The sequence below is a fragment of the Nicotiana tabacum genome, chromosome 3, assembly GCF_000715075.1.
Source record: "Nicotiana tabacum cultivar K326 chromosome 3, ASM71507v2, whole genome shotgun sequence".
Lineage (NCBI taxonomy): Eukaryota > Viridiplantae > Streptophyta > Magnoliopsida > Solanales > Solanaceae > Nicotiana > Nicotiana tabacum.
The window spans coordinates 150,761,221-150,833,309 of record NC_134082.1 but is presented as its reverse complement, the minus strand read 5'-3'; positions in this window follow the sequence as shown (position 1 = coordinate 150,833,309).

Genomic DNA, 72,089 nt, shown 5'->3' with positions numbered 1-72,089 from the left:
TTGAACAAAATCAATAGGCAACACACTTCAGTTCCTAATGGAATTCAAATACGATCACAGCAGAAACAAATAGCATGAATCAAATTGTTACCATTTAATGGATGAAACTAATTGACGACATACATCGACTCGACTATATTAATCGTGATACACGACAAGCAATCAACCCAACAAAACAACACAAAACAAAGTGTAACAACTCTCTTGGCAATTTGCAACGATACAGGAAAACAGACGGACATTATTGGTTTGACGAATACTAACTGAATTGAAATAAACACACTACCACATGAACTTAACATAACAGAATAAACTAAACAAAAGGTCTTGTATAGATGGGGAGACAAGCTGATAACAGAAATCCCAGAACTAGACAAACAACTAAACATGCTAACAAATTCATCCGAATAACAAAGACGATAAAAGGGACAAATGATCAAACCTGAAAAACTTTAAACATAGCTAAACCCAGGCCCGAGCTTGATTTGTTCGTTTAAAGTCGAACAAATCCTAACCGAGGTGTTCTCGACCAAGAACACTTCGATTAGGGTTTACTAGACTACAAACTTGTCTAAATTCAAACAGACCCCACGAAATCTTTATGTTCTAGGATTTGACTTTTCCAGATTTGGTTTTTTGGGATTTGTGGGTGGATTCGGACCAAACCAAGCATGGTTTGGTCACGAGGGATGTTAAGGGAGTATTTAGTGTGAATCTGGGGTAGATCGGTGTAGCTCAAGTTTTGTCTCGAATCTTCCAATGAAGATTCGAGAAGGTGGAGGAGGATTCGAGCCAAGTTGTTGATGGATTTGGATTCAGGGGGTTGAGGTGCATCAGGGGTGTTAAGGGGGTGGTCACCGGCGTCCATGCCGCCAGGATTAGTGGTGAGGGGAAATGGGGCGGCTAGGGTTCCTAATGGGAGATCTGGGTTCGTGTTTGGGGATGATGGAAGGGGGGGGGGTGTTCATATAGGGGCTGGGTAGAGGGTTAGGCTTATATATGTAACGGGCAATTAGATCCTGGCCATTGGATGAATCGAGTTTGATGGCCAGGATTTTTCACTTAATACGGAACGACACCGTTTGGCCTTGGTTGGGGGTCGGTCTGAATTGGCTACTGGGTCGAGTTTGGAAACGGATTACTGAAAGGGATCCTGGGCTGTTGGATTGGATTGGTTTGAACGGCTGAGATGAGTCGTCCTTGAAACGACGTGGTTTAGGGGTTGAACTACGTCGTTTTTGGTGGCCTGCGGATGGGTCTTGGGCTGGCTGACTTGGGCTGCTTCTGGGCCTCAAAATTTTTGAAATAAATAGGCCCAATCCGATTTCTTAAATAATTTGCACTCTTTTATTTTGTTTTTCTAATTTTAAAATACAACTAAACTAAAATGAATTTGAAATACCCATTAATCAATACTTAACACAATTATTCACACACAAAAAAAAACTTTAAATGGTTAAATTACAACCTAGAATAAAAGATGCATACATATTTTTTTTGAATTTTCTTTTAATGACAGAATTGTGGTTTAATTACCATGACACACATATTTTGTATTTTGTTCAATAACATTAAATAATAAAAAAAGGAACATGGACAGAACCACAAATGACCAACAGCACATGTTATGTAAAATCAAAGATTTTTACAGCGCGGTCATTTGTCACTATTTTTGCTTTTTCTTTTGGAGTGATTGTCCGTGAAGCAAAAATCACGTGCTTACAGCTGCCCCTCTTTGCCCGAAGACACGAAGGGTTTTCGCGCAAAGATAAAGCGGGCGATTTTTGCTCGTCCGAGTACTCCGTGCGAAGCATTTTTGAAAAGATTTGACCGAACCTTTGCTTCAGAGGTTTCCTACATATCCTGGGCTGAACAGGAATCAGGTCAATGTAGTTCAGGAAGTTTTGGTAGCTGGGACTACCGTGAGACTGTCATGTTTGCTGTGGTTGTGCAGTTACATGCTGTTGTATGTTGCCATCGCTTACCGATCTCCTTGTTACATTGGGATGAAAAGAAAGAAAAAAGCTAGGCTAGACTACGGATCATAAGATCTCATCTATCTTCAACTTGTTCTTGTCGCCTTGCTTTCTTGTCGGCTTGCGTTTTCCTCCGATGCTTTTATTTGGTGAACTTTGAGGGATGGTACGGGCCTTTTGCTCTTCTGAGTACCAGTTTTCATCATTTGGCTTGATCCGCTGGGGATATGGCCTTCTTCATTAAGCTTTCCACTGGTTCCTTTGGTGGTACGGCTCTCTTCATCAGATTTGTTATGCTGGGCATGGTCTAATGTTCGCAAGCCGCTTCCTTCAAAACGCGTCCTTCCTTCCTTTTGACGCCTGCACTTGAGTTTGCAACCTTATGCTTCCCGGTGCTGGGGATTTTTATTGTTTACTTGCTGGGGACTCCTGTTGTAACCTTCTGCCTTTCGGTGGGGTTACTGATTTCAAAATCTGTAGTACAAGACTAAAAAGTTGCTTAAATGCAAAATTATGAAATGTATGCCCGCATTATACTGGTGGGCGACCTAGAGCTGAAAGTATTCCCGCATTTTACTGGTGGGTGACCTAGAACATAATGTATTCCCGCATTTTACTGGTGGGCGACCTAGAACAGAAAGTATTCCCGCAATTTACTGGTGGGCGACCTAGAACATAATGTATTCCCGCATTTTATTGGTGGGCGACCTAGAACAAAAAGTATTCCCGCATTTTACTGGTGGGCGACCTAGAACAGAAAGTATTCCCGCATTTTACTGGTGGGCGACCTAGAACATAAAGTATTCCCGCATTTTACTGGTGGGCGACCTAGAACATAAAGTATTCCCGCATTTTATTGGTGGACGACCTAGAACATAAAGTATTCCCGCATTTTACTGGTGGGCGACCTAGAACATAAAGTATTCCCGCATTTTACTGGTGGGCGACCTAGAACATAAAGTATTCCCGCATTTTACTGGTGGGCGACCTAGAACATAAAGTATTCCCGCATTTTACTAGTGGGCGACCTAGAACATAAAGTATTCCCGCATTTTACTGGTGGGCGACCTAGAACATAAAGTATTCAAATTGTTTCCTCGTTCTTCCGAGAAAATTTTGCCCACGGCAGAAAATTTTCTGCCCCGGTTTTGGTGATTTCCCTGGCATCGCGTCCTCTGCTGCCATTAACAATGTTTATTTTCCTGCAGCAGACAAAAAGGATTTAGTTAGTTTCACTCATGGTGGGAAAAGGTGTCTTTCCGGTGGATGATTTTTCCTCTCTTTCCCTTTTCTTGCTCTGTGCCCCCACAACTGGTTAGTGGACAAAGTTGCTTGCTGGGGTGTCCGGCCTGCTGAGGATTAGTTTTCGATCTATCCCCTTTTCTGTTTATTCTTTACAGTACATGCTGTGGGAGTCTGCTTTTACTCCCAAAACCACTCCTTTTAGGAGTTTACTTCCGCCCAAAACTGCAAGGCATAGAACTTTACTGCCTGGGGATAACCTTTGGGACTGCTATCTTGTATCGGATCAATTTCCCTTTCCTGTGGAGTTTGACCACTTCGGACTTGGGTCCGTGATTTATCGACGTTCTGCGGGGAGTCCTTCTCGGAACTTTGTCCATGAGTCCTTCATTCGTCATTTTCCGCTCTCTTTACGTCACCATTCTTTCGATGCAATTTGTCCTTTGGTTTTGCGACCGACGCCTTTTGTCTTATTCTCGGTTTTTGGCCTATCCCTTTCGTACTTTGCTTTTGGACCCCCTTCCGTCTCTGGTATTAAACTTTGACAGATCCTTTTCAAAACCAATTTTTAGAAAGAAAAATGAAAAAGGTAGAAAAGGAGAAAAATCTTTCTGAACCAAAAACTTATCTGGATGACATGACTGGTCCTTATGATCATGACGTGCACCATAGATTTCCGACCCAGTCTATTTGTATCAATCATCTTGCCTGATGGTCTTACTTGATGGGGATAAATGAACGTCCATTTCTTTGCGAACGCGGACCCTTTTGCTGATCTGCCTTGTCACCTCATAGTGCCCTTCGAAGGGTTTTCACTAATGAGTCTCTCTCTTTTCTCTCGTCTCCCGACGCCTTATGGTGCCTGTGAAGGTTTTCACCGATAAGACTCTCTCGTTTTATATCTCTCATCTTTCGTCGCCTTATGGTGCCTGTGAAGGTTTTCACCGATAAGACTCTCTCATTTTATTTCTTCCAGCGGGGAATTGGAGTGCTGTTGATATGACCCTCTCTTTGGAGGTTCCTTTGGACTGTCAATTCATTTCCAGTTTTATGATCCTCTTCTTTGCCGGGGATCGGTGTATTATTCTCGGCTTCATTTGCCTGACTTGGCACCTCTTGGATATTGATCGGGAGGTCTTTTGGACGTCGATGTTGGTTTTGGTGTGGGGCTAAAAGAAAGGCTTATCAAAAAATGAAAAAACTTTGATGGGTGATCCGCTACAACTTTTGGAATCAAACCTTTTGTTAGACTTTTTAAAACATAACCTCTGCCCCAGTTTTCTTGCTTGGGGGATTTTATTTCTACTCTATGTTGAGCTATGTGCGTTATGTACACTGTGCCTTATTATGCGTATTTATGTACACTATGCATCCTATATATATACTATGATGCACACTATGACCGAGTCGTGAGGCGCCTACGTATCCTCTTTGAGGAATCAGGTCAAACGTAGTTCCCACGGTTTGTAATTTTTATCTTCTTCTCTCTTTTTTTTCTCTTTTTTTTCTTTTTTTTTCTTTTTTTTTTCTTTTTTTATTTTCTCTTAAAAATTTCTCTTCTTCTTCTTTCTCTTTTCATATCTTTTCCATTAGTGATTCCAAAAGAGGGGTATGGAAGAATAACTTAAGGCTCAAAAAAGGGGGAAACAAAGGTAAAAGTGTTTGGATGGAAGAAAGAATTGCCTCCGTCATTTCATTATCCAATAAATATCAAGTACAAACAAACAAACCACCAATTGCCATGATCAAAAGAAATTACGCGTAATATCTCTTGACTGCATCCGATTTGATAGCCATGTCAACACATCATCCCTCGATATCCGTCAAACATAAAGCTCCATTGGACAATACTCTGGTCACGATATAAGGCCCTTGCCAATTTGGGGCAAACTTGCCTTTTGCCTCGACCTGGTGTGGGAGGATCTTCTTCAATACCTACTGCCCTACTTCAAACCTCCTGGGGTGTACCTTCTTATTATATGTTCTCGCTATTCTCTTCTGATACAGCTGACCATGGCACACTGCTGCCAATCTTTTCTTGTCTATCAAGCTCAACTGTTCCAATCGAGCTTTGACCCATTCATTGTCATCAATCTCGGCTTCAGCGACAATCCGGAGGGATGGAATTTCGACCTCCGCTGGTATTACAGCCTCAGTTCCGTACACCAACAAATAAGGAGTTGCACCTACGGAAGTCCGGACGGTAGTGCGGTAACCCAACAAAGCAAAGGGTAATCTCTCGTGCCATTGTCTAGATCCTTCCACCATCTTTCGCAGTATCTTCTTGATGTTCTTATTGGCTGCTTCGACCGCTCCATTCGCCTTGGGACGATATGGGGTGGAATTGCGGTGTGTAATCTTGAATTGTTGGCATACCTCTCTCATCAGGCTGCTGTTAAGATTCGCACCGTTATCCGTGATGATCACTTTTGGGATCCCAAATCTGCAGATGATATGGGAGTGCACAAAATCCAACACTGCCTTTTTAGTTACCGACTTGAAGGTTTTAGCCTCAACCCATTTGGTGAAGTAGTCAATGGTTACTAGAATAAACCTATGACCGTTGGATGCTGCTGGCTCGATAGGTCCAATGACGTCCATGCCCCATGCCACAAACGGCCAGAGTGCTGACATCGTATGTAACTCTGTTGGTGGAGAATGAATCAGATCTCCATGTATCTGACACTGATGGCATTTCCTCACGAAAGTGATACAGTCATGTTCCACGGTGAGCCAATAATACCCTGCCCGAAGGATCTTCCTTGCCAATACATATCCGCTCATATGTGGCCCGCAAACTCCAGCATGTACCTCTGCCATAACCGTCATGGCTTGACCGACATCTATACATCTCAACAATCCCAAATCCGGGGTTCTTTTGTATAGCACTCCTGCGCTGAGGAAAAAACCATTTGACAAACGCTGAAGGGCTCTTTTTTGGTCTCAAGTGGCCTGTTCCGGATATATCCCCATTTTGAGGTATTCTTTGATATCATAAAGCCAGGGCTCGCCATCTGCTTCCTCTTCTACGGCGTTGCAATAAGCGTGCTGATCACGGACCTGGATGTGCAGAGGATCACCATACATTTTGTCAGGGTGGTGCAACATTGATGCTAAGGTGGCTAATGCATCCGCAACCTCGTTATGAACTCTCGGGATATGTTTGAACTTCACTGATCAAAATCACTTGCTCAGATCATGCAAGCATTGTCGATATGGTATGAGTTTCAGATCCCGCATTTCCCATTCACCCTGAATTTGATGTACCAAGAGGTCCGAGTCTCCCAAGACCAAAACGTCTTGGACATCCATGTCCGCAGCCAATCGCAGACCCAAAATGCAAGCTTCATACTCGGCCATATTGTTGGTGCAATAGAAGCATAGTTGAGCCATAACAGGATAATGGCGTCCTGTTTCAGAAATGAGTACCGCTCCTATTCCAACCACTTTCGCGTTTGCAGCTCCATCGAAGAAAAGCTTCCAACCCGGTTCCTCGGGTAACTCCAACTCATTTGTATGCATTACCTCTTCGTCGGGAAAATACGTTCTTAAGGGTTCGTATTTTTCATCAATGGGATTCTCTACCAAATGGTCGGCCAGCGCCTGGGCTTTCATGGCTGTCCTCGTCACATAGACGATATCGAACTCTGTGAGCAGAATTTGCCATTTTGCCAACCTCCCTGTGGGCATAGGTTTCTGAAAGATATACTTCAATGGGTCCAAACGAGATATGAGATAAGTAGTATACGAGGACAGGTAGTGTTTCAACTTCTGAGCTACCCAAGTTAGGGTGCAGCATGTTTTCTCGAGTTGAGTGTACTTGACTTCATATACTGTGAATTTCTTGCTAAGATAGTAGATGGCCTGCTCCTTCCTTCCTGTGTCATCATGTTGCCCCAGTACACAACCAAATGAATTTTCCAGGACCGTCAGATAAAGAATTAAGGGCTTCCCTGGCTTAGGCGGGACCAATACGGGTGGATTAGACAGATACCCTTTGATTTGGTCGAAAGCCTCTTGACACTCTGCCGTCCAACTTACCGCAGCATCCTTTTTCAGCAGCCGAAATATGGGCTCACAAGTTGCTATGAGTTGAGCGATGAACCTGCTGATGTAATTGAGTCTACCCAGCAAACTCATTATCTCTGTTTTGTTCTTTGGCGGTGGCAAATCTCGGATGGATTCGAGTTTGGATGGGTCTAACTCAATCCCCCGTCGACTGACGATGAATCCCAACAACTTTCCTGATGGAACCCTGAATGCGCATTTGGCCGGGTTAAGCTTAATATCATACCTTCGGAGTCTTTGGAAGAATCTCCTTAGGTCTGCTACATGGTCCTCCTGACGCCAAGACTTTATGATCACATCATCTACGTACACCTCAATTTCTTTGTGTATCATGTCGTGAAACACAACAGTCATTGCTCGCATGTACGTTGCCCCGACATTCTTCAGTCTGAACGGCATTACCCGATAGCAGTAAGTTCCCCATGGCGTGATAAATGCTGTCTTTTCCGCATATTCCTCGTCCATTAGGATCTGATGATAACCCGCATAGCAATCCACAAATGATCCGATCTCGCGCCCAGCGCAATTATCGATCAGGATATGGATGTTGGGCAATGGAAAATTGTCCTTGGGACTTGCTTTGTTGAGGTTGCGGTAGTCGACGCACACCCTGATTTTCCCATCCTTCTTTGGAACTGGTACCACATTGGCCAACCACTCGGGATATCGAGTGACCCGAATGACCTTCGCCTGCAGCTGCTTAATCACCTCTTCTTTGATCTTTACACTCATTTCTTTTTTAAATTTCCTTAGCTTTTGCTAGACCGGAGGGTATGCCAGGTCAGTGGGCAATTTGTGAACCACTAAATTGGTGCTTAATCCCGGCATATCATCGTATGACAATGCAAAAACATCTTTGAATTCCACGAGGGTTTTGATCAATTCTTCCCTGACATTCGGCTCAATATGGGTGCTGATTTTGGTTTCTCGGACATTATCAGCGTCTCCTAGATTCACAGCCTCAGTGTCATTTAGGTTAGGTTTGGGTTTTTCTTCAAATTGGCACAGTTCTCGGTTTATCTCTTCGAAGGCTTTATCTTTGTCATATTCAGATTCATCGTCGCAAACGACCTCTTGTGTCATTAAGTCAGATTCAGATTGATTTATTAGACTAGGTCGAAGATCCGCTGTGCATGCCATGTCGTTAGAACCAGTAAAAAGAGAACTGTTCAGAAAGAAAAGAACAAAACAAAAATTAAAATGGGACAAAAGAAGAGAACTTTATTAAACTTGCGGGATAAAAGGGTTCACACTTTTACAAAATAAAAGTAAAACTTGAATTACACCCTGAATAATCCGAACAAAATAAAACAAACAAAACATAAATCAAAGCCTACTACCAAGACTCCCCTCGGACAGGGAGAAGAGTAACCATCCAATTGTTGGTTTTGGCCTCAGGCCCCACAAACTGTATCTTTACTCTGCTGGAACTTTCTCCAGCTTCTACCATACTGACATCAGCGAATAGCCTCTCAAAACTCTGATTCAAGTTCCCATCCATACCAATTAATGGTCCTAGAATCTTTGGGACTGACGGCCCTTTGGCGCTTGCTCTGACAAAAGACCTTGAGAGACGTGGCACCGGTATGGGCAGAAACCAAACCTTCTTCTTCATTTTTCGCGCTTGCTTCCTATCTGCTGTGGTTGGTTTGAACCCCAATCCGAAAGTTTCCAGATTTTTAGGCAGGGAAACAGGTTGGACAATCCCTTGAAGCTCGACTCCCAGGCCCTTTCCCGGCACAAATCCATTACCCAGCATTTCTGAAACCATCATGACTGTCGCAGCAGCTACCCTAGGGTGCGGGATGCTTTCTCCCTCAGCAACTTTGTTTGCTGATCCTGTATCGAAAATCTGGTAGACCCAAGGACCTTTGTCATTAGCGGTCTCTATGAAAGGTACAATGGCGCCACCCATGGTGTACGTCGTGTCCTCACCGTGTAGCACGACCTCTTGTCTTTCCCACTCGAACTTCACCATCTGATGTAGGGTGGAGGGCACTGCTTTGGCTGCATGAATCCATGGTCGTCCTAATAGAAGGTTATAAGATACTGTGGCATCTAACACCTGGAACTCCATAGTGAACAGGATTGGACCGATGGTCAATTCAAGTACAACATCCCCTACAGTGGCTGTTCCATTTCCGTCAAATCCTTGGACGCAGATGCTATTCTTGCGGATCCTTCCGTGGTCGATCTTTAACTGGTTCAGAGTGGATAACGGGCAGATATTGGCACTTGAACCGTTATCCACCAATACCCGAGTAACTACCGAGTTTTCACATTTGACAGTTAGGTAGAGAGCTTTATTATGCTCTGTACCTTCCATCGGCAGGTCATCATCTGAGAATGTTACCCTGTTCACCTCAAAAATCTTGTTGGCAATGGTTTCTAGGTGGTTTACAGAAATCTCGTTGGGCACATGAGCTTCGTTCAATATCTTCATCAGGGCCCGACGATGCTCCTCAGAATGGATCAGTAATGACAACAGCGAGATCTGGGTCGGTGTTTTCCTCAGCTGTTCGACCACGGAGTAGTCATGTACCTTCATCTTTCTCAGGAACTCCTCAGCCTCTTCTTCAGATACAGGTTTCTTGGTTGCAGTTGGGTTGGTTCTTCTTAACTCCACCGGAGCAAAACACCGACCTGATCGAGTCAGCCCTTGCGCTTCGCAACTAACTTCCTCCACCTGTTTTCCTTTGTACATCACCACTGCCTTCTCGTATTTCCAAGGCACAGCCTTGCTATCAATCATCAGTAGCTGGACTACAGGCTTTATAGTGACCAGTTCCCTGTACACCCCTTTCAACACAACTGCAGGCATGGGTGGAGTCCCTGATAATACCAACTTGTTTGGCTCGGGTTTGCTTGTTATGGCGGACAGGCTCTTTCCCAATATCACCACTGGCTTGACGCCTTCTTTCTGCGACTTTACCCCGGTTCCTCCACTGGTCGATCCTTCTTTCGGAGCGGCCTGGATCATCATAACTGTCTGTGAAGGTTTTCTCAACTCTCCTCCCTCGTACACCAACTCGATCATGTGAGCCTCATGGTGCACTAGCAGTGGGTTCTGGTTTATGTTAGGAACCACCGGTGTCTGGACCTCGATCTTATTGGTGTCAATAAGATCCTGTATGGCATGCCTCAATTTCCAACACTTTTTGGTATCATGCCCCAACATCCCTGAGCAGTATTCACAGCTTATTGATTGGTCCAAGTTTTGGGGCGGGGGATTTGGTCTTCGAGTCTCGACCCGACTAACCAAACCCAACTGCCTCAATTTTTGGAACAAAGCGGTGTAGGTTTCTCCCAACTCAGTGAAAGTTCTCTGTTTCCGCAGCCTGTCATTCCTAGCAGCTGGATTTCCCCGAAAGCCTGCCCCTGGAGGGTTTCTATATGCTCCTGGTGGAGGATAGGTGTTTTGTGGGGGTGCATATGTGTTCTGGGTAACCGGCGCACGCCATTGCGGGCAAACCGGAGGCTGAGTGTATGTCTGGGCCTGGTGTACGGAACAATGTGGTTCTTGAGGTGGATAGCAATGTTGTGGTGGGTTGTATGGGTAGTTTGGCCTGTGAGGTCTGGGTTGGTTGTAGTGTGGCTTGCTAGCCCTGGACCAACTGCCTTCCTCGATCGTGGCAATTTCTTCTTTCTTTCTTCTTCCCAACGCACCTTCGGTGCCGCTCTGAATAGCTTGGGTCGTGGCCTTGAGTGCCGAATAATTCAAGATTTTGTCAGACCTCAGACCTTCTTCTATCATGACCCCTATCTTGACCACCTCATTGAAGGATTTTCCAACCGTTGTCACCAAGTGACCAAAGTAGGTTGGATCCAATGTTTGTAAGAAATAATCCACCATCTCTCCCTCTCTCATGGGAGGATCGACTCTGGCCGCTTGCTCTCTCCAGCGGAACCCGAACTCGCGAAAGCTTTCCCCGGGTTTCTTCCCAGTTCTCAATAATGTGAGACGGTCAGGGACTATCTCGAGATTGTATTGGAAATGACCCGTGAAAGCCTGCGCCAGATCATCCCAAGTGTACCATCTACTGGAATCCTGCCTGGTATACCATTCTAGTGCAGGTCCGCTCAGACTTTGGCCGAAATAATCTATCAGCAGCTCATCTTTGCCGCCTGCCCCTCTTATTTTGATACAGAATCCCCGCAAATGTGCCATGGGATCACCGTGCCCTTCGTACAAATCAAACTTAGGCATCTTGAACCCAACCGGGAGTTGGACGTCCGGGAAAGGGCATAGATCTTTGTAAGCTACGGTGACTTGGTTGCCCAATCCGTGCAGGTTCCTGAAGGACTGCTCCAGGCTTTTGAACTTTCTTAATACCTCATCCTATTCAGGGGCTTTAACCGGCTTTTAAATCTCTGCCGGTACTTCCAAGTGCGGATTGTAGGCCTGTGGTTCGGGGGCATGGAATGTGGGCTCAGGGGGATAGTATTGCGTATCGTGAGCCTGAAACAATGGTTCACTGGTTGTTCTTTGCAAGGTGGCTAATATGGGTCCCACAAAGGTGGGAATATTTGGTGTTGGGAGAGGTTGATGGGGTGGTGGAGCTTGGGAATCATGAGGGCTTCTTTCTTGATGATAACGGGGATTTGGGAGGCTTGTTGAAGGGCCAGAATGAGGGTATTCCGGCATGTGCCCCAGTGGCTCAGGGCTCTTTTGTGCTTTGGCTAAAGCTAGCTGCATTGCACTCATCTCTAGTCCCATCCTTTCAATCTTTTCCATCGCTTCTTTTAACAACTGGCTCATCGGCCTTTCTTCCTCGTTACTATTCTCTGAAGTAGTCATGCTTATTGCTACCGGTCCTTTGGATCTGGTTTGGTAAGGGTGTATTGCCAGAATTCTTTAACAACTAACTGTCTGGTTCCAGACAACAACAAACTTTGTTAGCGTTAGAGTTTAACAGATTTGATTACAACACATAGAGGATGCAATGCTCCTAGGCAGTTAACCGTTTCTACATGCTTTGCTTCAAACAACATGCGTCATCCCGGCTTGCTCATTTGTCCCTTTTTAAAGTACTTTGGGAAACCCTGTATTTTATTTTATTTTGTATTTTATTTTTCTCTTTTTTTTTTCTTTCTTTATTAAAAGCGGTCGAATCTTATGGGGATTGCCTACGTATCACGTCCCCGCGCGAATCAGACCAGGCGTAGTTCTGCCATAAAATAAGAAACACAAAATTCTTTTGGAATCATTAAATTCGTTCTCAAAATTTTGCTATTACAAATTACTTCAAACAAGGAACATCAATAGTACAGACTCCACAGTTCTTAACCCGATTTGACTAAAAGAAAAGAAAACAACATATTGGAAAGCAACAAAGCCAAATAAACAAGACTCGACCAAAGATTAATTTTCCAACTTAGGGGCTCGCGAGGCATCATTCGGCATTTCCGCGGCCCTTGGTGTGAGGTTCCTCTGCAAGCTCTTCAACTCGTTCATAATCCGGTGGACGCAGCCCATGATGGAAACAAGGAGGGTCTTCCGAGGTGTTCGCTCACATGTTTGGCATTTCATGTAGATGTAATGCCCAATTTCGTCAATACTTCCTCGAATGTTGTCCCTTTCAATGAACAATTTCCTGATTTGTCGGTTCTTCAATCCCAGTGCCTGAGCATTGTCGGCAAGTCGATCCTGGAACAACTCCATTTGTCTTTCCATGCAGGCCATTGCATCGTAACAATGTCTTCTGTCGGCCTGGGCATCTCGTGCTTGTTTGATGATCCGATCATGTAGAGTGGAGTTCGTTTCCCTTAATATCCCGATGCTCATTTCATAATCCCTTATGACCTGTTGCATACGCTGCCTCCGAGCCATTGTGCATTTTGCCCATTTGTCCTTCATCCTGGCTACGCGAGCTTCTGATTGTTCTAATTCTTCTTGGCTTTGGACGACCTGATTTTTCAAACCTGCTATCAACCTTTCGTCAGAGCGACGTCTCTGTCGGTCAATGTTACTTTTGCTGGCTTGGCGTAGGCGGGCCTTTAGTGTCTGGTTCTCTTGGGCTAGCTTGTTCTTTTCGCCCTGCTCCGAGGCGACTTGCACGTTGTTCTCAAATATAAGCCTCTCAACTTGCTGCTTTAGCCTCCCGATTTCAACCCGGTAACCTTCTTCCCTTTTTAACCATCCCCATTGCTCCTGTGAATCATCCGTGAATTGTTGGATGTGAGCTCTTTTAGCAGGTCTCTGCCGAATCTGGAATCTTCTTTCGAACCAAGCATCGTACTTTGGGTCTACCTCACCTTTAGCTAGTTCTCGCACCATGGTCTTGGGTTCCAAGAATCTACATTCGTGCCACAGCTTTCTAATCTTTCCCTCGGGAAATATGACTCCCGGGCTTAGCTCAATGGCGTGCTTGCTCAGGTCTTCATCAGTAGGGATTACTTGAAACCTGCCCAGCTGGCGCAATACCCGATGAGGAGCATATGGCTGGATGCTGTGAAGTCCCATTAAGAGAACATGACATTCTTCAGCTGCCATGTATATTACCTCTGTATCAACCAACCAGCCGAATGCCCATTCAATTTGGTCAGCTGTTGTTGACCTTAATCGTGTAAACCATGCTTCGACACCTTCAGGAAACCTGACGCCTGTCATGCGCTTCTCGAAGCCGCTGATACAATTCCTCCCGATCAACCCGTGATTCATGTATCCTACTCGGTGATGGGGGTGCTCTTGCATCCATAACTGAAGTAACAGATTGCAACCCTGGAAGAACTTTCCTCCTTCTCGGCATATCGTCAAGGCTCTTTTGATTGCAACGTCGGCCATCCCTACAAGGCCTATCTCTATCTTTTTATCCTCCCGTGGACAGACCATGACTCCCAAGAATGCTGTGATGAAAGCCAAAGTACGTCGTGCTTCCCATTTGTTTCTGTTCCCTCCATGAGTTAGTCCAAGGTTTGGTTCCTCGAAACCTTGCGGAGTTCTGTATCGTTGATACAAGAATTGGAGAGCACAACGTCCTCTCGATAAATCGTCGTGTTGTACCTTCCGACTGATGCTTAGCAAATCCAGGAATGCGTGCGGAGATACCGGCCTTGGCGAAAGTAGGTATTGTCCTCTTAACCTTCCATTCAATCCCGCATATCCGGCGACTTCCTCTAGTGTCGGTGAAAGTTCAAAGTCAACAAAACGGAATACATTGCGAGTTGGGTCCCAAAATGGTATTAGAGCTTCAAGAATATCTGTCTTTGGCTTAATACTCAGCAAATTGACAAAACCTCCCAATACTCTTCCCACTATCTCTTTGCTGTCGGCTTCCAAATCATTCCACCACATGTGGAGTTGTAGAGGGACCTCACTGAGGGCAGAGAACGGTTCATTTTGCTCTGTGCTCGTCTTGCACATTTATTAAGGTGTTTTTTAGGCGAAAGCAAAAATCTTTATTTTGATTCCAAACAAAAAATCTTTGAAAAAAAACAATATATGTATATATATACATGTGTATATATATATACATATACACTTTATTATATATCATTATTGGTAAAATGAAAAAGGGAGTTGGACCCGATGAGGGTTGCCTACGTATCCCACATCCGGTGAGAATCAAACCGACGTAGTTCGGGTAATAAACTAACTAGTTTATTTATTTATTATTTTTTTTTGAAAATAAAGTAAACTAAAATAAAAACTCATTCCTCATTCTCAGCTTGCTATTTTTCTCTTTTCTCTTTTCCTTTGTTTTTAGTAAAACAAACTATTAAAATAAATATACCCATTTTCTCTTCTATCTGAACTTTGTCATTTTTTTTTATTTTTTTTTATTTTTTTTTTGTAAAAATTTCCCAACATTCAAAACCGGTCATCATGCATGTTCGAAGCAAATAAATGCACAAGCAGTGAGCAGGATGCATCAGGATGGCCTTTTTCTGTTTCAGGTTGCTATTCCTAGACGGACCCAACCCCTGTGTTGAGTCTCCTAAGTCAAAAATGCACATGATGCAAATAAGCGTTCTTACTAGGGATCCGACATGAAGTTGAGTTATTCTAGGTTCAGAACCTGGGTGTTTGTTCTAGACCTGGCTTACCCGAGCGGACAACTCGAGCCGAGGGGGGGCAGCGTACCGGGAATACAGAAGCTTCACCGGCTTAGCAACTTGTCCGAACCTCGTTCTAAATTAGGATTTGACACTATACAGAAAAGAAGCCGTACGAAGTACGCCCTTCTTCATGATTTAGAAGACTCAGAGAGTATATGAGTTTCGGCACAATTTATATACAGTTCACAAAATATCAAAGCGGTAAAGCAGTTAGTTAGCACATTGAGCACAGATCATGTAACAAAATCAGATAAAGCTGAATATAACAATTTATTTAAGCTCGAATTTCTAACCCTGAACCAGTGGTTCTGGAGTGTTGTCCCCAACGGAGTCGCCAGAGCTGTCACACCTCCTTTTTCCATACCCTAGAGGGTACAAGAGAGTTTTTTCCAATTAAAGGACAATCGAAACGGGATTTGTTTATTTATTTCAGAGTCGCCACTTGGGAGATTTAGGGTGTCCCAAGTCACCAATTTTAATCCCGAATCGAGGAAAAGAATGACTCCATATTACAGTCTGCGTACCAGAAATCCGGATAAGGAATTCTGTTAACTCGGGAGAAGGTGTTAGGCATTCCCGAGTTCCGTGGTTCTAGCACGGTCGCTCAACTGTTATATTCGGCTTGATTATCTGATTTTATACAAATATGAACTTATGTGCAAATTTTAACTTTTACCGCTTTTATTATATTTTTTAAAGTAATGTGAACATTGTTTAAAACATGTCTTTGGATTGCGTCACATGAAATGCACCCGCGATCCGGAACGTATTTTTATTCAATGTTTTAGGATTTGGATTTGGGTCGCATGAAATGCACACCCGAGTTTAAGAAAGTAAGATTATTAAAATACGCGCCTAAAACGATTAGCGTATTATTATTTCTGGGTGAGGCCGTGGAACTTTGCTAAACGGCCGATCCCGAGTTCTAAGTAATTAAAGCACACATTTTTTGTGAGGGCCCGACAATCTGTGCATTTTATTTGGCGAGGCTCGTCTCATTTTATTTAAAAGGATAAACCTACAGTGACTACATTTCTTCTATTAGGTTTTTCTCTAAAAATAAAAGAAAACTTTCTTAATTATTTACATGCTAAAAAACGTAGCTTATTAATTATTAGTTTACAGTTGATACAAATGGAGAATCGCAACGGAGTTTGTACAAAGAAATGTTGTTTTTGCTCTATATTCTATTATTCAAGGAAAAATTGAAACACGAGATTAACGTACAATGATATCGAAGCAGATTATTTTATGTGAGGAGATTAGACATATTCGGCCTTGTTCATCATACGGACGAGGTTCAGTTAATTACTCCTTACATGCTTGATACTTGAAAAACGAGGCATTTGAAACGAACCTATCTAACTTAATGTGATATTACTACATGTTTGACTACACGATTTTTCCTTTTTGCTTTAACCCAAATTGCCTAGTGCATTCGAATTGTGCATTACCAACTGATGAGATAAGGTGAAGCTAATGTGCTTAATGCATTTTCAATTCAACAGACCCTATGTGAAACCACTGTTGGCCGATAATCGTTACTATCCAACTAGCTTCTTCCTGACTTATATACAACCATAGATTACCAGACTAAATTCCTTATGAAATGAAAACTATTTTATTACATAGTTTAAAAACCAGTCTCTACATGTTGAACACACAAATATTCTAAACTACCAACAGCAGAATAAAGGTAACCGTATTGATGTTTAGACTACAAAAATCTTTATGCCCTTATTCAGCTCCAAACTCATCATTACATCAGTGAATTTAGAATGTGTACCTGGATATTAGGACAATAAGAAGAGGAAGAGTATCAGCAGCAGGCAACTAACAGCAACAACAACTTAGCCACAACACAGCAACAACAATGCAGCCCATAGATGATCGAGCATCAAACAGTCAAATCCCAGAAACAGAGTAGAAAAACAACAGCAGGAAGCCCAGAATATTGAATGTAACAGCACCAACAGTTTAACAATTAGACACAGTTCGGCAAATAACCAACAACAATTGGCCAAGACAGCTTGGCCATCTTAAATTCTTATGTTGTTTTCAGACAGTCTTTGTTGCAATGTTTTGAGATTTCTTTTTGTTTCTTTCTTTCAGCTTTTCTAAGAAAACCTTCTCTCCAGGCTCAAAAATCCCCCCCTCTTCTAATGGAAGGTCTGCCTCTTTTATAACCTAACCTCAGCACTTTACAGTCTGTTTGACAACTCAGAATTCCCCCCCTCCCTGCTGTTTTTCCCACTCAGCTATTTAAACTAAACAAAAACTCCCACGAGATTCCCTGATAGCTCCTCTCTATTTGGTTGTTAAAGTGGCCTAATCTCTTATTCATTTAGTAAAGCATGGGCAGCAGGAATATAATCTGACAGCACATGCTGTCCAATTATTTAAATTCCTTAATCAGCTGACCAAGCACATGTTGTCCAAAATCTAAACCAAGTAAACATGCCATCCATTTAAGACCAAAGTCACAACTGCCATTATAACTTACCCCTAAATGTTTTTTGATTCAAATTGAACAAAATCAATAGGCAACACACTTTAGTTCCTAATGGAATTCAAATACGATCACAGCAGAAACAAACAGCATGAATCAAATTGTTACCATTTAATGGCTGAAACTAATTGACGACATACATCGACTCGACTATATTAATCGTGATACATGACAAGCAATAAACCCAACAAAACAACACAAAACAAAGTGTAACAACTCTCTTGGCAATTTGCAACGATACAGGAAAACAGACGGACATTATTGGTTTGACGAATAACAAATGAATTGAAATAAACACACTACCACATGAACTTAACATAACAGAATAAACTAAACAAAAGGTCTTGTATAGATGGGGAGACAAGCTGATAACAGAAATACCAAAACTAGACAAACAACTAAACATGCTAACAAATTAATCCGAATAACAAAATGGACGATAAAAGGGACAAATGAACAAACCTGAAAAACTTTAAACATAGCTGAACCCAGGCCCGGGCTTGAGTTGTTCGTTTAAAGTCGAACAAATCCTAACCGAGGTGTTCTCGACCAAGAACACTTCGATTAGGGTTTACTAGACTACAAACTTGTCTAAATTCAAACAGACCCTACGAAATCTTTATGTTCTAGGATTTGACTTTTCCAGATTTGGTTTTTTGGGATTTGTGGGTGGATTCGGACCAAACCAAGCATGGTTCGGTCACGAGGGATGTTAAGGGAGTATCTAGTGTGAATTTGGGGTAGATCGGTGTAGATCAAGTTTTGTCTCGAATCTTCCAATGAAGATTCGAGAAGGTGGAGGAGGATTCGAGCCAAGCTGTTGATGGAATTGGATTCAGGGGGTTGAGGTGCATCAGGGGTGTTAAGGGGGTGGTCACCGGCGTCCATGCCGCCGGGATTAGTGGTGAGGGGAAATGGGGCGGCTAGGGTTCCTAATGGGAGATCTGGGTTCGTGTTTGGGGACGATGGAAGAAGGGGGGGTGTTCGTATAGGGGGCTGGGTAGAGGGTTAGGCTTATATATGTAACGGGCAATTAGATCCTGGCCGTTGGATGAATCGAGTTTGATGGCCAGGATTTTTCACTTAATACGGAACGACACCGTTTGGCCTTGGTTGGGGGTCGGTCCGAATTGGCTACTGGGTCGGGTTTGGAAACGGATTACTGAAAGGGATCCTGGGCCGTTGGATTGGATTGGTTGGAACGGCTGAGATGAGTCGTCCTTGAAACGACGTGGTTTAGGGGTTGAACTACGTCGTTTTTGGTGGCCTGCGGATGGGTCTTGGGCTGGCTGACTTGGGCTGCTTCTGGGTCTCAAAAATTTTGAAATAAATAGGCCCAATCCGATTTCTTAAATAATTTGCACTCTTTTATTTTGTTTTTCTAATTTTAAAATACAACTAAACTAAAATGAATTTGAAATACCCATTAATCAATACTTAACACAATTATTCACACACAAAAAAAAACTTTAAATGGTTAAATTACAACCTAGAATAAAAGATGCATACATATTTTTTGTGAATTTTCTTTTAATGACCGAATTGTGGTTTAATTACCATGACACACATATTTTGTATTTTGTTCGATAACATTAAATAATAAAAAAAAGGAACATGGACAGAACCACAAATGACCAACAGCACATGTTATGTAAAATCGAAGATTTGTACAGCGCGGTCATTTGTCACTATTTTTGCTTTTTCTTTTGGAGTGATTGTCCGTGAAGCAAAAATCACGTGCTTACAACACCAGCTGCCCCGGTGTGAACTGTCTTGGCTTGACTCTTTTATTGAAGGCTCTGGACATTCTGTTCTGATAAAGTTGATCATGGCAGACTGCATTCATTCTCTTTCCATCTATAAGGGCTAGTTGCTCATAACGACTTCTTATCCACTCTACGTCGTCGAGCTCAGCTTATTGTATGATCCTTAGGGAAGGAACTTCTACCTCAGCGGGAATGACAACCTCTGTACCATAAACCAGCATATAGGGGTTGCCTCGGTTGATGTGCGAACTGTGGTGCGATACCCCAGTAGAGCAAATGATATCTTCTCGTGCCATTATCTGTGATTCTCTATAATTTTCCTCATCCATCCAGATCTGATGATAGCCAGCGAAGCAATCTACGAATGACTGTAGCTCATGCTTGGTGAAATTGTCAACCAGGATGTGTATATTTGGCAAAGGGAAGTCGTCTTTTAGACTAGCCTGGTAGTCGACACAGACTCGGACCTTCCCGTCCTTCTTTGGTACCGGTACAATGTTGGCTAACCATGTTGGGTATTCTACTACCCTGAGAACCTTAGCTTTGACTTGCTTAGTGACTTCTTCCTTAATTTTCAAACTCATATCAGGCTTGAACTTTCTGAGCTTTTGCTTTACCGGCAAACATGTCGGATCGGTTGGCAGTTTATGGGCCACCATAAATGTACTCAAACCAGTTATTTCATCATACAACCAGGCGAATATGTCCTCATATTCCTTTAGAAATTCTGTATATTCCTTCTTTTCTGATGGCGATAAGTGAACGCTGATTCGTGTTTCTTTGATTTTTTTGCATCTCCCAGGTTAACAATTTCTATCGCGTCCAGGTTGGACTTAGGTTTGTTCTCAAAGTTCTCAACTTCTTTGACAATATCCTCTAGTATGTCATCTTCCTCTGAATCAATGTCTGTTTGTTGCGTTGTCTCATTGTGTGTCACAGTTATTGGTTCATCAAGATAAGTAATAGTAATATTGTATATGTAAAGTAATGAGAGAAATAATAATGAGTATTGATTCATAAGAAAAGTCAAAATATTTTGATAAATTGCATAATTTTTTTGAACATTGAAGATCATATTACGGGAATTAAAAATGCGAGAAGAAAAAGATTTAGTAAATAAAAACAGTGCCTGATGCTTGTTTTAGCCTTTCTACCCCGACGCTCATCGGACTCTGGTTGTCCTAATGGTCCAGTTGTTGAGGCGTTCTCCTCTGCTTACTGCTTGTATGGAAGGGCTTCCCTCCCCCTCCTCCTCGAGAACAACACAACTATCTATGTCATTGTCTTCTAAGAACAAGTTCTTCCCCACTGCCAGTTCTTCCTCTTCTTCTGACCCATAAATAACATCGGTTGGCTAGAAATTCTGCTCCAAATGTGGTGTTGGCTGCTCCAGTGGATAGTAAGGACCACACCATAGTGGTGACCAGTTGTTGAATTCTTCCCAGGTGTACTCATATCCCACGTAGATAGGAGTGTTACGGTGGCCTGGTGTATGGAAATGGTCATTTGTGGAGCTCTGAGGTTCTGGGATGAGTAGTGGAGTGTTGTTTGGGGTATGGCAGGTGCTACATTGGTTCTTTGGCAGAATAGTGTGATGGTGAGGAACGGGATGATTCTGTTGCTTTGGGATATTTTGAGGAGGTGTAAGGTTTTTAGTGTGGAGAAAGTTGATATCTGGGGTGCTGAGGGAAAATGACAGCCTTGCGAGATTCTGAACCTGATCAAGTTCCTCTTGGAACTTCAACAGTTTCTGCTCGAGTTGGGATGCACTTTCTTTGGAAACCTGAGTACCATGAGTGACCTCTACCTGTTTAGTTGAGTTTTCCTTTCTGGTGTTGTTCGAATCTTCCATCTTCCCTTTGTTCTTGTTTCTAATAGGACTAAGAGAAGGAGTGGGTGGAGGGCCCCTAGATCTCGTGGAATAGGATGATGATGCCAGAGTGCACGAACTAACCTTTGGGGAGGGGAATAAAACAGAAGTTAAAAACAAAAAGGTAACAAGTTAGTGAGGATCATGAAAAGTATTATAGTGTTTAAACACATAGTGCGAGAATTTAAATTGTTTCCTAATTTGGGGACATCTTTGTGCCCGAGGTAGGCCTAGCGACAAATTGATTTGGAGAACTTAGAATGCTAAATGCCTCATTTTATTGATAGAAAATAATACGACTCCCAAATCGACACTAAATAAACAAGAAATGAAAATCACAAATGGCCATTGGCCTTATTACATTTTATAAAGCGAAAAGATAAACTCCTATCTACTTGGTCCCTGAAGGACCTTCATCAGGTTGAATGCTCTCGTTGATCAGATCCTCCAGTTCGTGTAGGTTCACCAGTAAAAATGCCTTTGCCAGGTGTTTTCCTTTGTTTCCCTCGGCGTTCTGGTAGTCGTTGACTCTCTTCCTCACTTTCCTTTCCAATCCAACAGTCTGTACTCTAGATATTCCAACTTTTCGCTAGATTTGGCGGCCCTCTCTTTCCTCTCGTTGATTTGGTCATTTAATGGAAGACTACTCCACCAGTCTAGCAAGAGTGGGGGCATGCTAATCATGCCAAAACTGGGGACCTCGTGCCTCATTTTCTGCAAAACAAAAGGGTCAGGCCCTTACCCCCACCAGACTCGACTATTTAACATCAATAATTAACATAAATGCATCTAGTTCTCTAAATAAATGCACAAAACTTGATGATGTCTGTTTGGGTTTTAAGGAAACCCAGTGGACTTTGGACAAGGCTATCTTAAAGGATCATTATGTGGACAACATAACTGACCCAACTAGGTTTGACCATGATGTATGCACAGTTAAATAGAGTAAGGTTTCTATGGGGTTTTAGACTGGTACTCTTGAGTGGGCAACTCAAGGGGAAAGGCATGGAACCGTCGACTACACCGTTGATCGACTGGTTTTATCGCAAATACGCCTTTTTCGAATTTAGGGGGTGATAATATTGGAAGAGCGCAACCTCTCATTATAAGCGTTGATATGGTATTTTATTTGGCACGAGTGGAATATGATGTTGAAAACATGTTTATGCAATAACTAAAGCAGGTTGTCACGTATTTGCACGTTGAGAAAGCAGTAAATACAACAGTTCTTCATAATTTAAAATAGTAATAAAGGAAAGTAGTAAAGGAAAGAAGTAAAAGAAATAAAGGAAAGAAACAAAAAGACAAGTCAGTTTTGTAGTTTAAAAGGGGAATTGAATGCTTAAAGGTATTAAACAAATAAAGGCATATAAAGAAAATGTCAAAATAATTGTCTGAAATGGTAAAAGCCTAAAAGATCCCTAGCAGAGTCGCCATGCTGTCGAGCCCCCTTTTTCTCGCGAAATTGTGTTTATAACATTTGGGAGGAGAACTCGTTCCCTTTTTGGAAATTTGGGTTTGAAATGAAGAGTCGCCACCTAATGATTAAGGTGCATTAGGACACCAAGAAGGTTTGATTTGAGTAACCAGAGATTAGGTAAGGGCTTGATATTATCCCAAGGGAAAGGTGTTAGGTACCCCCCAGGATCTACTACTGTGGTTCCTGGCCAGACTATTATTGTGAATTTAGGTGCAAATAACATGTAGGCAAATAAAACTTCAAATAAGATGGGATTTTCACATAATGGTTACAAAAAAAATTGGAAAGAATTAAAAGGAAGCTGAAATAGTTTGAAATCTTTAGAAGAAACAAAGGGAAAAAGGGGGGTCCTAGGTTTATTAATAATATGGATCACCCCACACAACATCCGGTAATCACTCCTCAATGAGGAGCTACACGAGACGTTATTGCGTGGTCATCATATCCATATCTACCCTTTCCCACCCGTTAAGGTATTAAAGCACGGAATGGTCTCGTTCACTTATTGCATGCTATTACCCGTCCCAATCCTATTAGTCCCGGAGGCATTTAGGGCTACTAATCCTAAGGGGGAGGGATATTAGGCTTATTTGTAGTTTCAAAGGCAAAATTCTAAGGCGACATACAAAAACATGTATAGCAAGTTGGGGGAAAGCACATAACAAGTAAAAGGCTAAGATATACCTCCTTGAACAAAGAAAGCGCATAATTATCATGACTTTCACATAATGTTTATAGTCTGATTAAGAACTTAAAGGTTGATGCAGATTGATTTGTTACATAATTCAGATAAGAAGCCCGAATTAGGCCTACCCACTGGTTGTAGTTAATAACACAGATTCAGTTTATAACTTCTCCCTAAGGCTTGCCTAAGTGTTGGACAAGGATCCTATAGGCGTGGTATCTACTGAATTCAGAAAGTAATAATAATAAACTGAATACGTACTGGTTAAAAAGGTTATCATATTATTAAAGAAAGCATGTTTTTACGAAGGTCATGAGTTCTGCAAATGATGATCCTTGTTATCACTGCTTTAGCTCTAGACGTAAATGAAGCGATTCATATGCAATTAATAATTCCTATAGACATGCTTTCTACGCGTAGTTGGTCAGAAGCCTTATAGACATGGTAAAAGTGCAAAAACCTTTTAGGCATGATATCTAGGTGCTGAAGACGGGTTTTAACCTCTAAACATGGTATCTAACTGGCAGAATTTATTTTAAGACATGAACATGATATCTATATGTAGTTGATTGTTTAAGATCTATGAACATGATTTCTAGATGAAAATGGATATATAAGATTCAGAAGGACCTATAGGCATATTTTCTATATGCATATGTAGAATTCAGATTTCCATACTTATGGACATGATTCCTATAAGCATGATTTCTATAGGCATATAGATTTCAGAATGACTTATAGGCATGATTTCTATATGAGAGCTGCAGAATTTAGAATGACCTATAGGCATGGTATCTATCTTTTGCATACATAGTTACCCGCACTTTTCACTAGCCATCCCCAAGAGTTTATTACAAATTATTATAGCCTAGAATAAAGTAAAATACATCAGAAAAAATGTAAATAAAAGTACAACCAAAGGAGAGCCTGATTGAGACTTCATGTCTGAAATATTAGGTAAACCAACTCCATAAGATCAAGACCAAAGCCTTTCTCCCATTCGAGTGTGTCAAAGTTCCCTAAGAGCCTCAAAAAGGACTTTGGGCAATGCTCACACCCAAATGTAATGTCAGACTAGGATAAGTGCAGTGTGGAAGGGCCAGCCCTCAAATGTCCAAGTTCAGAGGGATCTCAAAGGGTCCCAAGGCAAGACTCACAAGAGAGGGGCAGAACTTAAAGACTAAGAGAGTGTGCAAATGCAGAAACAGAATTCTAAAAGGGGGAAATGAGAGGGAAAGAGCTACAGATAAGTACACATAAGGGGTTTAGGGGAATAGGGAAATTGAAAGAGGCAAGGGCAGGCTGTGGGTATGCCCAGCGATGGAGAATGCCAGCATACCCATAAGCCTGTTAGAACACACTATTTAGAGGCTAGGATCCTAAGGGATCAAATTTAATTCATGGACAATAATTTGCATATTTACATGCCTCAAACCATAGCTCAAACACACAGGGGGAAAGGGTTTGGGATTCAGAATAAAACATGCAGAAAGTAATCAGCATGCTAAAGTAAGTGTTCAACTATACAGAAACAGTGAGTAGACATAGATACGAAAGCAGTAGATAAACACTTTGTTGTGGTGCTAAAGCTTAAATTAGGACATACCAGTTTCAAAGAAACAAATAGAGAAAGCAGTAGGTCTTGCAAACATGCCAAAGTGTAGACAATAAGAGAGAATACTATTACGTGTAAGTGTAAGCTCAGAAAGACTATGAGTGATGGGTGTGCTAATGAAAGATTCGTGTATTTATAGTGTGAAAAACGGGCATAAATAAGGTAAGAAAACAATTAAGGAACTGGATGTCAATTAAGAATCAATCAACACAAGACTTCCTTTAATTAAGGAATTCAGACTCAGAAGGTAAAACTATTTAAGGAAAGAAATCAAATAAACATCTTGTGCAATGTAGGCAATTAGGGGTAAATACATGGAAGTTTATTTTAGGGGCAGAGCTTTGAAATACACGGTTGCATAAATAAGGCAAGAGAAATCAATTAGCAGCTAGTAAATCAAGGATAAGAGATTTTGTAGTCAATGGTCCATGAATGAACCAAGTCAGACAAGCTGAGAAAAGTTTTTAACTTAAGTCGAGTAACAGGGCAGTCCGCAAACAAGGAAAGAAATCAATCAAACTTATACAAAAGGAAGTTTGAAATTAACCAAAAATTGAAAGCCCTTTTAGAGAGAAGTTCATCACATACAAACAACACACAAGTATAAGGCATGCAAAAAGGGGTCAAGTAGAAGGTCTTATAGAGTTTAGAAAAAGTCAGAATTATATGAAGAAACAAAATTGAAACAATGATTTTGAAACTTAATGAAGCAGTAAATGAAACAACTCCAAGAACTCAAAAATGTCCAAAAGATTAGGGTTTTTGAAATTAGGCAAGTTCAGAGATGAAGCACAAGCAAATCACATACACATCGGTCTCAAAACTCAGATGAACCCCCAAATTATAGGGTTTTTACCATTAATCGAGTGTAGAGACGAAAACAAGTAAATCAGGCAGAAATACTAATGAAATAAGTTCAGAAATCTCTGAAAGGAACTAAGACCTTTAACATGCATCTTCCAGTAAAAGAAACTCATGAGAAACATAGTAAAAGAACAATATGCGAAACACAGTAGAAGGACTCATAAGAACATGGTAGAAGAAACACATAGGAAACATAGTAGAAGAACTCGTAAGAACACAGTAGGAGAGAAACATAGTAGAAGAAACTAATAGTAGAAGAAACACACAAGAAATTTAACGAAAATCAGAGAAGCATCTCGACAAAACCCTAGATCGGAAAGATAAAGGTTTGAAAGCATAGCTTTTGAAAGAAATATCAGAAAATCATTTAAAAGCTTAGGGAAAACATGGATCTGGAATAGATCTACACAGATCAGAAAAACCTCAAAAGCTAGGGTTTCAGAGAAACCCAAACAGTGAGAAAGGCTTGGATCTAAGTAGGAGGAGTCAAGGCCAAGGTCGAAACAGACATGGCTTGCCGGAGAAAGGTCGGAGATGGCCATGAAACTTGAATCAACAAGGGTCTGGATCCCATCTCTTCGTGGTCAAGTCATGAAACTTCAGTAACCTAGCGTGAAGAGCCATAGAAGGCTGGTGGGTGGTGAAACCACCATGGATTCAGGCTAGGAGGTGGTCGGAGGAGATGGATGGATCTCATTGGAGAGGAGGGGAAGGGGGAAGGTTCCAGAGAGAACCAGAGATAGAGAGATAGAGAGAGAGTCGGTTGAGTGGGGAATGAGAGGGGTCTTGGGGGGTCATTTGGTTTAATTTGGTAAGGGCAGATCTGGATCGTGGATCAAAAATGATCAACGACCAGGATTTAGTCCGGGTTGGGTCAGGTAGTTTTAAGATTGGGCTTGGGTCTTGGGTTGGTTTAATTTGGGTTGGGTATTGTGTTTAATTAGGCCAAATGTGGCTATAAGTTAAGTAGCCCCTTTTTCCCCTTTTAATAATAAATAAATTTTCTGAAAACAAATTAAGAGCACTAAAATGACTTATAACATATAATTATCAATTTAAATATACAGAATCCCATTTTATAAACATGAGACGGATTTGAACATATAAATGGCTAATATTGCAATTATGCAATTTTATCCCTAAAAACGAAAAACCAAATAAATTTGTAAAAAAATGTGTGAAAAAATATCTTAGCTATATTTTAATATAAACATGAGAAATAAATCACCAAAAAATAATTTTGGGGACAATTATTGGGTTTTTCTTGATAAAATAGAGCAGTAAATGGATTTGAAAATATTTGAAATATTAAGAAAAAAAATAATGTAACCTTGGGATATACTTATATATGCATATACATGCTATTTTGAAAGGTGTTTTGCATATAAACAATACAGGGAAAAATTGGGTATCAACAGCTGCCCCTCTTTACATGGGAAGGATGAAAGAGTTGTCGGGTAAAGATATGATGGCCAATTTTTGACCGAACGAAATGGTTTGAAGAGGTTGGACGTGCTCTGACTCCTGAGCTGCCTACATATCCCTGGTCTTACAGGGATCAGGCCATATGTAGTTCTGTATCCGTCGGCGGAGTATGCCGATGAAGACTTTTTCAAGAACGAGCGCAATATTCAGGTCGGGATGAATGGTTAAGGTCTAATAGGGATGCGGGAACTAGTCGAAGGTAATAGACTAGGGTTTTACAGAAAACATAACAGAGATGAGAGCATAGGTTTAGAAAATATAGATTCCTAACAAAATAAAGAGAAGTTCTCACTCACAATCGAGAAAATGGCCCGAGACAGGCTAATAAACGAAGATTTCAACCCAAAACTACTTGGGTTCTTCGAGATCTTCTCCAGGATCCAAGGAATCAAATATCCATGGCGTGTAGAAGACCAGGGCTGGTCGGAGAAGCCAAGGAAATGTCATGGGGTAGAGGTATACACTGGTGATGGCACTTGAGAGATAGGGTTTAGTTTAGAGAGTTTCGATAGAAGAGGGAGATGAGGATGGCGTGTGAGGGAGAGAATGAGAGGGTTTGGGGGGGGGGGGTCATTTAGGTTTAATTATGGAAGGAGGATTGTGGATCGTTTATCAAAACGATCAATGGTTAGGATTAGATTGGGGTATTAGGTCGGGCAGATATGTATTGGGCTTAAGGGGATTGGGCTAATTTTAGAGGGTTATTTGCGCTGGTTTGAGAGGTTAGGTCCGAAAAATATTAAGGATCAAATAGGCTATTTGTTAAATGCCGAAATAATTTATAGAAAATATTTTATAAAATAATTAACAGATTATAAAAATAATTTTCATGCATAGAAATGTTTTAAAATAATTACTAAATATTTAGAAAATACAATGAGCTATTTTATGTTAAAATAATGTGATAATGTACACATGGGCTATAATTGCAAAATTATTGTAATTGTAACCAAAAGGTATAAATCTGGTCATTTGTGAAATAATTTGAACTTAATATGACCATAAATAGTAATATTAAATCATGGAATGCTATAAAGTCATTTGTGATGTAATTTTGTAATTATTTATATAAACAAAATATTAGGATGAATTAATTTAAAAATATAGAAATTATGGAAAAATATCAATTGATACTAATGCATAGTTTTGAAGGTATATATGCACTTAACAAGTATTGTAGGGAAAAACTTGGTATTAACATCGGTATGTTTGTCTGGTGACCGAGGCCGGGCTCAAGAAAGTAGAGGAGGATTGCAAATGGGACAATAAGAAAATAGTGATTCCTTCCTCTAAGGAGGATATTACTACTTTTAAAGCGGGATACTCAAGCGTATATACTTACCCGTTTACGCCGGGCCCTGCAATACCAACTCAGGGTCCTATAAAGCCAGTTATCCTCAATTTTTGCTAAAGATACCGAGCGACGCTCGGACAGATCTACCCCTCCTTTTGGCAAATTGTCTACTTAATCAGATTCTTTTCGAACCAAATCAAGGGATGTCCTTCACCCTCGATCATCTGATTAAACTCTACAGTCCCTGACTTTATCGCGGGGGCTTGATAAAGCTACAACGTCGATCCTTAAAATCTCTGTTCGTCAGTATCGATGAGGACAAAGACCGTGGGTGGATGAGCTGGTTTGTTCGAGTCAAGACCTCCGATCTTATTCCTGTTGATTGGATGTTTTTCCCCGAGGAGTGGAACATGAAGAGTGAGTATACCCTGCTTCCTTTCCTTTTCTTGACTTTATATTTCCCTTTGTCCTAAACTCTATATGTTGATGTAGCCGATGCTTGGGTTCCCGGTGGGGTTCTGGAACCCAAGGGTTGGGTCCAAAAGCTGGACTCTGCCTTCCCTTACTCAGAGCGTTGCTGTTGATGGGAGGCAAAAAACCATGGTGAGTTCTTCGCTAGTTTTCTAGCACTTTCATCATGGGATACTTACCTCGATTTCATATAGGTCTCGGAGATGTCGTTGAGTTGAGGTCGGCCCCGGCTGATGAAGTAGAGGTTTTGAAGCCTCCTAAAGAAAGAAAAAGGAGAAGAGAGGCATCTAAAAATCCTCCGAAGCCGAAGAAAAGCGTGGCTCAAAAGCCTAAGGCTGATGTAGAGGACTTATCTTCGGAAATGGCCCAACGTCTTCTGGAACAGGAGGAAGAAGAACATGATGACTGCTTGTTGGTAAACCGTTAAAGAAAGAATGTTGATGCTTTAAAGCATATCGAGCCGGTGGCGGTCGATGAGGCCCCCTCTAGAGCTGAAGAGATCTCCGAGGGGAGTCCAAGCAAACTCCCCAAACCATTGTCTATGAATAAGGCACCTCATTTAGGGGATCATTTTGAGGGCGAGGCTGAACATCCTAACCCCGAGCCTCTCCAAATGAAAGAAAATGCCCCGAGCGGATCACTCGGGGTGATCAATGTGGACGATTCTCCCCTTGGCCCCGAGTTCTACGATGGGCAAATCCAAGAGGCTGTGAATATGAAATCTTCTAGAGTGCAAGTAAACCATGAAGGGCAAGACATCTTTCAAGAATGCCTCGTAGGGCTTGACGACGGCCCCAACTTAGATGCTCTCTTCATTTTTGAGCAAGTAAGTTTTCTGTTTTTATGCTTATGTTGTTGTTTTAGATGCACTCAATGTTATTTTCCTCCTCTTTATGAAGACTGTGGTAATCCATAAAAGGGCGTTCTCCAAGTACTGAGACAATCTTGCTCAGTGCGAGGCTGAGATTAAGAAGATTTCGGAGGAGAGAGACGTCGTCAAAGCCTTATATGCTAAAAAAGAGTTGGAGATTCACCATCTCCGAGCTGAGTTGACATGTGCGTGCCAAGATCGAGCCGAGTATGTTGAGAAGGTAAGATATTTCCTGAGAGTTTGTTAAGCACTCGTTTTGTTTTAGTGGCTGACATCGTTGATTTCGCAGTTCAGTTAGAAAGTCGATGTGGAGGCGCAGCTTCGGGAGGAGCTTAAGATAAAAGAAGCTGATGCCCTGGGGTTGAGGTGAGGTATGGATGATCTCGCTTCTGAGAAGGAAACCCTAAAGAATAGTTATCTTCATTTGAACACCAGCTTCGAGGCGGGAAGGAGGAGAGCCTAGCTCGAGACCTTGAAATCGAGAAGCTTATAATCAGAAGTGCTGCTGAGCTGGCCAAGGCCAAATCCATTGTTGCGGCACTTGTGGCTTTGTATCGCGTCGATTTCGAGGCAGATAATACTCGGGCAAGGGAGATCTCTTCTATGGTGGAGGTCAAATTAGCAAATTCCCTCTATCATGCTAAACGATAGTCCCGGAGGATGACCCTCGAGGAAATACATGCCTACAGTTTTGACCTTTCGACCGATATTGAAGTGGAGAAGGCATTGGAAGAAGAGGCAGTCGCTCTACTTAATGATGATGATGATTCAGCCAGTGCCTCTGAGGGTGAAGCATGCGGGGATGAGGATGCCAATGATGGGGTTCCCGAAGATGCGACTCCTAAAGATGTGGTCGCTAAGGATCTGACTCTGAAGTAGTTTTAGGTTACTCCATTTTGCTTTCTTGTAGACCTCCCTTGTGTAAATATTCCCTATAATTATTTTTTGGAAATACAAGTGGAACTTTTGTCTTGTATTTGGTTTGAGCTGGATTTAACAGTGTCTTTATTTATGGAAGACTTCGTTTGAAAAACCAATCTGAAGATTGATTTTTAGGACTCAGGGTGTCATAAACCCTTAGATTTTTCTCGATAGATATAATAATGTTCAAGCTAAATTAAATTAATCTGAGGTAAGCTCGGGATGCTGTGAATCCTTGAGTTCGGATCAGACTCTTGATCTTTAAGTTTTTGGCTCTGAAGCTTTTCGAAGTTGGCCCTTGGGCTCTTATACATCGACCCTTAGGCTCTTTTAAGATTGGCCCTTAAGATCTTATATCTCGGCCCTTAGGCTCTTTTAAGATTGGACCTTAAGATCTTATATCTCGGCCCTTAGGCTCTTTTAAGATTGGCCCCTAAGCTCTTATACATTGGCCATTAGGCTCTTTAAGTTGGGCCGATTTGGCCTCTTAATATAGTTATATAATTTTCCCCTCATTTCGGCTTAAAAGAGTTAGTGAAATTTTAGTTATGCCTTAGCATGTGCTTTTTTTACCCTTAGGTTTTTTGAGGGTTCAACATATCGGAACCTTATTAATGATTTGTTTGTGTAAACATAATCGAACACCTCTTGAGGTGTTTTAAAGAGCCGATGTTATTGAAACCCTTGGAAATTTTTAGGGCTGAATTTATCGAAGCCCTTTGTATTTTGCTTCGGCGGAGGGTAGCCTGATTTAACCGATTTTTACAAAGTGTTTGAAGACCTTTTAATTTATAGAGGAACTCGGACGTCTCTGAGCCACATTATTTGGCCGTAGCCTTTATAGGACTGTAGTCTTTTGTATGGCCATAGCCTTTGGGCATGTCACTTGGACTTGTTCCCTGTTAACTTCCCGAACTTGTTCGAGAAGTTAAAACCTCGAGAATATTGGCTTTGGCCTTTGTTTCGAAGGGGTGTCTCTTTGAGATCTTATTAATTTGAGTTTTGGGTGCCTCTCTGGCGTCTTATTAATTCAAGTTTTGATGGCAATCCCCGAGTATTCAGGGTGCTTCTACATTTTGGCTTGTAAACCATTTCCCATAGGATTGTAAGTGTATAGCTTGTATGAGACACAAAGTATTTTTTTATATAACCTAAATGTTTCTTCAAATAGTCGATACAAGCGTATATGTTTAGCTACCAGAGCTCAACTATTCTATATGGACACGGCTCGTTTGACCGTTTGATCCATTACAAAGTTTTCCTATCGGGGCCCATTTAGGCGTGAAACTTTTTTCCTAAAAATGTGGCCTCCGGGGGTTATGCCCCCCAGTATTCGGAGTTTATTGAAAAAAAGCTTTGAATACTTGTTGGCTGTTCTTCGGGTAGCATATAGGTGTTGCCTCGTTAAAAACCTTGCCGGTAAAACCTATTTGGGACAAAATCCGAACTAAGCTTCCGTTGTGCCGTGCCTGTGAGGTCCTTTAACAATGACTCCAATGTCTTGATGTTCCACTGGTACCATGTTTTGACCCCGCTAAGGCCGAGAAACTTGATCGCCTCCAACTCCGAGGGAACGAGGGTCATGACGTATTGCCCCGAAATATTGATTATTTCCTACAAATGAATTAAAGTGGTCCTCTACGCACATGGATTTAAACCAGTCATATCACCAATATAAGTTTTACATGTTTATCCTTCGAGCGAAATCCTTGTCATATTGAAGCAGTGACATCTACAATATTAACAATAGACTAAATGAGTTTTTTCCTGAGAACGAGGATTAATTTCGTTCTCAGGTGTACCTTTCTTTTCAGTAGTTGGGTTGATAGCATCAGGCTTTTCGGGAACAACGAGGATTCGAGGGTCTGGGTACTACCTCTACTTCCATTGATGCTCGACGCTATTGCTACTACTTAGCCACCTGCTTACCTTTGAAGGTCGATATCTTCGAGATTAAAGGTTCTGGTGTCAACACCACTTCCTCGATAGAGAAAATCTCTTTTGCAGCATACTGTTCTCCGTAGACCGTTTTCACTCCTTCCTTCATTGGTAACTTCATCATTTGGTGGATGGCCGATGGCACCACACACATGATATGGATCCACGGCCTTATGAGCGAAGCATTATATCTCATGTCACCTTTAATGACGTGGAATTTGGTGTCTTGTACAGTTCTGGCCATATTGAGTGGGAGGATGATTTCTCCTTTCATCGTTTTGCTTGCTGTGTTAAAGCCATTCAGACTCAAGATGTCGGTATGATTTGATCGAGCAGCCCAAGCTTTTTTAATACCCTGGACCTGATTACATTTGCCGTGCTACTTGGATCCACGAGAACACGTTTAACTTGAACTGTATTCAAAAGGATAGAAATTACCAGTGCATCGTTGTGAGGTTGAGATAAAGCCTCGATGTCTTCCTCGCTGAATGTAAGGGTTTCCTTGGGAAAGTAATCCAGAGTTTGCTTTTCCCTTGTGATGGATACTTTGGTGAGTTTGAATGTAGGTCCCTGTAGGACATCGGCTCCACCAAGGATCATGTGAATGACGTGTTGAGGTTCTTCCGGTTCGTTCCTCCTATTTTTAGCTCTTTCTCAAAAATGGTTTTTAGACCGGTCAATGAGAAATTCACGAAGGTGCCCCTCGTTGAATAGCCGAGCTATCTCCTCCCTGAGCTATCTGCAATCCTCGGTCTTTTGCCCATGAGAACCATGGTACTTACACATTACGTTGGAGGGGTTTCTCTGAGAAGGATCCATCTGTATGGGCTTGGGCCATCTAGTATCTTTAATTTTGCCAATGGCTGAGGCGATACCTGAGGTGTCGACACTGAAGTTTTATTCTGATAATTTGGGAGCCTCCACTGGTCCCGAGCATTTGTCAGACCCGATTTTACCTACGAATCCCCAAGAGCTTTGGCCTCGATCTGTTCTTCGATCGTTCTGAGGTGCATTACGCTTTGAAATATTACTTCTATCTTCGACGTACAATTGATATCTTTCCTTGTTGAATCTTGGTACATGGTCTATGTCCCTCAGGGGTTTGATTACGAATCTATTCGGGTGAACTGAGCCCGAGGGGATTCCCAACTGGTCATCCTCGAATCTAATTTTTAACTGATACCAATTGTGCACATCTGACCATGTCACGGTCGGATATTCAATCAAGATCTGCTTTAGCTGTCGAGATGCTATCGAGCTTCTTTCATTCAAACCTTACATAAAGTCCTAAACTGCCCAGTCATCGGAGACCAGGGGTAGTTCCATCCTTTCCATCTGAAATTGGGAGATGAACTCCCTTAGCATTTCGTCGTCCCTTTATTTTATCTTCAATACATCCGATTTTCTTGTGGCCAGTTTTATGGCCCCGACGTGTGCTTTCACGAAGGCATCAGCCTGCATAGCAAATGAATCAATAGAGTAATGATCTAAATTATGATACCAAATCATAGCTCCTTTTGATAGAGTTTCTCCAAAATATTTTTAACAAAACTGACTCTATTTCGACATCATTCAAGTCTTTTCCTTTGATTCCACAAGTATAAGAAGTAATGTGTTCATTAGTGTTAGTTGTTCCATTATACTTCGTTATATCGAGCATGCGGAACTTCTTGGGAATGGGCATTGGAGACACACTCGAGGGAAAAGTTTTTTGTATGAGTTTTTTGGCATCTAGGCCCTTCAAAATCGGAGGTGCTCCGGGTATCTGATCTACACGGGAGTTGTAAGTTTCCACCTTTTTATCATTATCTTCTATTTTCTTTTTTCCTAAATCAATTCTTTTAGTCAGTTCCTCGAGAATTCTCATGATAGTGGGGTTAGACCCCGAGCCGCTTTCATCGGGTCTTTCTAACGCTGGCTCGTGCTGCATGTTTATCGGTTCGGCGGTGTTAGGAGTCCTATTCTGACTTTGAAGTTGAGCGATGGCGACTTGCTGAGCTTGCAACAACTTGAATATCACTTGGAGGCTGACTCCTCCTTCTTCCAGTCCTCGTGCTTCTTCGCCTTTGGCCTGGGCTTCCTTGTGTGCATTTCTTGCGGGGTCTGTGCCTGCCTTCGTGTTTAAAGCATTGTGAGAGCTGATATCAACTGGCTCCACATTTGTCACTCCCCCAAGATTTACGGGTGGTACATCGAGCCCTATGCAGCTATTTTCTCCAAGTCTTTCACTGCCGTAAGCAGGTGCATTTTGTGTGCTAGACATGATTAAGCCTGAAATCAAAGAAACTTTGACAAGAAAAAGTGTGATGAATAACGTGTGTTATCAGAAAACTAACACTAAAATAATCACTATTACCTTTAACCCCATGGTGAGCGCCAAACTGTTTACCTTGAAAATGGTATTAACAATTATATTTGATTGTTGTGGTTATAAAAATATGTGATTTATTTCAATACTAATTGTTAGGTAATATATGCTAAGTATAAGTAAAGAAAATAAGATATGCAAACCAATTTTGTCGCAAGACTAGGCCTCGAGCTGGCTGGAACAGGGGGCCTTAGGGTCTAATTAGGGCAGTTAGCAATGAACAGTTGATGAAGAAACAATGATATCGAAGGCCTCGAAGATAGCCTTTTGCGGTTAATAATGGGCAATAAATGAAGAACAGTAAATGAACAGGCAATAAATCTGAAGAGTAATTGCTGAGCACATTAAACAAGAAGAATAAGAATGTTCTATTGCAATGAATGATCTGCCTCATACAAAGTGATTGGGGTCCTCTTCATATAGGAGGGGAAAACCCCAACATAGTACACTCCTTATAAAAGCAAAGGATTCTATTGGTACAGGTGTATTGCGGCCTAGTACGGATCTGTACTATTTCGTACATGCCTTATCCTTTAATTAATGCCCCAGTCCACGTGTTCCGGAGAAATTCCCGCTCTTTCTTGATTGACTTCAAGATTATGTTGTTCTCGATACAGGCTGTGTCAGGCCTTTGATCATCTTCCTCGAGGTAGGTGTCCCTTAGCCGGATTTGTCCCGCACCTCGAGTCTTCCGGACTCAAGCCTATACCCCGATTTAAGACTACAGAATCATACTCCTCGATTTTGGTCGTATACACCTGTCATAACTGAAGACTTCAAAGAGAAATTTACTTCTTCTAACCCTCGAACATGGGCCATTAGCAGATACCCTTCTTCCATCCGTCCTTCCAGCATTCTTGTTGTGAAGGAAGGCTACCATTGCCAAGATCTAGACATTATCGCTCTTGATCTGGCAGAGCGGGTAACCTTACCCAAGAAGTGTTTTACGTATTTTTATACATATACCTTCAATTTGGGAGAATTTTCTTTGAGTGGAGAGCTTAACTTCATCATCGTGGAGTTATGCCTCTACTACCAAGTGTGTTTGGCACAAGTAAGCCCTTCCATGTGGAGGATAATTGCTTGACTTCGGTGCCTGTTCCAGGAGAAGGGAGAAGAGTTATCCCTAGCTCAAGTGATGAAGCTTTATTCCCCCAAGATTTTTCGCGGGGTAATGATAAATTTTAGCAAGCATGGCCACCATACTAGCATGGATCATGACAATGGCCATGGGTGGATGGAATGGTTCGTTGCAGTTGCCACTAATGATATCATTCCGGCAATGACTTCACCCTTTCCGGAATCATGGAACTGCACTCGTAAGTTCCTTGTTTAAATTTTCATTCATTAAAGCTCATCTCATATCATTATTGACCCTTCTTCTTTCGCTTGTTTCAGCAAATCATTGGGTACCACCTAGGGTTGAAGGCTTGGACCAGTGGGTCCAAAAAATTTTGGACGTCAGTACGCCCGAGACCCACACGTGGAAAGAACTGGACCTTTATGTCACGACCCAAACCAATGGGCCGCGACGGTGCCTGAGTCCTACCTGTCAAACACCCCTAAGCATGTGTCTAAGATAGAGCCTCAATAACATCTGCTAAGTTACGAAAATAACATATAAGAAGGAAACCTGCCTTCAAGGCCTATGTACATATAAATGCAGAATACAGTGGGCGAGCCGGCAAGGCTGCTATCGACAACTATACATCCAAAACTGAAAGCTGTCAATGCCACATACAACCCAACTAGACATACTATCTAGAGACCACTAATAGAAACATAGATGTACAAAGACGAGACTCAGCCACATCATGCACATATACATACACACACACATACACACATATATATATATATATACACACACACACAAACGTATCATACCAAAATCAAAGTAGCTCCGGATCAAGTGAAGCATGTCAACTCTCGCTGATCAAGGATCCTAAGAAGGGGGGCCCGTCAGCTTGCCTACCTGCACCTGCGAGCATGAAACACAAGCCCCGTGAAATAGGGAGTCACTATGAAAAATGTACTGAGTATGTAAGGCATGAAAAATAGTACATAATAGACATAGATAAAACATGAAATATAGAAACACATCTTTAAATGTGAATAACTTTGTAAATAACGTTTTTAATGTAATGCACATGCGTATAGATGTCGTGTCATGCATAGGTATGGGTGTACATAATATCATTAAGCCACTGAGGGCATCCCATCATATCGTCTCAGCCACTGTGGGCACATCATCAACATATACCAGCTGATCAGGTGGTGGTGCGTATATAATGTCGTAACCTTTTGAAATGCATGAAAATACGTAATAATCTCAATATTCTTTCCGGATAAACTTTTTCAGCTGTATATTATTCTGAGACCCATGAACAGAAGATAATAATATTTTTCATGGGGAATCAATAATATAGACACCCCTAGTATCTCTATGAATAGAGTAATTTTGTGGAAACTGTGCGTTTGCTCGTTTCTTCAGTATAATTCGGACCATGCAAAAAGAAAGAAGGGATGGCCTTAACATACATGAGTAGGAAAAACTCCGTATAATATTCCGTTGGAAACCTTCATGGATTGAACTTAGAACCTAAAAATCGGATTAAGTTCCTGCGCTTTGTAATTGAGGAACGAAATCTTGCTTTGATTTGTTGAAGTTTGGACGCAATTGCTTCTAATGAAGCTTTTGTCTTGAAATGGAATGTTTCTGATTCAACGTCCTTGGCTTTTAAGGGAAAGGAAGATTTTGATTTTGAAGCTTTTACAAGACATTCCCACTAAAATGTCATGGATAAGATTTACAAGTCTTTCAGACTTGACTTAAGTTATGGCTTGGTTAGATTATCTAATAGCCATATGGCAAAAGTGGCCAAGAGTCACCTTTTTCCATTATGTCTTTATGCCACGTGGGAGCGTGGGTGAATATTATTAATCTTTACCCACTTATTAGTTAACTGGGTAATGTCCCGTTACCCGGTAATTAACCAATTACCCGTATAATTTAAAAATTACTTCAAATTACTTAAAACTCTATTTATTTTTAATATACTATATATATAATCTATACATTATACTACCGTGGTCATGTGGTACCTTCATGGTACTAGTTCATAATCGTCGAGTATTATCGCTCGACCCGTATTTTATTTCAAATTGGCCACTTTCAACGAAACTCGTTTTCTTTAATTCGTGTACCCTTTGTCCTTCAGGACACTTATTTATTGCTTGTTAAAAATAACGTAAATATGTTGACGTCAAGATGATCTCATCCCCGAGTCTACGTTGGTTAACTAAAAAGGAAATTTTAAAGTATGAAAACGCGAGATGTAAATCCTTCCCCCCTTTGAAACATTCGTCATCGAATGTTTAACTCTCTGGGATTTATATAACCTTGGTAGAGTGGCCTTTGTAACAATGCTACTACCAACTCTTCTTGTAGAAACCCAATAATTTAACTCCACATAGGACCACAATCATTAATAACGACGATGACCTCACACGACCAATAACAATAGCTAGCACAAGAATTCGTACATGCACCTTGAGGTTATGACATCTTAGTCAGACCCTTCTCTGGAGGAGGAAATAAGTAGGGATATCTAGACTTCATGTCTTCCTAGGCCTTCCAAATCATTTCTTCCACATTGTTGTTCCTCCAAAGTACTTTCACGGATGTTACCTCCTTATTCTGTAGCTTGCGAATTTGTCGGTCTAGAATGGTAATCGGAATTTTATCATATGACAAGTCCTCTGTAATCTGTACATCATTCGTGGGCACCACTCAGGTAGCATCGCCGATGCACTTCCGTAACATACATACATGAAAAATCGGATGGATAGACTCCAATTCCGAGGGCAATTCTAACTCATAAGCTACTTGGCCCACTCTCTGAATGATCCTATAAGGCCTAATATACCGTGTGCTAGGTTTGACTTTCTTGCCAAACCTCATCACACCCTTCATAGGCGACATCTTTAAGAATACCCAGTCATTAACCCAAATTCTAAATCCCGATGCCGCACGTTAGAATATGACTTCTGACGACTCTAAGCTGTCAATAGTCGATCCTCAATCAACTTTAATATTTCTATTACTTGCTAAACTAAGTCTAGCCTATGTAATCCAGATTCTCCAACATCAAACCACCCTATAGGCGACCTACACTTCTGTCCATAAAGAACTTCATATGGAGCCATCTGAATACTGAAATGGTAGCTATTTGTCACGCCCCAACCTCGGGAGGCGTGGCTTGCACTCAATCGAGTAAACCCAACTGAGCAAGCCTTATCAAACACTTCCTACCCAACTCGATACGAATAAGGAAACCATGATTTCATTTATTTGCTCAGACGAGGAAAGACAGTGCATTCTACAAAGTTAGTTCATTTTAAATTACAACATTAATCCATAATTAAGCAAAACGAGAATTTGAATTACATCATTGTTCGTAGACCTATCCAACACCCGTACATAACCCATACATATGTCTACGGAGCCTCTGAGGATACCCAAGACAGCGATAACAACGCCGGCGACAAGGCCCTGGCTATACCTCAAAAGAGACATCTATAACAAAAGGCATGTCACAAAACCCCTTGAAGGAGTAAGGGGCTCACCAAGAGTTTGAGAAGAGGATGCTCCGCTACACACGATCGACACTATCCGCTATGGAGACACCTATATTCATTTAAAAAAATGTAGCGCCTCCGGCAAAAGGGACGTTAGTGCCATCGAATAGCACTAGTATGTATAACTAAACCCCATCAAATTAGAAAGAACTTTCATACAAGAATAAGAAATCACAAGTATAACTCAAAACTTTAAATGATCACAACATTATCAAATAAAAGAATCATACAACTTTCACACCATTTTCCCATAGCTTTTAGTTTGGGGCATTTCACACTATTCATTATTTGTTCACAATAGAACCGCTATCTTTAGCGGAGTCCGATCTCGATCCGATCGGCTAGGTAGCCTCATTTGAGAAATATTCTTCAATCACAATCTCATTTTCCTTCTTTCCCGGAATTCATACACAATACCTTTCCAATATCACCGCTATCTTGAGCAGAGTCCGATCTCGATCCGATCGGCTAGGTCTCCTCATCAAGGCATTGTTCCCTTCTCATAAATCAATTCATTTATCATATATCATTTCATAGGCACTTGGGGCCACGACTTATCAAATCATTCTTGGCACTAGGCCGCATTTTATATCGTTCCCAATTTTCAATATTAGCTTTTCCAGTTAGGACAATAGGTGCACACAAGAGCAATTTAGATTGTAAACATAGATAAAATTTTACGTAGATAGCACAATATATTCGTCTGCAATCTCAATTTAAGGTCTAAACATTTCCAATACATAATTCATACCTTTGCCCCTTTCAAGTTGTCAAGATAGTACATTGATTATGTTGGGACACATTTTTCACACACATAGGGCTACAACACCAACTCATGTAAAACAATAAGCAATGCAACAATTCAACTTTAATCTTGCCATGCCCACACAAACACCGATGAAGCTCAATTTCTAAAAGACGGGGTTTTATCCATACATACCTCAATAAAGCTTTCTTTCTTGCTTACAAAATTCCGGAACTTTTAGCACTTCGATCTAATGTGTAAGAATTACAAATTAAATCGAGAAATATAGACGGATTGAGATTCTATCTTGTTTTGAGCATACTATCAAACACTAAAGGTGCATTGTGATCTTAGGCCCTTTTGAGAGAAGTTTCTATCATTTTATAGCCCAATTGCTTTTCTTTTTCGTTCACTACCTCGAAATATTCTATGATGTGATATTCATGCAAGAAATTCATTCTTATACCCATGAATTACTTCACTAGTGATCCCTTATTGCTAAGCATAGGAATAAGAGCTGGGGTAATGAAGTATTACCTCTTGGGATGAAGATTTAGGTGCCCTCACTTGATTATCTTCAAAGATTTGGCAAGGTTTCATGGAGTAATTTGATGGGAAGCACTTCCCTCTCTAAGACCCTCTCTCTCTCTCTAAAATCATCAGGAAATATGCTCAAAATGAGCTATAATACCGAATATATCGATAAGGGGTCGGGTTTAAAATTTAGAAAATTGGAGCCCCGAGTCAAGTCTGCGATCGCATTTGCGATCGCAAAGTGGAAATACGAGTCGCAAAATGGACCGCAAAAGTGCTCCCATAATCTGAACACACTGGTTGGGTATGCGGCAGAAATGCGGTCCGCCTACTCGTTCTGCGGTCGTATAATGCACGCAGAACTACCCCTCACAAAATCCCAAGGGAAATGTGCGACGACTATGCGGTCCGCATATCGGTTATGCGATTGCATACTTGACCGCATAGTTGACCTCAAATTTGACCAACACACTAACTCACTTTACGGCGATTATGCCGGTCCGCATACCTGATATGCGACTGCATTCTCTACCGCAGAATCGCATTTTCTGGAAAATATTATTTCTTGACTTTTTTATATCGTAGATCAATCCAAAAAGGTCTGAACCACGGGATTCAGGGTTCTGAGTAGGAAATTCACGGGGCTTTATATCCTCCCCTACTTAAGATTATTCGTCCTCGAATAAGGATCAAGGTTCACTTATTAACAGTCTTAGTGCAATCTTCTGTTCTTTATAACCTGAAAGATGTTGCCAGTCCCCCCAAAATTAGCTAACTCCCTATATTTCCGAAAATTTTGCTAGAGTTTCCTTTGTATCTAGGCCTTATCCACCTATCAGAGAGCCCCAAAATATATCCTAACAGCATAACCATATTTCATAAACATAACATAACTTGTACAATCATCAACCATGGTCGTATAGGCAACATTTTACCAAAAAAGGGACAGGTTTACATAGATCAAGTCTAAAGATAAGAGTTCATAGGAGCTAAATGCATAAAAGCTATTACATGACTACTCAAACAAATGTGGATACTTCCTTTTCATTTCATCCTCGGCTTCCTAAGTGGCTTCCTCAGCATGCTGGTTCTGCCATAATACTTTCACAGATGCAATTTCCTTATTTCTCAATTTCCGAACCTGCCTATCAAGAATGGAAACTGGAACTTCTTCATATGACAGTTTTTCATTTACCTAAATAGTTTCAACTAGCACAATAGTGGACGGATCTCCCACTACCTTCCTCAACATGGAAACATGAATGACCGGGGTGTACTAATGACATTTTGGGTGGAAGCTCAAGCTTGTATGCCACCTGACCAATCCTCTGAATGATTCTATATTGTCCTACATACCTCAGACTCAATTTTCCCTTTTTTCCAAATCGCATGATACCCTTCATAGGGGAAACCTTCAAAAATACCCAATCATCTTCTTTGAACTCCAAATCTCTGCGACTAACATCCGAGTAAGACTTTTGGCGACTCTGAGTAGTTTTCAACCTCTCCTTAATAATCTTGACTTTCTCCATGGCCTGATGCACGAGGTTTGACCCTGTCAATTTCGCTTCTCCGACCTCGAACCACCCAATGGGAGACCTACTTCTCCTACCATACAGTGCCTTGAATGGTGCCATTTGGATACTAGCATGGAAGTTGTTGTTGTAAGCAAACTCTATGAGTGGAAATGGTTATCCCAACTACCCTTGAAATCGAGAGTACAAGCGCGCAACATGTCTTCAAGCGTCTGAATAGTCCGCTCTGCTTGACCATCGGTTTGTAGATGAAAAGTTGTGCTAAAATTTACCTACGTACCCAAACCTTGCTAAAACTTCTTCCAAAAGTTGGCTGTGAACTAAGCCTCTTGATCTGAAATGATTGAGACTGGAGTGCCATGTAACCTGACTATTTCTTTGATATACAACTGAGCATGTCGTTCTGTTGTGTCGGTAGATTTGACTGGCAGGAAGTGCGTTGACTTTGTGAGTCTATCAACAATCACCCAAATTGAGTCGAACTTGCACGGAGTGAGTGGTAACCCTACCACAAAATCCATGTTGATCATCTCCCATTTCCATATTGGAATTTCAATGCTTTGAGCCAATCCACCGGGCCTTTGGTGTTCGGCCTTTACTTATTGAAAATTCGGACATTTTGCCACAAAGTCTGCCACATCTTTCTTCATGTTATTCCACCAATAAATTTCTTTGAGATCATGATACATTTTTGTGGAACCTAGGTGCACGGAATACTTGGAAGTGTGAGCTTATACCATGATCCTTTCCCGAAGACCGTCAATATCAGGAACACATAGGCGGTCTTGGTATCGTACGGTACCATCATTCAAGCCAAAGGAAAAAGTTGTGGTTTTGTGTTTGAGAATACCCTCTTTCAGTTGCGCTAACAACAGATCCACGAATTGCTTCTCTTTTACCTCTTCCATAAGTGATGATTCAGCCCTATTCTGCCCCATTACCGCTCCTTCATTAGAGTCTTCAAGGAGAACTCCCAAACTATCCAACTGGTGAACCTCCCTGGCCAACGGCCTCTGATGGGCCTCCAAATGAGATAAACTTCCCATGGATTTTTGACTAAGTGCATCTACCACAATATCAGCCTTTCCCGGGTGATAGAGAATATCAATGTCATAGTCCTTGAGTAACTCTAGCCATCTTCTTTGCCGCAGATTCAACTCTTTCTGCTTGAAAATATATTGAAGGCTCTTATGATCCGTATATACAACCACATGGACCCCATACATATAATGTCGCCAAATCTTTAGCGTAAACACCACTGCTGCCAGCTCTAAGTCATGGGTTGGATAGTTCTTCTCATGATTCTTGAGTTGCCTAGAAGCATAGGCTATAACCTTGCTGTGTTGCATTAACACACACCCAAGCCCAACTCTCGAAGCATCACAATACACTATAAACCCTATGTACCCTCTTGCAGGGATAACACCGGTGTTGTCGTCAATCTTGACTTCAATTCTTGGAAACTCTTTTCACAAGAATCGGACCACTGGAATTTAATTTCTTTCTGCATCAATTTAGTCAATGGAGAGGGAAGAGTAGAAAACCCCTCCACAAACCTCCTGTAGTACCCAGCCAAGCCTAAGAAACTGTGAATATCAGTTGGAGTGGTAGGTCTAGGTCAATTCTTCACTGCTGCAATCTTTTGAGGATCGACCAGAACTCCTTCCCTGGAAATTACATGGCCCAAGAATGCGACAGATTCAAGCCAGAATTCACATTTAGAAAATTTTGCATACAATTGATGTTGCTGAAGAGTCTGCAAAATTGCCCTGATATGGGCAGCATGGTCCTCCCGACTTCAGGAATACATGAGGATATCATAAATAAACACTATCACAAAGAAGTCTAGAAATTGCTTGAAGACTCGATTCATAAGATCAATGAAAGCTGTCAGGGCATTTGTTAGCCAAAAAATATTACCAAAAATTCAAAGTGCTCATATCGAGTTCTGAAGGCTGTTTTGGAATATCCTCCTCCCTTATCTTAAATTGATGGTACACGGGCCGCAAGTCAATCTTTGAGAAACATGTAGCACCTTGCAATTGGTCAAATAAATCATCTATTCTTGGCAGAGGGTATTTGTTTTTGATTGTGACCTTGTTGGGTTGCCGGTAGTCAATACACATCCGAAGCAATCCATCTTTCTTTCTTAAAAAAAAGATCAGTGCGCCCCATGGCGACATACTCGGCCAAATGAAACCCTTCTCTAGAAAATCCTCCAATTGCTCCTTTAGCTCTTTCAATTCTGTCGGTGCCATTCTGTAAGGTGGAATGGATATAGGTTGCGTGCCTGGTATCACATCGATCCCAAAATCAATCTCCATGTTCGGTGGAATCCCAGGGAGTTCATCTGGAAAGATGTCCGGAAATTCATTCACCACTGGTACAGACTCAAGGCTAAGCGCCTCGGCATTGGTGTCCGTGACCTTAACTAGATGATAGATACACCCCTTCTTGATCATCTTCGCAGCCTTACGGTAGGAAATAAACCGACCTCTAGGCACTACATTATCTCCCTTCCATTCAATAACGGGCTCATTAGGAAATTCAAACCTAATGGTTCTAGTCCGACAATCAAGTTTGGCAAAGCATGAATAAAGCCAATACATTCCCATTATTACATCAAAGTCGACCATCCCTAACTAAATAAGATCGGCCGCGGTATCCCTACCCCGTACTGTAACAACACATCCCCTATAAACCTAAGCAACTGTAATAGACTCACCAACTGGGGTAGACACCAAAAAGGGCTCATGAAGCTGATCCAGCTCTATCCTGAATCCCATAGCAACAAAAGGGGTAACATAGGACAAGGGGGAACCAGGGTCAATAAGTGCATACACATCATTAGATTGCAGTCAGAATACCTGTAACAACATCTGGAGAAGCCTCGGCAGTCTGGCGACCGCTCATGGGATAAAACCGGTTGGGTCCTCCTGAACTCTGCGCACCACCCCTAGCTGCACCACGCCCTATGGGTGCTGGGGTACCTCGAGCTGGAGAGGGGGTTGAGGATGTAGCAGCTACAGGAACGGGTGGATGAGTTGTGCCCTACCCGGTCCCTGGTGGGGTACACGAAATGTCTCTGAATATGACCCCTCATCCTACATCCATAGCATTTAGGTAACTCCATATAGCAAATTCCCGAGTGCATCTTTCTGCACCTGGGGCACAGGGACCTCTGCTGTTGTTGGAACCTACCTCATGACCGATCCCGTTGATGGGATCCCTATTGCCCTGACCGGGCTTGAAATGACTACACTGCTGCTAGCTGGGCCCTGATGGCGATGCACTGGCTGAAGACTGTGCAACAGACTGGGAAAGCCCTGATGATCCTCCCCTGAAAGCTGATCTCCCCCCACCTAGTGACTCTCCCATGTTGCCTGTAGATCGGGCCTTGCTGTTACCCTCTCTCTCCATTCTGTTCTTTAATTTACGTTTCTTTGTGGCATGAGCAAATTCTACCATCTTCCCATAATTCATATCGAAATTCAATGCAGCCGTAAAAGACTCATTAATTGTCAAAGAATTAAGGCCCTGAATAAACAGATGCACCCTGGCTTCCATTGTGGGCAACATATGAATGTCATACTTGGACAAGCGAGAAACTCCATGTGGTACCCCCACACACTTCTGTTACCTTACCTCAAATTGTCAAATTCTGCTGCTCGGGCTGCCCTTGTCTTAGCGGGTAGGAATTGATCAATAAAAGCATCAGCAAACACGCTCCACCTCGCCGGAGAGCTCTCCTCCCTATGGGAATCTTCCCACAACTCAAACCATAAATAATCCACCCCTTTCAGAAGGTAGGCAGCCAACTCTACTCCCACTATCTTAGTCGCATTCATAACCCTGAGGGTCTTGTGCATCTTATCAATAAAATCCTGAGGGTCTTCTTCTGGATTGGCACCTGTAAACATTGAAGGGTCTAACTGAATAAATCTGTTCACCCTAGAATTAGTAGAATTCCCTTGCAGGCTGGATGAACTGGGCGCAACATTTGGCCTCTGGGCCAGAGAGGCCACTAGCTGGGTCAACATCTGAATGGCTTCCCTAAGATCCCCATCAGAAATACCAGAACTGGAGACTGGACTGGAGGAGGCACAAAGGTACCAATGGGAGGGATAGTGGTACCCTCCACAGGTGTAGGAATTGGGGTAGTCTGCTCCGAAATAGAAGAATCCGGTAGAGCGATAGTAGGGTGGCTACCCTCACCCGCCTCATCAAGCAGGGAATCATCAGCCACTCTTGAGGTGGCATTAAGATTGGCTTTCTGGCCAATTCTTGCTTTCTTCTTAGGTGCCATATTCTGAAAGGTAGAGCAACGCACTTAATTAGAGAGGGAACAGTTTCACCGTACGATTCAGAATATCAAAGAAGGGTGTTATTCCTAAATGCCCAAATAGCCCCCAACTTATAGATGTGGTCAACTTCACACCGATAATAAGGACCCTACCAGACATGGCTCCGAGATATCCTAGGACACTTTAAAACGTTAGGCTCTGATACCAAGTTTGTAACACTCAACCTTGGGAGGCGCAACCGGCGCTCAATCGAGTAAACCCAACTGAGCAAGTCTTATCAAACACTTCCTACCCAAGTCTTATCAAACACTCAACCTTCGATACGAATAAGGAAACCATGCTTTCATTCATTTGCTTAGACGAGGAAAGATAGTGCATTCTACAAAGTTAGTTCATTTTAAATCACAAGATTAATCCATAAATAAGTTCCCAAGATTACATACAATTACATAGCAAAACGAGAATTTGAAACATCATAGTTTGTAGACCCATCCAACGCCCGTACATAACCCACACATATGTCTACGGAGCCTCTAAGGATACCCAAGACAGCGATAACAACGCCGGAGACAAGGCCCCGACCATACCTCAAAAGAGACATATATACAAAGATATACAATATAGCCCCTTGAAGGATAAAGGGGCTCACCAAGATCTTGAGAAGAGGGATGCTCTGCTACACACGACCGGCACTATCCTCTATGGAGCCACTTACATTCATTTAAAAAATGTAGCGCCCCCGGAAAAAGGGACATTAGTGCCATCGAATAGCACTAGTATGTATAACTAAACACCATCAAATTAGAAAGAACTTTCATACAAGAATTAGAAATCACAAGTATAACTCAAAACTTTAAACGATCACCACATTATCAAATAAAAGAATCATATAACTTTCACATCATTTTCCCATAGCTTTTAGTTTGGAGCATTTCACACTATTCATTATTTGTTCACAATACCACCGCTATCTTGAGCGGAGTCCGATCTCGACCCGATCGGTTAGGTTACCTCATTTGAGACATATGCTTCAATCACAATCTCATTTTCCTTCTTTCCTGGAATTCATTCACAATACCTTTCTAATACTACCGCTATCTTGAGCGGAGTCCGATCGCGACCCGACCGGCTAGGTCGCCTCATCAAGGCATTCTTCCCTTCTCATAAATCAATTCATATCTCATATATTATTTCATAGGCATTTGGGGCCACGACTTATCAAATCATTCTTGGCACTAGGACGCATTTTACATCGTTCCCAATTTTCAATATTAGTTTTACCAGTTAGGACAGTAGGTGCACACAAGAGCAATATAGATTGTAAACATAGATAATATTTCACGTACATAGCACAATGTATTCGGCTACAATCTCAATTTAAGGTCTAAATATTTCCAGTACATAATTCATACCTTTGCCCCTTTCAAGCTGTCAAGATAGCACGTTGATTATGTTGGGACACATTTTTCACACACATAGGGCTACAACACCAAGTCATGTAAAACAATAAGCAATGCAACAATTCAACTTTAATCTTGCCATGCCCACACAAACACCGATGAAGCTCAATTTCTAAAAGATGGGGTTTTAGCCATACATACCTCAATAAAGCTTTCCTTATTCCTTACAAAATTTCGGAGATTTTAGCACTTCGATCTATTGTGTAAGAATTACAAATTAAATCGAGAATTAGAGACGGGATGGAGATTCTAGCTTGTTTTGAGCATACTATCAAACACTAAAGGTGCATTGTGATCTTAGGCCCTTTTGAGAGAAATTTCTATCATTTTATACCCCGATTGCTTTCCTTTTTAGTTCACTACCTCCCAATATTCTATGGTGTGATATGCATGCGATAAATTCATTCTTATACCCATGAATTACTACACTAGTAATCCTTTATTGCTAAGCATAGGAATAAGAGCTGAGGTAATGAAGTCTTACCTCTTGGGATGAAGATTTAGGTGCCCTCACTTGATTATCTTCAAAGATTTGGCAAGGTTTCATGGAGTAATTTTATGGGAAGCACTTCCCTCTCTAAGACCCCCTCTCTCTCTCTCTAAAAGCATCAGGAAATATGCTCAAAATGAGCTATAATACCGAATATATCGATAAGGGGTCGGGTTTAAAATTTAGAAAATTGGAGCCCCGAGTCAGGTCTACGATCGCATTTGCAATCGCAAAGTGGAAATGTGGCCCGCATAATGGACCGCAAAAGTGCTCCCAAAATCTGAACACACTGCCTGGATATGTGGTAGAAATGTAGTCCGTATACCTATTCTGCGGTCGCATAATGCACCGCAGAACTGCCCCTCACAAAATCCCAAGGGAAATGTGCGATGACTATGCGGTCTGTATATCGGTTATGCGATCGCATACTTGACCGCATAGTTGACCTCAAATTTGACCAACACACTGACTCACTTTGCGGCGATTATGTGATCCGCATACCTGCTATGCAACCGCATTCTCTACAGCAGAATTGCATTTTTTGGAAAACATTATTTCTTGACTTTTTATATCATAGGCATCTCTAACGCATGTTCCTAACTTGGCACCACGGGATTCGAGGTTCTGAGTAGAAAATTCTTGGGGCCTTACATTATTATTATATGCGAACTCAACAAGCGGCAGATGATCATCCCAGCTATATTTGAAGTCCATTACATAAGCTCATAACATATCCTCCACTATCTAAATAGTACGCTCAGCCTGTCCATTTGTCTGGGATGAAATATTGTACTAAGACTTATTTGATTCCCAATCCTTTTTGGAAGCACCTCCAGAAGTTAGCAGTAAATTGAGCTCCTCTATCCGAGATAATAGATACAGGGAGACCATGCAATCGTACTATATCCTTAATATAATTCCTCGCATAATCCTCTGAGGAATATGTAGTTCTAATGGGCAAAAAAATGGGCTGACTTTGTAAGCCTATCCACAATCACCCATATCGAATCAAACTTACACTTGGTACGAGGTAAGCCTACGATGAAGTCCATATTGATTACTTCCCATTTCCAAGTCGGAATCTCCATAGCCTGCAATAATCCACCGAGTTTTTGATGCTCAATCTTAACCTGCTGACAATTAGGACACTGAGCAACAAATTCTGCTATATCCTTTTTCATTCCATCCCACTAATATACTTCCATGTTGTCATGATACATCTTTGTTGCTCCTGGATGGATAGAATAACGAGAATAGTGAGTTTCTCCCATAACCTGTCGATGCAGAACTGCAACATTAGGCACGCATAATTGCCCTTAATATACGAGGACTCCATCTTTTGTAATTTCAAAAGGTGTCTACTCCTTCTGAAGAGTGGTATCCCCATAATGAACTAGCACGAGATCCTCGTACTGCGTTTCTTTACTTCATTTACTAAAGAGGATGTTTCTGTATCCTGAAGAGTAATTCCAATGTCACCTGAGTCCAGTATTCGAACTCCAAGACTAGCTAGCTGATGAAGCTCATGAGCTATTCCCCTCTTCTTTTTTTTGGCTATAAATATGACAGGATACCCATATATCAACGGCTGAGGGCGTCGGCTACTACATTGCTTTCCCTGGATGGCATGAAATATAATGTCATAATCTTTAAGTAGCTACAACCATTTTCTTTGACGTAAATTCAATTATTTTTTTCTTCTTTTTTTATTGAAGATATACTAGAGGCTCTTATGATCCTCATAGATACTAACATGAATGCCATACAAGTAGTGCCTCCACATCTTTAGTGCATGAATCACCAAGGCTAACTCTAAATCGTAGGTCGGGTAGTTCTTCTCGTGCTTACTTAGTTTTCTAGAAGCATAAGCTACAAACTTACTAAGCTGCATCAGCACACGATCCAATCCCACGCTTGAAGCGTCACAATAGATAACATAACCATAGGTCCTTTCTGGGAGAGGTAGAACCGGTGCTGAGTTAATATGTCCTTCAATGCCTGGAAACTGTATTCGCAAGGATTGGTCCATTGAAACTTAGTTTGCTTCTGAGTTAATTTACATGGGTATCCTAATTTATTTACAATTCAAGAAATTCCCTTCTTTGAAGGCCCAAACTTGATCCTTTATCCATCACAATTACGCCCTTATCCCACTATTAGGGTAGTATTTCATCTATTCTAAACGTTACTAGTCTTAGAATCCTTTAAGTTCTTTCAGGCCATACTGAGCCTTTTATAACTTAGAGAAACTATCAGCTCCCTCATGAGCTTAACCCCAAGGTTTATCCATTCTCGCCACCCTTTCACTCATCTTTTCTTATCCTTTCTCGTGTCTTCTAAAACCTTGTCAAAAGTGCTGAAAGGGAAGAAAATCCCTCTTCAAATCCCCGGTAATAACCTACCAAACTGAGAAAGCTGCAAACCTTCATCGGTGTTGTGGGTCTAGGCTAAGTCTTCACTGCCTCAGTCTATTATGTATCTACTCGGATGTCTTTACCCGAAATAATATGCCCAAGGAAAGCTACAGAGTTTAACCAGAATTCATATTTAGAAAATTTTGCATACAACTTCCCTTCTTCTTGAACTGTGAGCACAGTACGCAGATGATCTGCATGCTCAGCCGCTGAACGAGAATAACCCAATATATCATCGATAAATACAATTACAAATGGATCTAAGAAAGGCCTGAACACACGGTTCATCAAATCTATGAATACTGTTGGGGCATTGGTCAGACCGAACGACATAACCCGAAACTCAAAGTACCATATCTAGTCCTGAATGTTGTCTTCGGAATATCTTTATACTTAACCCTTACCTAATGGTACCCGAATCTCAAGTCTATCTTTGAAAAACACTTGGCACCTTGTAACTGATCAAATAGATCATTAATTCTCGGGAGCAGGTACTTATTCTTGATTGTCACCTTTTTCAGTTTCCTACAATCAATACACATTCGTAAGGAACCATCTTTCTTTCTCAAAAACAACACAGGTGTTCCCCATGGTGACATACTAGGTCTAATAAAAGCTTTTTCAAGCAAGCCCCTTAGTTGTTCCTTTAACTCTTTCAGCTCTGCGGGGGCCATTCTATAGGGGGATAGATATTGGATGAGTATCTGGTAGTAGGTCAATGTCAAACTCAATTTCTCACTCTGGTGGAAGACCTGGAAGTTCATCAGGAAAAACATCGGGAAACTCACTAACCGCTGGGATGGACTGAATGGTTGGTGACTCTACTTCTGTATCCTGGACCCAAACTAAGTGATAAATACAACCTTTACTGATCATCTTCTTTGCCTTGATATAAGAAATAAATCTGCATTTCGGCGACGCCGTATTACCTTCCCTCTCCAAAACAGGCACCCCTGGAAATTGAAATCGGACTATCTTTGATATACACTTGAAGTTAATTTAACAAAAGGCCAACCAATCCATACCCATTATAAGATCAAGTTGTACCCTACTGAACACCACGTACCTTATCCTTGTTTATTATCAAATCTATCACGGGCAATTTTGGGCCAGATCCATATATATAGGTAACAATATTAAATCTTAACTTGCATAACTAATTTAGAAAAAAGGTCTATATACATAGGGGTCGACTAGGTAGTGGACATATCATACCCAAAACTATATATAGGATACTGTCTGCAAAACCTCTAAGTAGGCATAACCATAATATATACAAGTCAGGACGAGGCTCCCTACATCCTCATAAACAACCAAACACATTTAGAACCCTGACTTGGTAATATTCCAAGAAGAGGTGGGACTCACCAACCAAAAACTGACACTTGGAGGAAATCTATAGTAGAGGGTCCTTGCCTCATCCTATATAAGAACCTCGATCGGACACACTTCTAAGCGGAATCTTCATGTCCTTATCAGTTATCCTCCTTCTCTTGGCCCGACTACTATCTTCTTCCTCTGCATATCCCATAACATACACTGACGAACCTTGAGTGACGGACTCCTAAGACTATGGACTATCTGGAATTTCAAAAGAGTTGGTGTCCGCAAATACCTTAACATAGTTTTGAGCCTGAGGGAATCCCAATTGTGCCAATCCATGCACTACTCCCCTCATACCCTGATCAACGGGCTATGAAACTAAGAGCCTTGGTGAGGTCGTAACTCTTCTCACCCTATCTTTTGCCGGAGTGATCGAACTAGCTCGAATGGATGACTCATATGGATCCTCGGATGGATCCTCCTCAATGGAAACCATCATCTATGATGGGCCTCAATCCATAGTATAACTTATATCTCTTTATAACACCTTTGTATCCTTCTGACCTGTGCTAGCGGTTGTAGTCTTCGGAGGCATCGCTGAAAACATAACACATCGTTAGGAACATGAATGCTTATATCGCACGATCTAAGATAAGAAGAGAGGATAACATCCTATATGTCTTGTAGCCTCCTGTCTAAAAGTTTGGTGCACAACACACCAATAAATAAGACTCTACTAGACACGGTCTGTAGATAACCCTAGGACCGAACTGCTCTGATACCAATTTTGTCATGACCCAAACCGATAGGCTGCGATGGGTGCCTAAGTCCTACCTGTCAAACACCCCTAAGCATGCGTCTAAGGTATGTGCCTGAATAGAATTTGCAAAGTTATGAAAATAACGTACAAGAAGGAAACCTGCCTTCAAGGAATATGTTATACAGGCAGAATACAGTGGGTGAGCTGGCAAGGCTGCTATAGACAACTATACATCTAAAACTGAAAGTTGTCAAGGCCACATACAACCCAACTAGATATACTGTCTGCAGACATCTAATAGAAACATAGCTATACAAAGATAGGACTGAGCCACATCATACCTATATATATACACATACACACACACACATACACGCACATATATATATATATATATATATATATATATACACACACACAAACGTATCATACCAAAATCAAAGTAGCTCCGGATCAAGTGAAGCATGCCAACTCTGGATGATCAAGGATCCTAAGGAGGGGGGGCCCGTCAGCTTGCCTACCTGCACTTGCGAGCATGAAACACAGGCCCCGTGAAATAGAGAGTCAGTACGAAAAATGTACTGAGTATGTAAGGCATGAAAATTAGTACATAATAGACATAGATAAAACATGAAATATAGAAACACATCTTTAAATCTGAATAACTTTGTAAATTCTTAAACGTTTATAACGTCATGTACATGCATATAAATGTCATTTCATTCATAGGTATGGGTGTAAATAATTTCATCAAGCCACTGAGGGCATCCCGTCATATCGTCTCGGCCAGTATGGTCACATCATCAACATATACCAGCTGATCAAGTGGTGGTGCGTATATAACGTCATAAACTTTTCCCATATCCCATATACATATATACGTGTATATAACGCCATCTAGTCATGGGTCAATGTCACATGTATAAATGAGTGAAATGCATGAAAAATATGAAATAATCTCAGTATTCCTTCCGGATAAACATTTTTAATTGTGTATTATTCTGAGTCCCATGAATAGAAGATAATAATATTTTTCATGGGGAATCAAGAATATAGACACCCCTAGTATCTCTATGAATAGAGTAATTTTGTGAAAACTGTGTGTTTGCTCATTTCTTCAATATAATTCGGACCATGCCAAAAGAAAGAAGGGATGGCCTTAACATACCTGGAGTAGGAAAAACTCCATATAATATTCCGTTGGAAACCTTCGTGGATTGAACTTAGAACCTAAAAATTAAATTAAGCTTTTGCTCTTTGTAATTGAGGAACAAAATCTTGCTTTGATTTGTTGATGTTTGGACAAAATTGCTTCTAATGAAGCTTTTGTCTTGAAATGGAATGTTTCAGATTCAACGTCCTTGGCTTTTAAGACAAAGGCAAATTTTGATTTTGAAGCCTTTACAAGGCATTCCCACTAAAATGCCATGGATAAGATTTGCAAGTTTTTAAGACTTGACTTAAGTTATGGCTTGGTTAGATTATCTAATAGCCATCTGGCAAAAGTGACCAAGAGTCACCTTTTGCCATTGTGGCATAAGGCTTTATGCCACGTGGGAGGGTGGATTAAGATTATTAATCTTTACACACTTATTAGTTAACTGGGTAATGTCCCATTACCCGGTAATTAACCAATTATCCGTATAATTTAAAAATTACCTCAAATTACTTAAAACTCTATTTATTTTTAATATATTATATATATACTCTATACATTATACTACCGTATTCATGTGGTACCTTCATGGAACTAGTTCATAATCATCAGGTATTATCGCTCGACCCATATTTAATTGCAAATTGTCCACTTTCAACGAAACTTGTTTTCTTTAATTTGTGTACCCTTTGTCCTTCAGGACACTTATTTATCGCTTGTTAAAAATTATGTAAATACGTTAACATCAAGATGATCTCATCCCCGAGTCTCTTCGGTTAACTGAAAAATGAAATTTTAACGTACGAAAACGCGAGATGTAACATCTTTCCCCCCTTAGAAACATTCTTCCTCGAATATTTGACTCTCCGAGATTTATATAACCTTGGTAGAGTGGCCTTTGTAACAATGCTACTACCAACTCTTCTTGTAGAAACCCAGTAATTTAACTCCACATAGGACCACAATCATTAATAACTACGATGGCCTCACACGACTAATAACAATAGCTAGCACAAGAATTCGTACATGCACCTTGAGGTTATGACGTTTAGTCGGACCCTTCTCTGGAGGAGGAAATAACTAGGGATATCTAGACTTCATGTCATTCTCGGCCTTCCGGGTCATTTCTTCCAAATTGTTGTTCCTCCAAAGTACTTTCACGAAGGTTACCTCCTTATTCCGTAGCTTGCGGATTTGTAGTTCTAGAATGGCAACCAGAACTTCCTCGTATGACAAGTCCTCTGTAATCTGTACATCATTCGTGGGAACCACTCGGGAAGATCGCCAATGCACTTCCGTAACATACATACATGAAAAACCAGATGGATAGACTCCAATTCTGAGGGTAATTCTAACTCATAAGCTACTTGGTCCACTCTTCGAATAATCCTATAAGGCCCAATACACCGTAGTCTAAGTTTGCCTTTCTTGCCAAACCTCATCACACCCTTCATAGGTGACACCTTTAAGAATACCAAGTCATTAACCCCAAACTCTAAATTCCGATGCCCCACGTCAGAATATGACTTCTGACAACTCTGAGCTATCAATAGTCAATCCCGAATCAACATTACTTTTTCTATGACTTGCTGAACCAGGTGTGGCCCATTTAATCCAGATTCTCCAACATCAAACCATCCTATAGGCAACCTACACTTCCGTCCATAAAGAGCTTTGTATGGAGCTATCTGAACACTGAAATGGTAGCTATTATTATATGCAAGATCAACAAGTGGAAGATGATCATCCAGCTATATTTGAAGTCCATTACATAAGCTCATAACATATCCTCCTCTATCTAAATAGTACGTTCAGCCTGTCCGTCTGTCTGGGGATGAAATGTTGTCCTAAGACTTACTTGAGTCCCCAATCCTTTTGGAAGGACCTCCAGAAGTTAGCTGTAAATTGAGCACCTATATCCGAGATAATAGATACAGGGACACCATGCAGTCGTACTATCTCTTTGATATAAAGCCTCGCATAATCCTTTGAGGAATATGTAGTTCTAACGGGCAAAAAAATGGGCTGACTTTGTAAGCCTATCCACAATCACCCATATCGAATCGAACTTATGTTGGGTACAAGGTAAGCCTACGATGAAGTCCATATTGATTACTTCCCATTTCCAAGTTAGAATCTCCATAGCCTGCAATAATCCACCGGGTTTTTGACGCTCAATCTTAACCTGCTGACAGTTAAGACACTGAGAAACAAATTTTGCTATATCCTTTTTCATTCAATCCCACTAATATACATCCCTAATGTCATGATACATCTTTTTTGCTCCTCGATGGATAGAATAACGAGAATAGTGAGTTTCTCCCATAACCTGCTGACGCAGCCCAGCAACATTAGGCACACATAATCACCCTTGATATCTGAGGACCCCATCTTCTGTAATTTCAAATGGTGTCTTCTCTTTCTGAAGAGTGGTATCCCTATAATGAACTAGAGACTGAAATTGCATTCATATCCCTTGCCGCCAGTTGGTCACCTCTTATTCGTTTAATTCTCTTGGTAGTTTAAAATTTCAGCAATTGGTGATATGTTAATGGCATGGCCTTCATCTCATGTAACCATGGTGTAACGACCCGACCGGTCATTTTGAGTATTTGCACTTCGCTCAGTAGTTTTGAGGGAACGAGTAGCTCCGTATGATGTATTAGGACTCGTGTGCAAAATTTGAGTTCATTCCGAGTTGATATGATATGTTTCGGCGCGAGTTTTGGATGTAGAAAGTTCGAAAGTTCTTTAAGTTTGATTTAAGGTGTGTTTCGTCATTTCGATATTGGTATACATGATTTGAGGCCTCAAGTAGGTCTGTATTATATTATGGGACTTGTTGGTATGTTCGTACGGGGTGCTGAAGGGCTCGAGTGAGTTTTAGATAGGTTTGGTCTGTGTTGCGCTCGTTTTTCTTATGTTCCGATGTTGTTTCTTTAAGTATAAATGGTACCACATTAAGCAAATGAGCTCCAATTTCTGTTTCGATTGAAGCATTAGATCCGTATTGTAATTACGGAGGCATAGCAAAAATAATCATTAAATTTGGATATCGTATAAGAATTTTATGGCCATTTTACTAAGAATTTGGTTGCCAATTTTTTTCAAATTAATTACAAAATTGCCAGCTTCGTATTTAAAAATCTGCACTATTTCCAAATATTAAAAACAACATATCACTTTCATTATAAAGTCAAATGGAGTTATTAAAAAGCCTATCTTGACTGAAATTTCACAAGGAATTCATTGGAGGCATCAAAAGCTAGTTTTGGGATCATTTGGCATACAAAATAAGGTAGAACAGCTAGGCAAAATTACTTAATATGGAAGATTTGTTCATTTGGTCATATTTTGAGTTGGGGAGCTCGGATTTGGACAATATTTGTAGGCGATTTTCACCATATAGATTGGGGTAAGTGTTTTATACTCGATTTTGGTTATATTTCATGAATCCATCTTCGTTTTGGCATCTGATTGATGATTTCAAAGTGAAATTTAGGGGTTTTGTCTAAAAATTTATAAAGTAAATTTTGGGGTTTTGAACACCGATTTGGAGTTGGATTTGAGTGAAACTAGTATGGTTGGACTCGTAATTCAATGAGTTGTCGGATTTTGTAAATTTTGTCGGGTTCCGAGGTGCGGGCCCAGGTTGGGCTTTTTGGTCGATTTTGGGCTTTTGATTAAAGATTCGACCTTTTATGATTGGGATTGGCTCCTTTAACAATGTTTGATGTATTTGATTTGTCTTTTGGTTGGTTTTGAGTCGTTCGGAGGTCAGAACGCGCGTGATGGCATTTTTGGAGCATTACTTGGCTTTCTCGGTAGTGGAATCAGCTTGTTCAAGATAAGTAACTCTTTTAAACTTAGTGCTGAGGGTGTGGAATCCCAAATTATGTGCTATGTGATTGGTGTTGAGGTGCCTCACATGCTAGGTGACGGGCGTGTGGGCGTGTACCCTGTGAATTGTGACTCTGTTATTTCCCTGACACTGTTTAGTGGCCCTAGTTTGTTGATATTTGTGTTTTCACCAAATGATTAATTAATTGAGCTGTCAGTCATGCTAGATATCATGTTTAGGCTTTATGCAGATATTGTTAGGACCCATAGTGGTCGTTTCTTATTGTCACCTCATTGATTTCATTGATATTTCGTACTCAATCTTAGTTTTTTTTATTGATACATCATATCATTATTGTCGGGATAGTTTCATGACATTAAGGGTCCGAGAGACTAAAAGATTGATGACTGAGTGAGGCCGAGGGCCTGATTGGAGGATATTTATGGGATTGGGCTACACGCCACAGCATGTTCTATTGATTTATGCCTAAGTGAGGCCAAAGGCCTAATTGTGAGGCTATTTATGGGATCGAACTGCACGCCGCAACATGTTCTATTTATTTATGCCTAAGTGAGGCCAAGGGCCTGATTGTGAGGATATTTATGGGATCGGGCTGCACGCCGCAACATGTTTTATCGATTTATGCTTGAGTGAGGCAAAGGGCCTGATTATTATGCCATGATTGGCATGTTATAACGCTTGGGCTGAAGGAACCCCTCCAGAGTCTACACACCCCCAGTGAGCGCAGGTACCTACTGAATGCGAGTGCCGAGTGATTGGGAGGACTAAGTGGTTGTGAGGATAGAGTGGATGTAAGGACTGAGTGAATTGATACTTTTAGAGTACGCATATGGTTTTGCTACTGAGTCACATCGCATTTGACATGCACATGACATACAGGCATAGATATGCATTTTTTCTCATGCTGTACGGTATCACATCATTCATGACTTTTTTTACACACATTGATATGTGGGCATAAAGAGGTATTTCACACATGCTATCTGGAAAAAAAAACATCATATTTACTGTTGAAAGGATTTTTGGAAAAACTCACAGTTTTCAAACTTACTCGTATTTTCGACGATTTCGATAAAAGAGTTGAGTTTTCACTGATATAGTTGAAAGGCGGAACTATTTTTGGAAAAACTATGAGAAAACCTAGCATTTTATATCTGAATTACTTCCTTATTTATATGTTGTACATTGTTATGAACGGCTATTGGATATTGGTGTTGGACCTGACCTATGTTCCAGCTCGTCACTGCTTTCAACCTAAGTTTAGGTTTGTTATTTATTGAGTACATGGAGTCGGTTGTACTCATACTACACTTCCTGCACATTGCGTGTAAATTCTAGATGCCGATGTTGCTGTGTTCGAGGGGACATGAATTAGAAGATGTACTTTCGTCCTTGTTGTAGCTGCCTCTTGTTCATGGTAGCCTTAGAATTATAAAATTGTGTTTAAGTATTTTCCAAACAGATGATGTATTTACTTCATATCAGCTTTGTCACCTCTATTCTTGGAAGCTCAAGAATTGTACTACCAGTCCTTGGGAATGTATAAGACTTAAGTAATTTCTTAGATTAATTGTCCTGTTAAATATCATTGAATTAGAGAGATATTAGTTGGATTACCTAGCAGGTTGGTTAGGTGCCATCATGTCTAGTGGATTTCAGGTCGTGACAGTTTGGTATCAGAGCTCTAGGTTCATAGGTTCTACAAGTCATGAGCAAGTGTCTAGTAGAGTCTTGCGGACCGGTATGATGACGTCCATGCCTATCTTCGAGAGGCTACAGGGCATTTAGGATATACCTCACATCTTTATTCCTTATTGTGCGAAATTGATTCAGCTTAAAGCGTAATCTTTTGAATTCCTTCCACGTATTCATATGCACACATGAGCGCTCGGTATCAGTTGTGCATCGACAGCTTGTGATTCCCTAGATGAGGTGTGAGATGTGATTTCTATGTGTTGATAATGGACCAGTCTGGAGGACTTGAGGTTATCTTTTGATTGTATCTTAAGCATAGAGGTGTTGATTATGTGACCACAGTGCTTTTGGATTTGTATGTCCAATAATGTCCCTATTAGTGGAATTTGTAGCTAGATGGCTACATGATGAGTATGATGTGACTGCAAGATATGTTTATATGGGTTGGATTTGACGAGAAGAGTTTTCTTGCAATGTAAAAAGGACTATTGGCTGCCTAATTTCTACCTTGATGTGACGTATAAAATCGAGTTATGAGCACATTGGGAATCTTTCATGTTGTTTAATTGCGGAATAAATTAGATTCTCTTGTCTTATTGATGAGTTCGGAATCAGGAAGATTAAGTAATTTTGTAGTAATTGTGATTGTGGAAGGGTATGGAAAGATGTCTGTTTGAGGCTAAGTAGGTGGGTTATCTCCTACGGTGTGTCCTAAGGTTGCATGATCCCTATGTTGTTTTGCAGCAAGTTCTCTTTTACCAGTGAATTATATGTGCTGTAAATTTGAGTTTGGATTGCTTATGAGAGTTGGCTTGACTGTTACAAGGGTGAATGCAAGATTTGTAGATGATTTGAGATGCTAGATGGTTTGTTTTATACGAGCTTATGGAGGATTTAGTTGAATCTCACTATGGTATTATGGCTGTAATAAAGTATGGGCATTGTGATTTATAGTGTGTTTTTATTTATGGCTTTGAGCCAAGTGGGGGAGTCCTCTATTGATAAGATGATTACACGGTTATGTGTTGTATTGGTTTTGGTTTGAGGTATACGTGTGAATGAGTTATGTTTTATAGAGGGTGAGATTGAGGATGACTCGAGTAAGGGAATTTCTTGATATTGGTTGTATTACACTCTATGGGTATATGTAAATCATGGAATGATTTGACTTGTTAATGGTGAAGGATGTAATGTGCATGGAGCAGGAATTTATTTAGTTGCATTAAGGTGGGGTTACCTCTTTGGGTATTGGTGTGCTAATGGGGCACAACCCGTTCTATCCATTTGATCAGTCTAATTGAGATTTGAGTAGAGTGGATGACTCTCGAGAATACTTCTAATGGGTTCAAGAATTTTATGTAGCAATCAGGTATCTTCATGATTTGTATATGGCTAGAAACTGAGATTTACATTGGATGATATTGAGACTTGCGGCATTTATATATCCTACATTTCAGTATCAATAAGGTAAGATGAAGCACTTTAGATACGCAAAAGGTCTCTTCGAAGTAGGTATCTCGGTTATGGTACTTCTGTAGAGCTTGCGAGATAATTCAACAGCTTATGAGCCTTAGGGTGGTGTGGTTTTATGCTTGGGTCTCGTGTGGTGAGTCTTGGTTGAGGATTGTGGTATTATGGCAAGGAGAAGTATCAATTTGAAGGTAATACAGAAGGAACTCGGTGAAATAGGATAGCTTGGTAGTAGGTTGGATCAGCATGGTAACGGATGTGATTAACTCTTTTGGTTCTTATGATGTAGTGAGTTTCTATGGGTGTTTTGTGCTGATACCCTCAGGTTTTGATGGCTTGCGTAACTTGGTTGAGTTAGAGGGATTCAGTTTTGACGGTTTGGTTAAGTGCAAATGGGTTTCAGAGAGTTCTTGATGGTTTCTACCACGATTTCATATGTACATTTCCTATTGGTGTGTGGGACAAGTTGCGTATTGTGATTTTCTCCTAGATGGGATCAAATGTAAGGTTCTTGGATAATTGTGTATATAGTTGCTCGTGACTCGGAGTGGATTATGAAGTTCTCATAGTTTTCATATAATGGCATGGTATATGCGGTGTGTTGTGTGGGATTGAAATTGGAAAGTGCAAGGTCATGATTAAGTTTTGAAGGGAAGGACGTAATTTCTTAGGCAACATAGACAGTTTCAGATGACTAGGTAAATGGCAATACTTTTTGGTATGACTTGATGAGAGTATATAATTCAGAAGGGGCAATGTGTTTTGATTTATGGATACTTCGTTGGTATTGTGGTACTCGTCTAGTTGATTGACTGTTGATATTCAAATTTTGCTTTGTGGCACAGAGGAATTTTAGAAGTATTCCTCAAGGGATGATCGTATATTAGAGATATGTTAGACATTCGGGTGGTGGAGTCGGGGATTGGATATGGTGATTGGTGTGTTCTATGGATTTGGAAACGGGGAGTTCTCAGGAGCAAATTGTTTCGTGGTTGTGGACAGTGAAAATGTTGCCAAAACTAGTCCGAGGATGGTATGCATTATGGTTAGGCCAGTATGGACCTTCGTAGGGTTATTTATCGATTTGTGGATTACCAGAGTTGATTTTGGGTCCATTGGTAGGCCCAATTAGGATGTGTATTCTATGCTGGGTTGGATTGGTTGGCTCCATACTTCTATGGTTGAGGGTTGTGCCATTCGGTTGTTGTTGAGCTCATTCGTGTTCTAATATGATCTGTGAATTACTCTTCTATGCTTTGAGGAGTTGTTAATCGTTGGTTATATGCATACATGGTGCGGTTCTATTGGGACCTTATAGCGGAATTTGAGCGAGATGAGTATTTGGGTATTGTATGATTGATTGTGTATTGGTTATGCTCTTTGTTGCTCCCAAACGCACACACAAGTATACGTGGTCGACAAGTAATATAATGATAAGTTGAGTGTCGAACCCACAGAGACTTGTGTAAACTACTTACTAAATCGCTAATTTGTTATTCAATCCAGCTAAATTAAAGTCCAATAATATGATTATATTATACCACAATTCTAACTAATAACTAAATTATCAAGTAACAAGTTGATTGTTGTGCATTAAGTAGAGACAAATATTCCAGGGTTGTGATCGATTCACCATTCGTATTGTGTTCTATTAACTCTCCCTTTCATATAATTCACTCATGCTTGCTAATTAATCGATAAATGCTCTCATAGCCTTCTCCCGAAGTACTACTCACCTATTCTCAATAGATTAATGCCTGTATTCCTATGAAATCAATCTATTAAGAACACATTAAGATCACGATATTTAATTAAGCACGGTGACTAGGTATATTCCTATCCTAACCACAAATTCGCTCCCCCTAAGGGTTAAGATCATGCTCTCTTCAATTATTCTCTAATTTAAACACGGCTTTCCCAAGCATAGCATAGATAGTAAATAGAACCTAACTGCTGGCCAGACAATTAAGCAATTAAACACAGAATTGAAGAAACAATCATATATTGGTGAATTATAATCAAGGTTAAGTTAATGTAAAACAACAATATTCCTGGCTAAATCTCAATCCCAGAACAATGGGTGTTTAGCCACTCATGATGAAATCAAACAAGTGCATACGTTTTGAATAATTACAAATACTAGAAAAGATGAAGGAATCTGAGATGTTCTTGTGTGTATTTTTGCTCAAAATTGCTTCTCTCCAGGCTAAGCTATGTTAAAAGTCCTCAAAATAATGTTTTTATATGTATTTATACCAAGTAGGGTCGGGCCCAGACGAAAACACCTTCTCCTGCGCGAAATAGGACTCTGGCTCTGAAATTTGTACAGTCGCGCCGTGCTAATGGAAATTATCAGCAGCCTCAACATTTTGCATCAGGCAGCATTTTACACTACTGCGTCGTGCATTGTGGCGTCCTATGTGGTGCGACAGTGTAATTTTCTCAGAGTGAACTTATTTCGCCCTCTTTTAACATCCCGACTTGGTACACGACCCCCGAACACGATCCCGGCTTAATATCTTGGGCTTTTACTTAGACTTCAAAGATCCAAATCACTTGAACTCATTCCATAACACCTACATAGATCGGAATCACTCCTACAAGGCATAAAACACATATTTAGTGCAAAACACTAGCGATTAAAGCTCAAACTCAATTAAAGTGCAGTAAATTAAAGTGTAATAAACGACTAAAATACACAATTATAGCCTATCATCAACACTCCAAACTTAAACCATTGCTCGTCCTCAAGCAATCAAACTACACTTTATATAGATGCAACATTTTTAAGCAATTCTCCTAACTCATCATACCAAGAATATTTAAAATAGACTAAGCACAAGAGTGTAACATCTTCACCTCAAGATTTTACTCACAAGTACCACGCATTATTCACAACTCACTCACTTACTCTAACACAGAGGTCAATGACATTACCTTTCCTTCATGAGTCAAGTGCCCTCACACAACAAAAGAGAGTAGTTCCACACACTAAAATTTAAGAACAATTAGGAACTCAGGATAGAAAGAATCCGCTCACTCTCAGAAATAACATTATATGCCACAAAAGATGCACCATAAGCTTGCCCATAGTGTAATACTCTACTAATCGAGCTCATTCAGTCTAAGATCAAGTAGGACTTTAGTTGGCTGTAATATAGGCTGTGGGACGGGTAGGATACATTTAGATATAAGAGTGACTATACCTCCCTAAGCACTTTAATACATGTCGATACACAATTTTTTCCTAAGTATTTTTTTGCACTCAAAATACTTTCAAAATAACATATATGTGCATACATAAGCATGCCCAAGTGTTTTGGTATTTTTCCCAAATTTTTAAAGACTTTCAAAACCAATTTATTGTCTATTTTAGCAGCGCAAAATCCATAATTATTCCCAAAATCATCATTTTGGTGAATAATTTATTTATTTCTCATATTTACACCAAAATATAATTAAAGTGACTTTTGCATATTTTTACAAATTTTTGGTGTTTAAAAGCTAAATTGCATGTAGTTGCAATTATAGCCTATTATACAATTAACAACATTTCATAATTATTAAATCATTTTCAGTATTTTTAAATTAATACTTTTACCTTATTAATTAGTTAAGTGCTTTTAATTTGTTTTAAAAATCATTTTAACTATTTTATATAAAATAAAAAAGGAAAACTGGCTATTTGACATTTAGCCTCATCTCATTGCAATTATAGCCCATTAAGATTTAAATTTTAGCCCTCAATTTACCCAGTCCTAACCCCAATTGGACCGACCCATATTTTTAACCCGACCCAGCTCCAATTTAATCTGAGCCATTGATCAAATGAGATCAACGACCCATATTTTCTTGCCTTAATTAAATCCAATTACCCCCCCCCAGACCCTTCATTTCCACGAGATTCTCTATCTCTCTCTATATCGTCTTTCACTCTCCCTTCTCTCTAGAACCTTTTGGTTCTCTCTTCTTCTCCGATGAACTCACCGCCTCTCCGACCACCTCCAGCCTCACCCGTTTCCACCAACAGTCGCCGTGAAACCTTACCTCATTGATTCCTTCTATCGGTGAGACCTCATAAGCCTCCTCCATACGAGATGGTCACTGAAGGCTTGGGCTGGTTTGTCTCCGGCCTTTCTCCGATGGGTTTTGGTCCGATGGTGCTATGGACACCATTATTGTTGAGTTGTACAGCCAGATTTCTCTTATCTCTCATTGGTTTCTTACGAAACCCTAATCTCGACCCAAACCCCTTAAATCTCTGTATTTTTAATGATTTTTAACTCATACCTTTATGTTTTACACTACTCTCTACTCGATCTTTACGATTGTTCAAATTTTAAATGTTTTCGTTCCCTTTTTCAAACTAGGGTGTCTGAACCCCTTTTCGAAATCACTTTATCTTTCTGATTTTGAGTACTATATGTTTGTGTTTGTATTATTTGCTGGTTTGTGCGATCTTCTGGGTTGTTCTCCGAGTACTATGCTTTAATTTTTGTTGTTAGGGTTCCAACCTTCTACTGTTTCTGTGATTTCTTGCTTAGGGTTCTCTGATTTTTATGCCTATTGTGTTTTATAGGTCTAATTGTTCTTCGTTTACCAAATATTCTGCTGATTTTGTGCATCTCTTCGAATCCCTGATTTGTATATGTTTTCCTTAGAAGTTTTACACTGATTTTTGAATCACTTCCTTATTCGTGAAATGCTCTCCTTACTTAGTACTGATTCCTTGTGACTTTCAATTTCATCCGTGATTCTTTGAACTAATTTGTATGCACAATATGTTGTCCTTATACTTTCCTTACTTGAAATATTCTGTATTAAGTACTTATCACATGCATCATACTCTTACTACTCCTATTATGGAAATACCAGTCTTGCGAATAATAATTTCCTTATTTGATACAATTTGTACCCGTTTGAACTATGACTCCCTAATTGAAGGGAGTCCAAGGCTTTAATTGACCCTAATAGGTATTATTTCCATAACTATGATCAGTCTATATGTGTTACCTTATTTTTCACTATTTTTCAAAAACTATAAATAGTTTACCCTCTCTTTGGCATAAGACACGAAGAATCACTGTTCTGAACTCTCTCTTACACACAAAAGCATCTTCACTGCTCTCTCTCTTTTATTTTTTCTACACATTCTCTCACTTATACTAGTTACCAAGTTGATTGAAAGCCAAGATTGAGTAGCTTGTTACTCTACTACTGAATTGCTCTGCTTCTCTTGGTCTGCATACACTCCTGCTCTACTTCCCTGCACACCACTGCTCTATATTATCTTACTCTTGACTGGTATGTCTCCTATTTGATTTACAGTTTCCAAAACAACATGTTTTTATGTGTATTGCACTTCCTCTTATTTCTTTTTATGCTTCTACTTATGGTTCTGGTATTCTCATTGCAATTAGCATGCCTCTGTGTTAATTGATGTGTCTATCTTTCCCTTAATTCAACATGCCTGCTACTTCCTTTATTTGTCCAATGCATGTTCTTCCTTACCCCATTACAATTATCAGCATGTAACCCTGAACCTCTTTTGTAAAAATGTTGCCACTGCCTAAATTCTGAAATGTTTTTCTCTGATGACTATGTATGTGCAACTATGCTATTACATGTGAACTACTTGTCCCCATGCCCCTTGTCCCCCGTTTGTGTTTGTTTCCCTGAACTATATGTGATGCTTTGATTCTGAGATTGTCTTACTCATCTCCTCACAACACTGTCGTACTCTTCTATTTTTTAAGAACTGATTCTATATGGATCATGTTAAACTGTTTTCTCCTCTCAACTCAATTTCTTAAAAAACTCTATCACACACTCTCACTACTCTTAGAAAATAGGTTCTGCCCCCTTTCGTGTAAGCATTGCTTTGGGTATCTCTGAATACCCACTGAACTTTGATACACAAGGCTGGTAATTCCACACTGCACTTGTCCAATATTTTAGTAAATATTTGGGTGTTGGTATAGGCCAGGGACCCAATGGGGCCCTAGGAAGCTTTGACGCACCCAGACCATGGTTGTGAAACTCGAAAGAAGTAAGGTTGGAAGATTGGGCCTGGTTGAAGGCTCCCTATAGAATACCTTCTTATTTTATTCTTCATTACTGTAATTCAGCTATCTTGGTTTGTAATAACTTGTAAACAACTGATCGGGGTTGAATAGTGAAATTGGGAGGGGTTATGCATGCTTAGTTTAAATAATGGGTAGAAAACATGCTTATAGGACTTTACTTACTTATTTGTGAAATAAATATCGTGTATAGGACATGCATCTCATACAATTAGAGATCCTGTTTTTAGGCCCTTTACTTTTAACCTGTTATCATACTCATTTCGTAATCATGATCCGTTAATAACCAACAAGTAATTGTCATAAAATACTGCTACATTCTCACTGGCATTTAGAAACCATGTTTTAGGACTTTTGTGTGCATTAGACACCATGTTACTTAGGGTTTTATTCTGTCTGAGTTGCAATTAGTTGAACGCCTCACCAGTATGGTTTAAACTGTTAATACAAGCTTGGTTAACTGCGTCCTTTTAAAACTGGGATTAAATATGCATGTTCACCCTTTAAGATAATTAGGCAACGCATACGACGCCTAGACAAACTCTAGGCCTAATAAGAATCGATTAATCATGTTCTTATTGTCACACCTCCTTTTTGCGCGCCCGCCCCGAAGGGTTAAATGCGCGAGGGAGTTTTTCCAATTTAAGTGACAATATTCGAAATGGGATTATTTATTTAATTCAGAGTCGCCACTTGGGAAAGGTTTGGCTTTTGGTGTCCCAAGTCACCGGTTTATCTTGAATCCTAAATCAAGGAAATTTTCGACTTTTCCAAATGAAGTCTGCGAACCAGAAATTCTAAGTAAGGAATTCTGTTGACCCGAGGGAAGGTGTTAGGCACCATCGAATCCCGTGGTTCTAGCACGGTCGCTTAAATTGTTATAATGGCTAATTATCTGATTTAAATACATGTTGTGACTTAACGCTTTTATTAAGTTTAAACCGCTTTTATTATTATCATTTATTTTATAGAATTGCAATGTCGTGAAAATGCATCTCGAACCACGCCACAATCAATGCACCCGTAGTTGTTAACACATTTCGACTCCGTTGAGATTTGGCTTTGGGTCACATCAATGTGCACCCGAATTTAAGAATATAGTTTAATTAAGCCGCGCCTAAAGAGTCTAACGCGTTATTATTTTCGGAGAAGGCCATGATATTCACTAAACGGCCTATCCTGAATTCTAAAATATTTATTATGGTTAGTTATTGAGGGCCCCGCAATGTTGCAATTTTATTTGGCGAGGCTCGTCTCTATTTTAGAAAGGATATCCTAAGGCGGCTACATTTCTAACTGCGTTTGTCTAAAAGAGAAGAAGAAAGATATATGTTAATTTAATTATATGCTTCGGCCTGATCCGGATCCTTGTCAATTCCTAATTAATTATTTACAAAGTGGAGAGAACATTATACTTCAACGGAAGATACCTTAATTTGACAAAGAGACTACATGCGAGCTGACGAAATGCTATACTTGCATCCAAACATTTCTTGAATTGAATTTAACTAGACTTATTTAGGCTAGATTAAGAGAATTAACTACTAGGCGTTATTACTAATAGGGATTCGAACGCGCTTCTATATACTGCCTAGCGGGTCCTGATAAAGGAAACTAAAATAAAACAGAACATCATTGTATAAAAATGGAAGTACTCTATCGTATGCATGTCATCATAGCTAACAGGAATCTGGTCAGTCGCTATGTCAATTATCCGTACATTCTGTGTACTGTACAATTACATACCTCATAACAACAAACAACTATAAACTAAGACGCAAGAGACTAGGACTCAGTTAAGCATCAACTGATCTTTTCCTGCTATTGAAATTTACAAACTAATCAATTATATAGAAAGAAATCAACATGCCATGAGTTATTACAACAGACATTTAAACTTCTCCAACTTTAATTTCATGCTTTCAGACTGTTACAGTTACACCAATATGGGACTTGAAATGTGTACCTGGTTACTGAAATGCAAAGAAGAAGTGGAAGTAGAAGAGTCAGCAGCAGCAGCACAAGAATGGTAGTAACAACAAAGCAATACAGCAGCAATGACAACCCCAGACCAACAGACCAAAGCAGTAAACCAATGGTACAGTACTCAATGTTTGATCTTTTCAAAACTCAGAGGAAAATCCTAAAATCTGATAGAAACAAAAACAAACTGGATGCTGGATTTCAGACACGAAAGGATGAGGAAGAGTAGTGTTTTTCAGTCGAACAAGAATTTCTTTTCTAAATCCCCCTCCTGATTTCCAAAATAAACTCTCTTTCTCACTTAGAAACTGATTCTGTTTGGTTTCAGCTTCCCTTGTGTGTGTCTCTCTCAAGGTGTATCTGTATCTCCCTTCTATTTCTCTCTTCCTTTCAAAAAAAATCCCCCCTTCCCCAAAATCAAGCTCCTCTCTTATAAGCATTAAAATCAAACCTTTAACAGCCTGTTAAACTAATCAGACAACCTCCCATGTACCCTCCTCTTTTCAGATTCCACTTAGCTATTTAAAAACAAACCTCATGATATTCCCTGGCAGACTCACTTTTGAGTAAGGTTTATTATTTCTGAAACTAAAGCAGAGTATGGGCAGCAGGGGTGTGTCCTGACAGCACATGCTGTCCATTACGTTGTAATGCACATGCTGCCCAAGGCTGAGAGATGAGTAAACAATGCTATCAACTAAATTAAAATCTGAAACCTAGCTAATAAATCAATCCTTTAAATGTCTTTCTGATTTGGCTAAACCAATTAATACCGAGTGGCAACAACACTAATCTGATTCAACAATGCTTCAGTAAATTACAAAAGCCTGAGTCAAATTGCTACCATTCTAACATGAAACCAATTGACGACGTATATCGATTTGACTATACTAGTTAAAACACATACAATCGAAGCCAAAATCAGACATTTAACAGTATCGAACACATGACTCGAATCATACTGACCAAGCAGAATTGTACTGGGGAATCAGTTGATCAGTCAAATTTGAGGTTCGACTAATTGCACAGCACACACACATACACATTATCAGTAAAAATAGAAGAGGGACTCAATCAAACACAGAGGTTCAGGTAAGGTGGACAATCAACAGTTGATAAAAATTCAAAGACACAAATTACACAAGACATTCAGCCATACGAACAGACCTTTAAACCACACACGTACTGAATAATAAAGAGAAAACAAACTTACCTCAAGAACTTTGAAAACAGAAAAATCAACTCGTGTTTGAACAGACCCTTCTCAAGGTTGAACGGAATTTAATCGAAGTGTTTCTCAAATGAGAAACACTTCGATTAAAGTCCATTAGACCCTAATCTCTTGGTTCGAACAGGCACGGAACAGGCACGAGGAAACCTAGGGTTCTAGAGGGCAGATTTGGGTTTTGGGTTTTCTTGGTTAGATTCAGACCAAACCAAGCATGGTTTGGTCACGAGGGGGGTCCGGGGATTGTCTTGTATGAATCTAGGGCAGATCGGTGTAGATCGAGTTTTGCTCGAATCTTCAAATGAAGATTCGAGGACCTAGAGGATGATTCGAACTAAACGGTCAACAGATCCATGTTCAGGCGGGTGACACGGTCCTATGGTGTTAAGGGGAAGGCCACTGGCGTTCATGCCGCCGGCTTTCATGGTGAAAAATACAGGGGAGGCTAGGGTTTGGAGGGGAAGGGGATGAGGACGAAGGCGGGGTCTTGGATAGGGGGGCAGGGTATGATAGGGACTTTATATATGGGATGGGTGGATTGATTTCAACTGTTGGATGAGGCGAGATGGACGGCTTGGATCTAAAGGCTTAAAAGAAACGTCGTCGTTTGGCTTAATAGGGGTCAGAATTGGTTCGGGTAACGGGTCGGGTAATGGGGGTTATGGGTGAGAGATCCGGACCGTTGGATCAGCTTGGTTTGAACGGTCGTGATGGATTGGCATTGAAACGACGTAGTTTTGGTGTTAAACTACGTCATTTTGTGGCCTGGGGGTGGGCTGTTCGGACTGGTGGCTTGGGCTGTTCATTTGGGCCTCAGATTTTGAAATGGGAACGACCCAAATTCATTTAAAACAAATTTTACCCTCTTTTTCTTTATTTCTAATTTTCTTAAACACACAACCTAATTAAATGAAACTAAAAAAAA